Source organism: Aythya ferina (assembly GCF_964211825.1).
Source record: "Aythya ferina genome assembly, chromosome: 12".
NCBI classification, from domain to species: domain Eukaryota; kingdom Metazoa; phylum Chordata; class Aves; order Anseriformes; family Anatidae; genus Aythya; species Aythya ferina.
The window spans coordinates 18,098,770-18,170,858 of NC_140308.1; the positions used below are offsets into that span (position 1 = coordinate 18,098,770).

General features: G+C 39.7%; 1 protein-coding gene across 1 annotated transcript; it reads left to right on the top strand.

Annotated features, from left to right (window-relative positions):
* Positions 1-7,350: 7,350 nt before the first annotated feature.
* On the top strand, positions 7,351-57,123 carry LOC311443365 (uncharacterized protein; the record flags this gene model as incomplete). Its single annotated transcript, XM_084533443.1, has 7 exons — positions 7,351-7,588; positions 7,709-7,831; positions 37,880-37,912; positions 39,046-39,192; positions 43,199-43,290; positions 52,741-52,878; positions 55,901-57,123. 6 exons carry the CDS (start codon positions 7,351-7,353, stop codon positions 52,783-52,785), a joined length of 678 nt encoding a protein of 225 aa, XP_084389569.1. The 3' UTR covers positions 52,786-52,878; positions 55,901-57,123.
* Between the last annotated feature and the right edge of the window lie 14,966 nt (positions 57,124-72,089).

Below are 72,089 nucleotides of genomic sequence, written 5' to 3' on the forward strand. Positions count from 1 at the left end.
TGGCTCTAGGACTTCCTTGGCCAGAAAACTTTGGAGCTATGTCAGCAGTTTTTCTTTCTAAAACTAAATGCAATACATAGTGTAATTTGTAAGTGACACAAAAAGTTTTGACCATTTCTTAAGTGCTACCATTATTGAATTCATTTGTACAGATGTCTTCAAACAATTATTAGGACCTTAAGAAATCAGCCATTTAGGTATATATCCCTCCTGCAAGCAACTAACTTTTTAAATATCACTTGCCTCGGTACATACAGCACTGCAAAGTGGCCTGAATGCAGCAATTTGCGGGATTTGGCACTGTGAGCCCCGCAAGCACTTAGCAAAAGCAATTGTGTAGCTCTATTGAAAATCCCGCGTATCATGCTGTGGGGAGCCAGCACTTTTTATCTGTCGGCACCGTTGGTGACAAATATTAAAATAAAAAGTATGACACTATAGGTGCTTCAAAATTCAAACTGCAAGTTTCCTACTGCGGGACTTCTAACCATGTAATAAAGTGCAGGGAAGAAAGCAGAGTTCAGACCCCATGCTGCAATAAAGGCAAGGAAATCTTAAGTGTTCAAATACATAATTCATTCTATTCTGAGACTTTCCACCAGGTTTCTACCAGTAAAGATTTTAATTTGTGTCTAGATGATACGACCTTTAATTTCTGTCTTACCACCAGGGACAGCTGGGAGAGCGCTGGGGCAGACCTGCTTGTTGTGGTGCGTGAAGGCAAATGGTCGTGACAGGTCAGAGAGCTCCTCCGCAGCCCATGCGAAGGAAATCCCCATCTTCTGCTTGCTGTGCAAGCACCTGCAAGAAAGGCACCTCAACAGCCAGTGAGAAATACTTTCCACCTTAAATAATATCTAGCTTCAGGGATCTCAAAGCACTCGGCAGAGGCTGTGGCTCGGCTTTCTGCGGGGAGGTAGGGCCCCGCACACAGGCCTCCATTTGCGGCTCCCCACCGACCTGCGGCCTCTGCCACCATCTTGTCACACAGCTTCCAGCGCCAGGGCCTGACACGCGTGGCTGTGAAATGCCCCTAGTACCTAGGGTCTTGAGCACTTTATGCTTTCCTGTGGAAATATTTTTAACTGTGCCTTAATAATATGCTATTTAATAAATAACAGCACAATAATTAGAAGGAATAAGTAATTAATGAAAAATTAAGAACACCTTTGCGTGTGGGTGGGTTGCATCTGCGTTAAATGACAAGTTGCCGAGGAGGTTTTTGACCACAGAAATGAGCAAATGTGTCTCTGCTAAAAGTCCAGTGAAATTACTGCATTTACATCAGGGATAAATTTGGCTCTACTGTGAAAAGAAGGCATGCATCCCACTCTGCAGTGGTCATTTAACCTAAATTATATACATTGATCTCTGTGCCCCCCTGGTGTTAACATACAAAATTGACTGGATTACATATTCAGATGCAAAGCTACAGCAAAATTGACTTTGACCTATTTAGGTTTTCTAATCTTGCCTCTTAAGGCTAGTTATTTTCTTTCTGAACCCTGATCGTTTCTCGCTCCACCGCTGCCTTCTTAGGTACTGACGTCCTCCGTGTCCCCAGCCCTGAGGCCTGGTTCTGTGCTTGGCGTGCGGTGCTCGACTGCTGCTGCTGCCCGCGCCTCGGCCCTCCCAGAGCAGGGTATTCGGGCAGCACTGCTTGAAATCATGGGCTCTGTGTGGAGCCCATTCACTGCCTTTCCTAGGAGGAAGCTGAGGAACATTTTCACATTCAGTACTTAAGATTTTGATTTTATTTTAACAAGTAATACCCTACAAAATTGTGTTAAAAGCTAGTACCAACTCCTGCTCCTTATTTTCTACGGGCCTTACAGCTTTCCACTTGCCAATCTCCTTTGCTTCCCATGCTTATGATATGTTTAATTTGGTCTTTGCCCACGCTTACAACGTCCCTTCATTTGGTACCATCTGAGGGGTGCCTTAGTGTGGTGTTTAGCTTTTCAAGTAATGCTCTGGCTTTAGTGATCCTATAAAGATATGAGACTGGGGTTATAAGAAAGAATGTACACTACTTCTGTAAGTGAAATAAAAATAGAACAGGTAAAAAGGGACAAAGTTTCAGGCATTAAAACCTATGTCCTGTTGTTTTTTTTGTTTGTTTGTTTTGTTTTGTTTTGTTTTGTTTTTGTTTGTTTGTTTGTTTTGTTGTTTTCACAGTCCTTAACCAAAGCTTTCAAACCCTATCCACGTCCTTGTAGATCACTAACCTCTGCAGGCCCCTGTGACCTCTTTACCAAGCCAACATCCTTCCCTGCATCAAGCCTTCCCCTCCTGTACCTCAGGACAGTGCCCCAGCCATGTGTGTCCCTGTCCTCACCCCAGCAGCACTCAGGACCTGATGCGGACTGCGAGGTCCTGGCTGACCGCCTCGCCGAGGCGCCACTCAGCCATACGAGTTGCACGATGCCGACTGCACATAGCATCGTCTCGCTGAAGAGAGCAGGTGTGTCAACCTGCTCTGCTCCAAGCAAGACAAACCATGACCCCAGTGACACTGTTGACAGGGCTCCTGTTGGCGCCGGGGCCACCAGGGCTTTGAGCCACAGCTATGGCATGGCAGAGCACGTCACGCTTCCCCTGGGACTGTCCACTGCTGCAGTTAGCAGGGTCTGCAGCAGCAGAGCATCATGCCTCAGCAGGTGAGCAGGGGCCCAGGGCACGGGCTCCCCATGGTCATCCCTGCCGTGGTGCAGCTGAACAGGGTGCTGCCAAAGCAGGGTCGGGCCTTGTTAACAAACCTTAGCTGCAGTGCCGGCTGCTCTGAGAAAGCAGAGCTCCTCAGTCCCTGTGCTTGGGCTTGCTTTTGCTCTTTCAAGAAAATATTAACATTATTCCATGCTGCTTTTTAACAGCTCTTCAGGTCTGGAAAAGAGCTAGCTCTGATACCTCAGTGCAAGTAATTAAAAGCACGAGTCTGGTGCAGCTGGGTCGATCTGTGTTAAAACAAACAATTAAAAATAATAATAAAAAAAAAAAACAGAACACCCCCCAACCCGGCTTCAGTTTAGGGGAAAGGTCTCTCTGACTACCTGCTCTGAGGCTACATTGAGGCTCTTTGACTCTGCTCTGAGACTTGCTGACACTACTGATTCAACACTGTATCAAGACACTCCAACTGTGATCTGAGACCTGGAGCAGAGTGGGAGCATCTTGACACAGTGTCAAAACAGTAGTCAGAGCGCATGGACGCAGCACTGAAAGGCTTTTGTCTCCCAAATGAAAAGGAAACGGATTATTTTCATCTTTTTTTTTTTTTTTTTTTTTTTTTTTTTTTTTTTTTAAGCTTTCTATTAGTAGCTAATGGTAGCTTTTCTATTAAAAGAAAAAAAAAAAAAAAAAAAAAAACACAACAGTTTATTTTCAGGGAGAAAGGGTGACATGCTCCCCTCCTTTTTGTTTGATAAAGCAATGTGACAGACAATGGCTCCACTGTACAATGTACTTCACTAAAGCAAAGTTCTTTGGCATTGGAGAAGTAAAAGCTATATTTGGAAATTGTTCCGCTTTAAGAATAATCCTTTCATGATACTGCACCTCCATCATCTGTATCTGTGTGCATGTTTGTTTTATATCTTGGAATTCTATTTTTGTACGATAACATTAATTTGATCTGACTAATAATTTGAGGCATAATATTGCCCACCAGTTTCCCCACAGAATTCAGGCTATGGCTTCTGGTAAGAATATCTATGAATTCAGATATTTGAGTGTTGACCAATGCTCAACAAAAGGAAATTAGTTCAATTGTCAGAATGTGACAATGCCTGCTGAGACAGGGTTCTTTTCTGTAGATAAGATGGTCTTAATGTTACATGGACTGTGACTTTATAACAGGTTGAACTCTTTTTTTTTTTTTTTTAATTGAGAATGCAGTTTAATTTATTTTTCCTTGCTGGGGTCACAGGTAACAAGGAATCAGCAAAACCATCTACGGAATGTTTTATAGATAGTGGTGTTTTTGCTGAATGTTAAATGAAAACAATCCATTAAAATAAAAAATGAAAATTCTTTTTGTTTCCTTTCCCTCTTGGGCCTTCCCAAAAGGAGGTCGACACCGACCCAGTTTGAAAAATACTTACCTAAGCCAATCACTGCCCAGCATGTATTCCCTTGAGCAAGTTGAGTGGGCATGATGCCATCCGAACAGATGGGCATTACTGTAGGCAACCAAGAGACCATGCATGTGAATCAAGTATGGGTGTTTACAGCATCATTTCCCTGATGAGAATGTCAAAATGGCAGCCCAGTCCGAGCCTTTGGCTCAATTCAGTTGCATTTCACTAATTCAGCTCTAAAATGAACAACTTTACAAAATAAATAATTAACATCAAGTTGGGTGGTCATGGTTTTACTTCATAGAACTGGGCAGGCAATGGACTTGCTGAAAATAAGGGGTCTGACTTCTTCTGTCTGTACCAGGCAGTTTAGCCTGTAAATTGTAAAATGAGGGCAGAGAAACCCCCAGATCTATGCTGAGTATACCATAATAAACAGACAGGCATATGATTTCTACATCTACAGTATTGAGCATATCTGCTCGATACTGAAAGAAAGAAACCTTTTCATATTTTTTTAGAAAGACATCTTATTACAGAGCAAAATTAAAATAGTATAAAATGGGATTTATGTGCATGATTTATTTGAATAATGTACCAGTGCAAGGTCATATCATGAGAGTTAAGTCACACAAATTGAATAAGGGCTGCATTGCTGTCCTGAAGAGGAATACAAATAAATGTAGCAACATTTTTGAGCTCAGAACTCAGTGTAACTCCTATATCTGTTGAATGAAGTGATTTCTATTGAGTTATCATTAGAAGTTATCTACCAGCTGTTACAAAGAGGTCTTCAAGAAACGGAATAGAGACTTATTAGTTACCTTTTTTCCTTTTGATAATTGGATGTGTTTTATTTACACCAACTTCCATATGCTTATGTAATACTAATTGCATATGTACTCTTCATTTTTATATGTGATTAGATTATCTACATAATTTCTTGCTCTCCTGAGTGGCTAATCAGACTGAATTTGAGGATTTGGGATACTGAACCTACATTGTCAGGTATAAAATACTTAAATACTTACTTATTTCAAGAATAGTGCAGCAGTATGCATCTTACTGATAATAGCTAATGCTCCCCCATGTTTAATTTTCATTATTTGTTCCTGAGTTGTTTTTAGTTTTGTTTTGAAAAATAATCTAATTTTTGTTTGAAAGATTTGTAGGAAGTACCTAGTGAGTTTTATATTTAGTCCTATCTCTTAGTTGGGGAATTCAAGAGAGAAAAAAAAAAAAAAAAAAAAAAGGAAGGCTTTCAAAAACAAAAGATGAAAATGAAAATAGTGCTTCTCTAACACCTAGTAAGAACATAGAGTATCTAGAGTGTTTCTCTTTTTCTGTATGCAAAATATTTCAATATTTTCCTCTTTTGTTTCAAGCTATCAAAACCAACCTTTTCATTTGTCTTCTATAATGTGTTATGATGGCTCCGACTTCTGCCATTAGACTTGCTAAAACGCTGTTACCTTGTATTTCATTTTCTAGGGAGAGTAATGTTTATTTTCTTGCTCGATGTCATGGTAACAGAAACACTTCCTTTATATTATATCTAAGTTTGTGTTTTAAATACAAGCAGGGCAGGTTGGAGATTGCTGTATATCCCATGTGGAAAGAAAGCACTAGCTTTCTGGGTGCCAGCACATACTCCCAGCTGTTGCAGTTGCTCTAGGGTCACAGATGCATCTCACACTGAATCAGTTAAAAATGCAGTAGCTATGCTTGGGGACACAAGCTTAAATTTTCAGGGCCTGATTATTCTGTTAGTTTCATATGTGCAATTCCCACTGAAGTCAGCAGAAGTAGTACATGCAAACCTGACAGGCTAATTTGGAGCCCTGCACTGCAAAGGATGTAGTCATACATTTGATTTTGGTGGGTACTCAAGGTCTAATTCTCACCCATCTCCATGATATCAGGATTTACCACAGCTTTTAAGGATTTGGATATATAAGGATTTGGATCCAAATATATTAGGTTATTTGTGATGTTTTATTTTCAGTGGTCAAGGGAAGAAAGAGAGATCTGAATATGAGCTCATGTTGGACAAGCCCAGAAAGAAAAATGTGTTCTACAGTGCTCTAAGACTAAGAGTAATACAACGTATGGCATATTATGTAGAGAAAAGAAATGTGAGACCCTGAGGGATGAAGGCAAACTAATCAAAGGAATAGCTAATGGGATAGAAGGAGAACAGGGAAAAACCTGTTTTTTTTACAGAGCTCACTCAGTTCAGAGGGCCAGCATACACGCTGTTGGCACCCAAGCCCAAGGTCTCAATGACTTTATCCAACAGGGGTCAAAATCAAGGCAAATTCTTCATGTCAATATATTTTGGTCTTTTATCAGAGATGGAAAATTTGTTCTACAAAGGGAACAAAGCCAAGTGTTGGGGCTGGGCCATTACTGCCACATAGGCACAGGTCCCCAGCTTACCTAACAAGGTTTCTACAAAATGACTGAAGTTTTTCTTACTTTTGCATTCCTGTAGCACACTGGGAGGAATACTGCTAGTCTAGTTGGCCTGCTGACTGATCAACATCTCGAGGCAAATAAAACTGCCAAGCAAATTGGATTTGGCTGATGAATCATTAGAAGGTGATCTGAGAAGATGACCAGTAAGGTCCAACCAAGCTGCTTCTTCCTACAGTAAGTGAATGGAAATCAAAAACTGGAAAGACACCTTTAAAATGACTCTCCAAGTGTCAGTATTAGCTTTCTTTTTCATCTGTTTTCAGATTAACAGGAGGGAGAAAACAAGCGGAGGCAGAAGTTACAGTGATTCCACTGGAGGTGTGGCGCTGGTGGAACTGACAGAGAACAGAACTACAGGCGTTTGTACCAACTGAAGGAGTCTCCCAATGAAAAGGAAGAGTGGTCAGGGCTGTGGGAGTCTGCAAAATGGAGAACACTAAGGTTTGCTGTGCTCTTTCTTGAGGCCTATATGTGTCAGGTGTCAGGAAGTGGTGAAGGTGTAGCCTTTGGAGTCCTGTGTTTCTCCAGCATCCCCAAACATGCTCATTAATGCTTAGTGAATGAGGTGAGAAGCACTGGTTGTGTGAGGAGTTACTAGTGATGGGTTTAGTATCATTTCCTGTGGTGACAGCAGAGGACTACACCAAACAAAGCATGAGTTTCTAGCCTGTAATGCTGGAAAAAATTAGTTAGGGGCCAAGGGTGTGGAAGGCTCATGGGTGATGCATAGACTGGTCAGCGCACACGACGGTCACAAGGTCGAGGGGTAAATGTGTAAAGTAATGTGTACACATAAATGTGGAAAGCTTATATTAAATTGACATTTCGTGTGCGGCCGGGAGACCTCGATCTGCACCCGTTCCCGCCAAGGCAGCCGCGCACCTGCCGCCCCTCGGGACCGGGGAGCAGCGGGCAGCCTTCCTTCTCAGGCAGCCCTGCTGCTGCCTGGGCACAGCCGCGGCTGAGGGCGGCACCCGGCTCCCACCCTGGGCCCACCGGGCTGGGGAGGGTGCGCCCGGCACCGGCAGGAGGAGGTGAGCGGGGCCCGGGGGGCGGCCGGCGGGGCTCCATCGCCTCACGGCCCGCGGGGCGCCGCCACGGCCGCGGCTGAGGCGGGAGGCGGCGGGAGGCAGCGCAGCGCTGCCGGCCCCCAGCGGCAGCGCCCCGGGCCCGGGCCCAGCCCCGGTGGGGCCGTGACACGGCTCCGGTAACCTTTGGAGCCCAGGCGTTTTTCTGCAGGGGCAGACTGGTAGCAGTGACCTTGCCAAACATCCCAGGCAAGTTGGTTGTGCTAATCACTAACTGTCCTCAGGTGATTTGTCTAAATGTCATAGCAGAAACTCGGTTCCTAGGGCTTAAGAGCTGTCTTAACTACAGTCCTTTGCTAGTATTAACTGACGGTGTTTTAAGTGGCATCCAGAGATGTATCATGTTCTCATCACTATGTCCCTCACTGTCCTGGGAACATGAGTAGAGGTCACCTCAAACTGCTGCTTCTACACATGGTCAACTTGCTTCCCATTTTCTCTGTTACTGCCAGGGCTGAAAAACAAATTTCATGCTTTTAGAAACCTACTTTGGAAGTCGCCATCAAGGCTAGTTTCCATAGCTTATATAGGATAGTTCTCAGCATTTTTTTTTTGTCACAAAATTTTTGAAGGAAATCAAGAAAGTGAGCAGAGCAGGCAGTCTGCATTATTAGGGGGAGCAGTAAGTGAAGTACAGCAATAAAGGACAGTCCTATGGATGAAGAGTAAGTAGTGTGTTTTTTTTTTTTTTTTTTTTTTGTTTTGTTTTGTTTTTTTTTTTTTGCTTAGTGAACTGAAAGTAATGCCATGATGTAAGAAGTGTCAGAGAGGGAGAGGTGAGATCAGGAATCAATAAAATAAATCTACTGTGTTATCTTGGGAAGGGCCAAGTTAAGTCTTAATAACTAGCAAGGATGAAGGGGAAAAAACAAACAAACAAACAAACAAAAAGTGAACATTGTATGTGTATTCTGGGAGAAGAAAGATGAATTACCAGAGAAAAAAGTGAGTGGTTTGCCAGGATGACAATAAGAGCCTTCTTTGATGAGAAACAAAAGAACTGTGTTATAAGGTCTGACTGAGGAAACTAGTGAGAAGATCCGAGGATATGACCAAGAGGTGATCTTTTGAGGTAGGTTGTAGAAGTTTGCTTAGTCAGGGTAGGGCAGAGGTTTAAAATGTGGGGCATTTAGCCACAAGTTAGTTTTTGTGAAGTTTGGTGGTTAGATATTAAAAGCAGGTCCTGGTTATGTGCCCATATATGTTAAAATGGGAAAAAATGGGTCTAACATATGTAGTATGGGCAGAGCTGGGTTCCGAGTGGCTAATCTATTTCAGTGGATTTTAAACAATACATTTTAAATCAAAATGCTGTGTTTGTGTGTTTGTGGCAAGGACATTAACAGGTGTATTTTTGGCAGCGAGCATGATTCAAGCTGCATGACTTCCATTAATGTTGATGGAATGCACAACCAAATATATAGTCACTTAAAAAAAAAAAAACTCTTTACATGTATTTATATTGTGGTAAATACTTAATTATTCTTGGATGACACCTCAAAAGTTCAGAGTGACAAGGAAGTCATACGTGAAATTTTGTGGTGGTACCACCGGGCTGTGCCTCAGCTGCCTCTGAGCTTCTCAGGGATCGTACCACGCGAACTGCACTGCCCCTGCAGCCGAGAGGCCAGCAGTTCTGTGACAGGGCTGCCCTCTGCACATGTTTGTACTGTCACTGTTTTGGCTTATCCAGTGAACTGAGGTTCCTGTTAGAGACACTCCTGCATGGAGCAATATATGCAGCAGATGTTTGCAGTGACACAAAACAGCTTTTCAAAAGAAGACACGTTTTCAGTCAACCCACATAGGTTCCTACGTGAGAATGGCAAAGCAAAGCAAGTGGAGATGTGTACGTGCCTGTAACTTGAATTTCTAGCACAAATACATATGTGTACACACACACACATACACTTTTTCTGTGTGGGACAGCTGGTTCTTATTATGGTGTCCAGATGTCTGTCGCATGCTAGTCCTGTTCTTTGCACCAGATTTGATTCCTGGTTGCTGGTAGTTTGTGCTTTGTCACTGGTCTTTCACCGCAGCTGAATTATTGACAGGCTGCAGGACTTCTGGTCACCTGTCCTAAGGGAGGGAGGAGCACTCTCATTTCATGTCTCAACAGTGGTATGAACTGCTGGTTTAACTTACACATCCTTAAGATAGCATACAAATTCTCTGCAAATGTAAATGTGTTTGTACTTCACTGCATTTACAGCTAGGGAATAAGAGCGAGTCTTATTAATCAGGAGGCAGTGATTAGCTTTCTTTGCGGCTATCATGTGATTGTTTCGGAGTAGAACGTGGACAGAAGTGGACAAATATGAACTAAAAGTGCTCTCTTGTGAATTCATTCTGCAGATGCTTTCATGTCATTGCTATTTTTGATTTAATGCTGCTCTTAAGCATACATTGTAAAATGGAGCCAGTGTTAGGAAAATGCAATTTGTCCTGCAGGGAAGGGAGTCAGGAAAGATGTTTCAGAGGCAGCCAGCGAGTACAGAGTGTTAATACCACACTTAGCTGTGGCTCAGTTTGCAGATCGTGGCCTGCAAACAGCTCTGTTGTTATAGGGCTTTCTGTACACCTGTACTCCCGTGCCACTTGCTGTTTCACTGCACGTGGGGTAGCTGCAAGCTCCCAGTGAACTGGGAGATGAAGTGCTCGTTTCTGCTCCCATCCTGCCTGCTCATCTGCCTTGGCTGTCCCTTTGCATAAAATCCAGTGCCGTTGTGGCTGCAGGAGTGGAGAGGATTGGTTCAGCAAGCTGGTTTGATGAAAAACTGGCCTCCCCCAAATTAACGTGAATCTAGCGTCACGCAGGAGAGCTGAACTGATTCATGTAGTGATTGCACGGTGCCCATGTCCCTTGCAAGGGAGGGGCTGGGAATCCACTGCTGGTTGTGGGAAGAAAGTATGGGAATAGGACCACCCCTTTGGTGGCAGTGTACAATTACAGAGGATTAATTATACCAGGAAATCTTTTGTTGCTCTTAAGGCAACTGAATGTAGGAGAGCGAATGGTGTGGTTCATCCACATGTAGCACGCATGCATTACACAGCAGTTGGCGTCTGCACTAGAGGTTTATGGAAACAAACATGAGGCTGAATTTGCTTTTAGTTTGTGTGCTATTGTGTACAAAAAGAAAAATAAGTGCTGTGAGAAATTACCTCCAAACCCAGTGGGCCAATGTGTTTGCGTTTTTTTTTTTTCTAACTCACTAAATCTGCTTGTGCCATGCAGGTGGTACCAAATCACAGATCATACAGGTGTGACCAGCGGATACAAAACTCTTCCCATCTGTGTCAAGGAGGAGCACTCAGTGGTGTAATGCTGGGCGAGGGAGAGGTCAGAATCCTGGCCAAGCAGCTGCCAGCCCCCTCGTTGTCAGCCCCGCCTCACGGCTTGCAGAGGCTCGAGGGCTGTGTGCCCTGTGTCCTTCCCAGGTAGCACTGCCCTGTGGCTGCCCAAAGCTTCTTGTCTGGAAATTCTGCCCTGTATGATCTTGTGTTTGCTGCAGTTACTAATGCATAAGTTGCCTCTGAATCATTATTTCAGATTTTTGGGGGGAAGCTTTGTGATTCAGGGGATACCTGGTGCAGTGACCTTGCTCACACTGAGGATCTCTTTCTTATGAGGACAGAAGTACCGATAGCAGGAGCAAGGGTGGTGGAATCACTCCACGTTGATGCTTTTGAGTTCTATTGAAAGTATCTCTGTATTTAATTGCTTAAATTCTGTAAAAACTTGTTGCTCAAAAGCCATCTGAAAAGCAGACTTTAAGACTGCCTTTCTTTACCTCATGTGTGACTTTTTTGTTTCTCCCTTCTTATAGTAGCACTGTCATGACATGTAAGGAGTGACATTTCACAATAAGAGCAGTTGTACATAGTTCTTATTTTCCTAATTTTCTCCTTTCTCCTTCAGATGTTTAAGAACAACTTAACATGATTCACAATATAATTGACTAACATTTTTTTCCCCTGTTGTCCTATTTTTTACACATGTTTTTAAAATAGTTCCAACTGCTTACTTTCTGTAATTCATTTTGGTCACTGAGAGACACTTCCATTTCAGCTGCATTGCTGCAAATGTTAACTTCTCTAGAGCACAAATATTTCCTTTCTCCCATATAATCCTGGGACTTTCTGACCCTACACAGATTAAGCCTCTTTTCTTTCCAAAGCTGGGATCCGCACAGTAAGAGCTGATGAACATGGGGAGTTTGGGATTGGCTTTTTTGCTTGCTGATGTTTATATTGATTGTGTGGTTGTTTTGGCCAAATGTTGATTAAACAGCAGTGTTTCTTTGGTGCTGAAGAGTGCAGTGAAGGGGAATACAGTTTGTATCCCCTATTCTAATACAAGATTTGGTTCTGTTTTAATTAGTAGTTATAAGACTTCTGCTGGCATGCTACTGTCTACGAGATGAACTGAGCAGAAGACAAGTCCAGAAGACAAGCTGAATGTTTGGTACTTCCTCATTAATAAGAAATGAATAGGTGGAGAATCAAGCAAGTATTACCTTCCTTGTCCTGATGATAATGTTGTTCATCCGTCTAATTATATTACATAAACACAGCCCCTTTTAAAAATAACTTTTTAATCATTTATTGTTGGAACCCTTGACAGAGCTGTTTCATGGACATTCTAAATGCTACTTTGATGTCCTTCTTGCACAGTATTATAACTATTTTTTTTTTTTTCCAGTCCTGTATTGCCTGTTTGCCCTTCAGGCTGCACAGTTTATAAAATAAGATTTCTCTGCTTCTTACCACTGATCTACAGTTTCTTTTCAGTCCTCTAATCTGCTGTTCTTTAGTACTTTGATTCCTCATGTTCTTGGGTGGCCTTTCTTATCCTTCTCTTTTGGATTTAGTGTTTTCTCTAGCTTTTCCAAGGCTGCTTTCTCCATGTTCATTGTCTGTTTGGCATCAGCATGATCTGTAGCTTTGCTCTTTCTTCTTTTCATCCTTCACAAGATCTCTGCTGCATATGGTGGCCACCTTTCTTTAAAACTGCTTTAGCAAAAGCGCTTTCAAAAACTTAAGCAATCTACCATCCATCTTCTTGCCTGTTCTTATCTTCAGTGCTCCCTCCCCACTATGCTCCTAGTTTGAGATCTGTCAACTCTGCATGATTAGATCAGTGTAAATAGGCTTGGCAAACAGTTTTGGGTTCTTATATATTGGCTCTCCCTGGGTCCTGAGATTTCCCCCTTCCTCCCCCCCCTCTGCTAGACAAACTGCTCTTTTCTCTCTCCCGGCACCATCTCTTGAGCGCTGTCTCTTTCTCTGCTTTTTCTGTCTTTGTCTGTTGTCTCCAGGGCCTCCACTGTCACATCATACAGTTCTTCCATCATACCTGGCATTTCTGACCTGATCTGCCTCTCCAGCTTGTCTACATTTTCTCATTAGTTACAGACATCCCCTACTGATTCTGTCAGATTTTTTTTTTTTTTTCATAAAGTATGTCCTACAGCTTTTCTAATTTTTTGTGTGACTTTTATAACCGTCCTCCAACAACTAAAATGAACTGGTGGGGTTTTTGTGTTTGCTTGCTTGCTTTCTTCCTTTTTTCCATATTGACTTTCGGGAACCATTCTGAAAAATCTTTAGACCATCCTATTTGCACTGCTTAACACCAGTGCCATGTGTATTTCTAAAACTACTGAGGAAGGTTAAGATTGTGTGGTAGCCTGCCTTTCTGATATGAGAGTTAACATATTAAAGTTATCTAATGACCATCATCATGCAATTTTGGGTCTTTTTTTTTAATGTGGTTTGTTCCATTTATGCTTCACTAACAGTTTATGCTGTCAGCATGTTGCCTTGAGTTGCACAGCTTTAGCAATCTTCACCTACTGACATCCTCTTTCCTAAGGCCAAGTTTCCCAGGAGGCTTTCTCATGTGACACAGCCCTCTCTAAACTCGAGCACTGAAATCTCTTAGCAAAATTAGTTCATGAGGCTTTAGTACTGGGTGACCTCTCTGTGAAACAGCCTCTAAAATATGTCTGTGTCCAGATTGTCCAGGTAATTCCATTAGTATCATTCTCTTGGTAGCTGAGTGGGTAGATTGTCTTATTATCGCAGTGCCTGAATTAAATTCAGGCTAATTTAGAAGCTGGTAAACTCTGTTGGTGATATGGTTTCCATGTAACTCTTCAGTTCCATAAACACTTATCTCTTCGTTCTTTATGTGAATTTTTTTTGGAGAAATACAATCATCTTTCTCTTTGCTGATACCCTGCTGTATCTTTTTTTTTTTTCAGTAAAGCACACAAAATAAGTGCAAATTAAGGTGATATACTTGATGTAGAGAGTCATAAAAGTAAGACAATTGGCTTTTTTTTTTTTTTTTTGTGACATTTATTTGAGTTAATGTTTCAGTCTTTTGATATTGCCATGCGATTTGTCACAAATCCATGTCCTTACTGGAAAAGGGGACGTTGCACTCTTAAGATTCACAGGGATGAGCATGCTATTCCCACATAGTGAGACTGAAGAATTTGAGGAATTAACTGTTTTGTGATAACAGAAAAACAAATCCATCAATAATTGCATTGTTTTATCAAGGTTTCTTTTAAATCATACACCACTTCTGTTTCCTGAAATCAAGTAGATTTTAACAAACTAGAAATACTATTTTGGGTTTTTAAACTAGGCAACACAGTGACCTTGGATGAGGAAGATTGTAATAATTATAACACTTTTGATATAAATTTATATATTCTTAACTTGCGATGTTGATTATCTATCAGGGTGAAAAGTGATTTAGGTTTGGTTGTTGGTCATGCCCCAAGTATGCTTTGTGAATATGGATTTGTTGGTCTTCATCCATTTTCATCTATGCAATGCAAACAGTACAAGCTGAGAGTTTCATTCTAGTTGTTCTGTGAAGTTGTGAGTTTTGCCAGTGGCTGCTATGTGTTGCTTTTGGTGGTTAGCCTGCCTTCAGAGCTAACCTTGATGTTTCGTATGCAGCAGTAACACCACAGTATGTTAAGGCTGCTTTTACAAACCTTATTTACTGCTTCTCAGATCCCTCTTAAAGCTTTTTAATGCTGGCAACCTTGTTCTTTACCTGTCAGCCACCTCAATTTGTTGGACTCTGCTTCAAAGCCCTTTAAGATGGTGCTGCAGTTGCAGGTGGCAGGAGGGAGGTTTCCTGCTCATGTAGAGGGGGGCAGAGTCTCCAAACGGCAGTGTCTGGGCTAGCTGCTCCCTCTGGCCTTTTTGGGACACCCAAGTTTTTGCAGTGTGTTGTCACTGCTTGAAGGAGTTGGAATGCCTTTTCTATTGTTTTATAGACCATGTAAATCTTGTTTTGGAATATGGCACGTCGTATTGCTTACCAGGGTCTTCAAGGGGACACATCTTGATCCTGTGGTGAAAAGGAGCCTTACATGCAGTGCTGGGGAGTAACTGTGAGGTGGAAATAAGGCAATCTTCTTGGTGTTCTTTTGTAAAGGGAGAGTATATTCAGCTACTAGTTTGTTCACTAACTGCATATATTAACTTCTAAGAAGCTGCTGTCCACTGCAGTATTCTCATTGCTTTCACAAGTAGTATAGTTTTTTAATATTAAAATAATTCTTTTCATTTACCAAAAGAAATAGCAAGAAGAAATAAATGGCTTAACAGTCTATTGTCACATGCAAAATCCTTGATTTGCTAAAAGAACCATGTAGAGAGGAAGCATTTTATCTTAATCTCACTGAGTTCTGTTAAGCAGCAAAGAACCACTACTTTTGTGGCGCAGAAGTCCACAGATCTGGCTCTGTGGTGGGTATTTCCTGTGGAGATCTTGCTCAAGGTTGGAAAAGCTCACACACTGAATCAGTAGGACCCAATTATGAGCTCTTTTCCCCCGCCATACAGACTTGTGTGTGTGCACGCACGTGCGCACCATTGCAGCCACAGTCACTAGTCAGATACACACTCCTGGCTGAGAGGAGCGCTGGAGCTTTTTAATTCAGAGAGCTCCGTTACTTGTGGGGATTATGTTTTGAGTTAAAAAAAAATACCAGCTTTGGCTTTAAAGTATGACTGTCTGACACACAGCTGTTACTGCATCTTCAAACAATGTATTTCCAGGGATAACTGTTGCTCCAGCAGGTATTCAAAGGTTGGTGAAAACCCCTAAACAAATAAAACCTCTCTTCTCCTAGTCTAAGCACAAACGGGATGTGGTTGTAGGCAGTTGCTCATCTTTACAAGTAGTCTAATTCCTGCAAGTCAAAGTAGTCCAGGGGCCTGCTAGAGAGGTGTACAGCCTCTGTGGGGTGCCCTTCCAGCACCACTGGTCTTGCCCTGCTCCTCCCCTCGCTGCACAGCGTTAGTTCTGCCAGCAAGACCTCATCCCATGTGGGCAGTGCCTCCTGCTCCATGTTTATGCCATCTTTGTTAGAGCTAAACAGTCCTTTTGGGGGTGGGAGGACTGTTCTTGTGGTGTTTTGGTGTTTATTCTGTGTGGCTATCCTGAAATAGTGTTGCCATTCTGGTTTTGTCAAATAACTTTTTTTTTTTTTTTTTAATTCAACCTTGGTTACATAGGATTCTACTACCTGTGAGTTCAGTGAAAGCAGTGCTAGATATACTTGAAGATCACTAAGCATATAAAAAAGCAAATGAATGCAACACCAGCATCTGAACTGAACAGTTTAACAGTTGTAATGCAAACACAGAGGGAGAGCATTTGAAGTTCAACACAACTATTTTTTATTGCATGGAACTAGCTTTTATTTTGTGGCTTTCTTAGTTTCTTTAACATTTTATTAGTGTTTTCTTAATAAAAAATTGTGAAGCTGGGTTAATTAAGGTCTTACAGCATCTCTCTTAAGTTGGTTAGAGTTAGTAGATTTAAACATGCCCTGTTTGTTCGCTTATGCACCCTGCAACAGAGGCTGTGGAGTATTATTTTCAGTCTTGCCTTTTTGAGCTTTCATAAAAGGACCTAGGGTTGTAATAGTTTTAAAGGACACACTATGGTAGATTAACTTTTCAAGTGAGAGGAAGATTAGCTTTTACTGTAATTCTCTTGTTGGCCCTTAATAATGTAGTATCACATAAAAGGCTTCTAGCAAAATGGGCAAAGCTTCCTTAAAGTTACAAAACAGTTCTTTAGAAGAGCATTTACTAACTCTTACATAAGCTCTAAAATTTCTGTTCTTCATCTTGGGTGTCTTCTTTGAGGTTGACTTGTTTTTGATGTTTTACCTTTCTTCATCCTCTTTGCTTAAGCTTTTACACTTTTTTTTTTTTTTTTTAATCTATACTTCTGGTGTTCTCTGATCTCTAATTGTTTTATGTTTTTAGGAGTCTAGGAGTTTTAGAATATTTCTTTAAGTTTAGCTTTATTCTCACTGCTGTGTCCAGGGACGTTTTTCTTAGTTTTAAAGACCTGCTTGTTTCAACTGCTTTTGTAGCATTTTCTTTTCCTTGTTAATTACTGTGAAGAAATGTATTAAGTATTTCTGTCCTTAATATTTCACATCATGACCATACGAAAAACAGCCAAAGAATAAAGATTGTATCAAAAAAAGACCCAAGTAACAAAACCTTCCTCTATAAATACAGCCTTCTAAAATGGAAATTGACTGTCTCAGAAGAATCCTGACCATTGTTCATTATTTGTGGTCATCCTGCAGAAAAACAAACAAACCACGTTCATTTTGACACTACCATGTTACAGAAACATCCTGCTACATTTCTGAAACCAAGCAGAGAAGGATGATGGCAGTGTTTTGGAGGGGACATGTGGCACCAGTTGTGAGATGTCATGGCTTTGATTCTTGAGATGCTGCATTTTGCTGTGCTGTTTGACTTCCTTTTGGATGTAACGGAGGAGGTTGGTTGTTAGAGCTCTGCTGATGTATGTCTTCCCCTGGGTAAGGGTCTTGTGTGCTGGCAGCATGAATAGCAAGAAAGGCTGTGAGGCCAAGGTGTCTCCAGTCACTTTGTGCTGTAATACAATCAAGTAATACAGCTGTGAGAGTCCGGTGAACAGAACTAGAAATACAAAATAATGATTAATATTTTTCACTAATTTGTAAAGCAGCAGACTGGTTGTTCTTAGCAAAGATATTTATTTAATACTTGGCAAAAATTGGAAGTTTGGCCTCTCTACTTTTCCAGAAAACTGTTAGTTTCCTGTTATTTGGGAACTGAACTATTGAAAGCCTTTGAGTATCACTTATGCCAGTTTTCTAGGAATTTGAAGTTCCTCCTGTGAACAGTCCTGGGGAGCGTCTGGTGTCAGCTTTCTGTTCAAACACCACCACAGCAGCTGTTTGAAGTGGTGTGGGCAGCGTGGTGGTGACTGACCCTTTTGTTCTTCTGTTTGTGTGCAGCAGCTTCCAAAAGCTTCCTGGGCACGCTGCTACACATGCTCTTCATTCTTCAGGAATCTGATTCTCACTGGTACGGTAGTAGAGCTTCATACCCAAATAATTCTCCCCCAAACAGGAAGCCCTTTCTTTGCATTCCTTGCCTGAGGAATGCAGTGGACTAAAGCCTTGTAGTTTTCTCTGTAGGATCTTTCCAGGCTGTGGCTGGCATGGCCAGTGCTGGGCTTTCTGCTGCCAGTCACTGACTGAGGCCTCTGGGAGGCTCGTTGATCCTCAAAGAGTTAGTTTCTGCCCAGCCAGACGGGGGTGCCCCCAGAACTGGACATCCAAGTTGAAAGAGGCTCACTGTACTCAAGGTAACGCTTTGAGTTGTGCCTGGAAACAGCCCCAGTACAGCCTGAATGCTTTCTGTATGCAGCAAAACTAAATGTTTATTTTCTGCACCACCTGATTCGTCTGAACAGATCCCCAGCACAGTTCGTTTCCCTGACTTACTCTGCAGATGGCAGATAAGTGTAAATCCATATCTGCAAGAATATTTTGTTTTGTACTTGTGTTGAGCACATGTTTAAAAAGCATCACCCTGCTTTTGGGACATGCAGCATTGGGCAAAGATCCAGACAAATCCCCAGATTCAAGCCAATGCATCGGCTGGCACATCCCCTCAGCGAAAACATCCTTACTGTAGGTGTGGGGGGTTTCAGATAGAAATGCTGGGGCCTGTTCTGATGTAAAAAGAGGCTGAAGAGTGAGTGAGCAGTAGTGATAGCCATAGTACGAGTTTGGGGGACAAAAATAATGAAGTTAAAAAGGATGGGAAGGTGGCTCTAAAATAAATGGAAGGTGTCTATGCAAATTTTTAATGGATGTAAACCAAAGCCCTGCACAGTCTACCTGGGACTCAGCTTCAGTCAGGCCCTAGGAGGCCGAGATAGGCAGCTTCAGGAGAGGCTGTTGAGGCCAACAGAAATTCTTCTGTGTAGAAAGCAGTTTGGTCTCAGTACAGTTTCTATGAGCAGTACATAACCAAGGAATGCCAATTGCATACGCTTTCTAGGCCTACAATATCATGGAAGGGATTCAGAAGGCTGTTTTAACAGAGCAGCTCACCTTGAGAGGACACCCAAAACCATAGCTAATGCTTCCACTAATGTGGAAAAATAAGCAGGAAATGGAGAAAACCAGAAGTTCTAGAAACTTTGTAGGGACTGCCCAGAATTGGGTGCGGGTTCTGTGTATTTTTTCTTTTATTTCAGCTGTTTCAACTCTTTCATCCAAAGGCCTTGCTGAGAAATATCTTTAAGTAAACCGGTCGGTATAATACTAGTGAAGGTCTTAGCAAGCTGTCTCTCCCTAGCCCTTCCAGCACTCACCCACACTGACCAGCCTGGCTTTACTCCAAGAGCAGCTACCATTTATAAAGTTTAACAAGCATTAAACACATTGATCACGTTAACCAAGAGAATAAAAACTGCTGCCTCCTACCATTAGGTTCAGAGAAGGCAGTCAATAGGGTTCTTTGGGACTATCATGTTGTAGTAGTGGAGAAATTTAATTTCAGGCGTCAGTTTATAACCTCTGTCCAACTGTTCTACAATTTTCCATATGCTTTATTTGAATGCCACCCCACCAGAAGCTGCCCAAGGCAAGGATGTCCTTCGCCTTTGACTTTCTTCCACTACTTTCTGTGTTTGAGATGTCGGCTGCAGCTGTGAGACTGGGGCAGCACCAAGCTGCAGCGCCAGGCAAGGAGCTGCTCCCTCCGCAGTTGGCAGCCTTAATGCATCAGGCTGGAACTTGGCTAAAAAAAGCACCCCCCTACTGAGCCTGGGTGATCTGCATTGTCCTAGTGAAGGGAAATTTTCCCTTCCTCCTGGACCTGACTACCTGTCCAGGTGCTCCCCGACGCAGTCTGGCCTGCTGGGATCATGCACCACACATCGCTCGAACCGATGGCCGTGTTGGTGATGCTCGTGAGTCACGTTACATCGGGCGAGTAACCTTTGACAAGGAATGGTGACCACAGCAGATGGTAAGAATATTTTCACCTGGTTTCAGCATTCACTAAGGACATAGCAATATATGTAATGAATCACAACTTCAGACCAAAGGCCCCTGTCCCAGTAGCTGCTGCGCAGTTGTGGATGCTCAGGGGAAACGTAAAGGCAGTATGTATCTCCTTTTGTTTACCCTTCCTGCAGTGTGCAGTTTATGGATTGTGGTATATCGTGCCTGGTTAATATCTTATATGCTACAGAGGTGTAACTGCTTTTGATGTATAGGTCACCGAAGAAGCAGTACCTTCTGCTGTCCTCTTTTTCAAGTGCTGTAATTCTCCGGGTCAGTGATTCCTTCCAGGTAGATTAAAATGTCTTGGCATACAATTCTCTCCCAGTTTAACCAGGTTAACAGTACAAAATCTGCAGTCTCTTTTAGATGCCTTACTTCACAATCCTCTGTAATGGCCTCTCTTTTTTTTTAACATAGTTTCAGCAAGCTGGTAAATATGGATGAATGATTGTCCTTGAAAGTGCTCTCATAACTACCCACGGCAGTTCTGTTGCATGTGTAGGGATTGTAAATCAGTCTGAGGTTAAGGTACGGTTTTCATTCCTCTTCTGTCGTGCAGGTTTTGTGAAGGTGTTTTTGGAGAAATTGATTGAGAAATTAAGTTGGTCACTGGCTGTCTTGCATGCTATTTTTAATAGAGAAGTCTTTTTTTTTATTTTATTTCTTTCTGTTTGTGTTGGTGCTCAACCTATTAAGCCCTGAGCAACACTTTTGCCCTGTGTGCTAACATGATGCACAGGTTACAGTAATAAGAAAACGCAGTAATAGTTGTAAACTTACAAGGCAACTATGATTCTGTTATACCTTTGAGAATAGATTGTAAGAGGCTAAATATCTGCCTCTGAATTAGGAATACAGGACATAGCTCTTTCGCCCGGTCCAGCTGGGGCGTTTTGTGAGTTTATTGCCTGTAGCAACAAAACCTGCAGAAAGTCATAGATGAAGCTGGAGTGAACATTAACCTGTTTGAAGGAATCTGCAGAATCAATATCGCTGGTGACAGTTTTGCAAGCTGTAGGGAATGTATTTGTATCCCAGCTTTACTAAATAATCGATCTATTGACTGCCACTTTAGACTTGCTCTGTATTCAAGACAGTCATGTTTGTGCCTGAGATATTAGTCTTTAGTATTTGGATGAATACAGGGGGAAATATATTAGTTAGGATTACGTTTTTTACTTTCATAAGAAGAGTAAAGGAAGCAATTTTGATCTGATGAACACTTGCAATGAAATATAATTAACTTACTGTTGGACACTGTGCCACCCTGCAATTCCAATAAAGTTATTTCTAATTGTCTCAAGAACACTAAAGACACATTTATTTCAAGGGGGGAAAAAAGATATAGGCAAGTCTGACTGTAAATACAAACAGGTATTTATGCTTTTAGAATTATTTTTATAGTTTGACTACTTGATTTCAGTTATTGCTTCTACGCATACGGTTTAAAATTACTACAGTGGTCATGTTTACTTTAGAAGTGGCCTTTTTTCCTTGACCAACTCAGATCATGGAGTGAACATGCAGAATTTCTCTACTTCATTAAGAATGAGAGAAAAAATCTTCATAAATTGCATAGAAACCTACTTCATGCCTTTTTTCTTTTTTTTTTTTCCTCTTCCCCTGTAAGCAACTTTTAAGTAAAAAAAAAAAAAAAATTATTTCCAAATGAGTCCGATAAAGTTAAAAATGGGTTTATTTCTTTTGTTCTTTCTTTATGAAGAAAAACAATCCTGCAAGGTTTAGTTGTTACTGACTTTCCTTTTGTATTAGAATTTGAGGTGGTGTTGAAGCAGTGTGTGACAGCTAGAGAATTAAAGAATTGGTGCCAGCAGGCGCATAACAAAAATGAAGACTGAGTATGCCAAAGGGAATAAGTGATTTAAAATCTGAATCTTATGGATTTCTTTGAGTCTTATCTGTGCATCAAATATCTAAGCATATCTTTAGGTAATATTTGAGAGAGAAGTCTTTGTTAAACTCTTATATTTCAAAATACATCACCTGTAAATCATGCAGGAAAACCAGTGTAGAATAGGCTTAACATACCTAAAATATTTCTGAGGTATGAATCAAGCAGATAACAGAACTTAAAACCTGTCAGGCCTTCTTTATATACATCCTAAACCAGGGAAAATGCCTCTGCATACTTCTTCCAGAATTTGATTCTCTTGTATAATCTTCCATGTTTCTCAGGTAATTGTGTAACTCTAAATGAGAAATGTTAAGGCCCCACTTTTTGTACAGTCTGTGCGGACCCTATGTTAGTTGTAGACCTTGGGTCAAGGTGAAGTTGAAAGTTGCAAATGAAGTAATACCGGTGGTTATAAGTTGCATAGGAGATAATGTGCCTGTTCGGTTTATGGGTCACAGGTATGTCTTTACCACTGCTTTTTATTTTCTCTCTCATTCTTTTGACAATTTCTTGTTATTTTCTATTCCAAATAACTTTTGTTCCTAGTACTTATCTAAAAGAGTCCTAAAAATACAAAATAGCCAAGAAGGGGAGTAAGAGCAGCGATGTTAAAGCAGAAGTGTTTGGAATCTCTTTAGGTCACCAAGCATTATTTGCTCATTGGGTATTTGGAGAAGAGGGTCCAAGAAAAAGGAGGTCAAAACAGACTCCGAAGGCCTCTCCCTTCCGTTAGAAACATTTGATTCAGCTCCTCTAAGTGAGGACAGAGGTATCTTGGAGTTAACTCCTAATCTAAATTGTTTTAAAAACATTTTATTTAGGTCTTTTGATTTTTAAGGTAGTTAGAATAGTGCCTCAGACTTCTCCAGAGCTACCCCTTGGCTTTCTTTTTTTTTTTTTTTTTTTTTTTTTTCTCCCAGATTTGGTAGGTATAGTATATTATGTGCCCTTTCTTTTTCTTCTATTTTTTTTTTTTTTTTTAATTCCTGGTTATAAATCTAGACTTAAATGGTGAATGAAGCACTTCAGAAGTTTGCATAGCTCTATAAATCAAAATTGAATTTTTTTTAACAGCATGGATCATGCAGTGATGGACATCAGTTTTGTGTTTGAAAAGAGTTTACATCTGTTAGTAAATTTAAATGATAAGTTAAATGGTTTTTAAATGGTAGAGTGTGAGGGCATATTCTTTACATAATTACTTTAAATGCTTTTTATAGCTTCAGAATTTATGTTGGTAATCACACTGCTACCTGACAGTGTCTGCGTGCTGTAATCCTGTCTTCCTGATGGCTTTCACCTTGTTGAAGGAGGCATTTGCTTGATCTCCCTTTAACTGATACAGATAACTTCAGTAAAGAAAAGTGCTCTAGTAACTCGGAAGTAATTTGAATGATGTGCTAGCATCGATAAGCAATGGCTGTTTTCTTGAAGCAATTACTTACTGACTTTCAGTTCTCACTCTCAAAGTAGCAGTTTAAATAAAGATACTAAGCAATATTGGGCTAGATGTCACAATATACTTTTTTAGATTTAATGAGAGTTCCCTAAAGATGAAGAATAGGATATGATTTCCTAATATGATCTAGTAAAGGTTGCTAGATAGACACAGCTATCTCTTTTGGCCTTGTGCTCATTAAAATCCTTGCCAAATAAGTAAATAAGTGGATGCTGTTTGTGTTATCTGGATGAAAATAATCCATCTCAGGCTTTGATTGTTGCTGGAAAATTCTGCAGCCAACCTGGATCGCTATCTCTGGAGGCTGTCTCATTCCAGGGAACACACAATCACTTGGCTTTGGCTCTATAAAGCCAGCTTTTTTTGTATGTGGTCACCTGAGCGAGGCCCTGCCCAGCAGAGCAGGCTGCTCTTCACCCAGCCTGACTGCGGGGTGTGGTAATTGGACTCTGGGGAGCGATGCCGGAGAGGCACGGAGCATCCTCCTGGCCTTGCTGGGGTTTTTCCTTAGCAGTGGGCAGGCAATGCTGCTTTTCATAGCTGACTGACAGACTAGTTAGAAGGTCTTAAAGCAGCTACAAAAGTGAGCTTTTCTGGTTAATAGCTTTGAAAAGCAATTCAGATAATGGGCATTATACACCACTTCTGACTTTGCCTTTTTTTTTCTCCCTTAAACCAAGAAAGAGGTGAAAGGCAATACATTTTAAGAATCAGAGAAACCTTTTATTTGATAGGATGGCTCCCATACAAAGTTTGAAACAGCGTGATGGGCTCTCACAGATGAGCTCTGGCAAAATGAGCAGGTTGGTGTCCTGCCCCTCTGTTGGAGGCTAGTCCACCTGGGGTAGGGCACCAGATCAGTGTGTGTTCCCATGCCTTTGGCTCCTTGCTCAGCAGCTTGGTGCATTACTAAATCAGCAGGACATACAGCAGCAGCACCTTTCCTGCTCCTGGAATATACCTTTTTTTTTTTTTTTTTTTTTTCCTTCCATATCTTGAAGATGCAAATCTTCCATAAATTTGTGTATTTATCTGCACAGGAACCAAATATTCTTTAACAGCTACCTCATCTATTGTAAAGGGTATACTTTTAAGTACACAGATACTTTACTTTTATATCATGCTTGCTACTGTAAATTATTTCCGTGCAGTTAATCATGATGTGTTGTACACGGTGTGGATCCTTTATATCGGTCTTTGTCCCATGTTTGGTACACTAATGTGTATGTTTACAGGAGTCTGTCACCACTGGCATATTTGAAAAGATAGGGGAAAAATGGAGTGATTACCCTCTTAATCCACCCTGGTCAGTAATTTAAATATTTTCCATTAAGGTGATCTGATTCTGGACAAATTTGCTCTACTTTTCTTCCTTCTGGGTCGCCCTGCTGTTAGGTTTGGAAAGTCCTATGCGGTAAAGTTGGCACCCTGGAAAAATAAAGACAAAAACCACAAGAAGAAGTTCAAAAGAAATACAGACTAAGAATGAAGTTTTCAAGCTACGTTCCAAGGCAAGGACTTTTCATCTTTATACCTTTGAATTGTGAATCAAGGCAGTAAAAGTTACTACTAGGTTAAAGTTTAAATGGCATAGAAAAGGTAGAAAAAAGATTAAACATATTCTGTCTGGACAGTGGAACAAAGACTTTGAATCCTTATCTATGCACCTGTCTATTGAGTATCTAAGTTCCAGGAGTCCCACAGAGGACATGCAATGAGCACTCTTATTGTTCGTATTAAGAACTGAAGTAATTGAAAGGAAAAGTAAGGTAAGGAGAATCAGAAATCAGATGTGACTGCCTGTATGGTTAAAAAATAATTTAAAGGGAAAGTGACTATCAAGCAGTTCATATTATGGAAATCTGACCATTGAAGATAGAATAAAAAAAAAAATAGAAAAAAAAAAACTATTATTCTTTGAAAGAGTTTTTCCTCTCGAAGTAAGACTTAAATATCATTTGAAAACCAGTAATTTTCACAAAGTGCCTTACTGGCCACTTGTAAAGCAGCAATTCAAATGAATGTTTTTTCAGTCTTTGAATTTATATGTGATGGCTGGATCTGAGGCAGTTTTTTTCTTTTTTTCTTTTTATTTTTTTTTTCCATTAGAGATGTCTGTTTTGTAGTTATTGTGAAGTGTGAAAATTTTACAGGTCTAAATAAGCATGTTAAAATGACATGCTGCGTTTACTTTAGCTTCCTGTTCAATATAGGCATCTAATTCAAACTTGATGCACCACCTCTGTGTTGTTAAGAGGTTAATAGTTATAATTGTGGTATTTTATATTTTGAATTAGTAAATTGAGATCTCTATCTCAATCTGGGTGCACTTTTTGTTGTTGTTGTTGTTGTTTTTTTTTTTTTTATCTGTCCTTTCACTTCACCAAATAGATAAATCTGCAGTGGAAGGTAGTTTATTAGCTTATACATGTTACAGAAATATATACAATTTTCTTATTTAGATAAATACTGAAATCGACTTTGTTTTAAATTGTAGTTCATGCAGAACTTCTAAATTCCAGATCTGTGCTATAGCTTCCCTTTCATTATGAACTTGGATAAGTGTGGGAGAAGGCTAGATAATAATTACTTTCTGATGGAAGGAAATGAACTTACCAAAATGCTTTTTAAACTAGATTTTGATTCGTAGCTTTATTTAATGCAGATATCCTGTGTTCAGCAGAAACTCAGCAGCTTTGCAAAATTGCCTATTGTCATGGCACTGCCTCTGAATTTATGGGATATCCAGGAATATATTGTTTAAGTTTGATATGCCATATTATAGATTGCATCACTATCAGATGTTAAGATTTTATTCCTGTTAAATATCTCTAGTGTGCAAGGCGAGTTTGCATCTAACTTTCACATGTCTCTTGCAAAGATATTTCGTTCTTAATATAAGATCCTGGAACTTCCAACTCCAAAGCTGAACTCTGGCTTTCCCATCCATATTTTATTACTAAGGTTCCCACAGTGTGTCCAAAGGAGTTTGAAGCGTTGCTTCTCTGGGACCAGTGAAGCCAGAGGATGTTTTCTGCAGCATTAGGACAGGATTCTTAAAATCAGACAGCTTATGTTAGAAGGCAGATCCTTGCTGTCTGTGCTCACAGTATTACTTGCGTGCCTCACAAAGCGCAGTCTGTCTGTACAGTGGTGGCACAGTTCCTCTTCCAGTGCACTGGTGCTTCAGTTACAGAGAAGTCAACCCTGATGCTGTTACCCGTGCAAAAGACAGAGGTGTGCATGTAATTTGATTTTGGTGCATAGCCTTCTTCAAACTAACATGTTACCCATGGATCATGTCTTTGAAAAAGTGGCTGAGAAGGATCATCCCTCCAGTGAGCAAGGGTGGCCTAGTTATCTCCTTTTAGAATAAAACCTTGTTTGTGTTTAGGACCTTAAACATGAACCTCTACCAACAAGCTGATTGCGTGTGGAAATGCTGTGTGCTGCAGGTGCACTGGACTGGCTGCATGTATTCTGAATACCTGGAACAAAATGTATCTGAGCATGTCTGATGTTTCCTGAGATACGTTATCTGGATACCTGGGAATCTTGGATGAATCTAGAATACAAGATGACTTTGCTTTTCTGTCCTGTATACATTAGAAATTCCAGATACCTGGTAGGCTGTTTTATGAAGTCAACACTCTTCTGACAATTTTGCTGGACAAGAAATTAGCATTTTAGACCTCTGTGCAAAACTGTATATGTAAACAGAATACACTTGTACAGCAAGAGCATGTAATGGCTTTGTGTTTGGTGTGTTTGACACTGGGTGGATGGCGTCCTGGATATGGGTTGCTCACACAGGCTTGTTTGGGATTTATTTATTTATTTATTTTACATAAGCTATGACTCAGTGTGGTAGACATTAGAACTGGTATGGGACGTGTCAGTGTAGTTACACCAGTGTAAAGCACCTATATCCCCGCTCTGCAGATGGCCAGGCAGTGGAATGCAGTTCAGCACCGGTGCACTGACAGGTCAGATGGCGTTAAAAATTCCTCCAGATCAGCTGCAAGCACACAGCAAGTTTCCATCTCACAACAGCTAGTGTCATGCATCATGGGCCCTTTGCCTGGTACCCTGACTGCATTTTATCTATCATCTGTTCACTCACTGTGTGCTAGAAGATGCCAGTCCTGGTGCATAATGGTAGGCAGCTCACTTAAGATGTCACTTTTGGAGAAAACCATCACACTAGTTCATTCTGCTCTGCCAGAATCCTCATTAGACTGAAAAATGTGTTCAAAAGCACCATTCTTGCAGTTGTCTCTGCTTGGTCAGTGGAGCCGCGCTGGTGCTGAGCTTTTGGAGGCCAGTTTGTTTGGGGTTTTGGGGGGGTTCTGGTGATTTGTCCCAGGGTGGTAATACCGTGAGAACATCAAGGGATGATTAATGATCTTGAAGCATTAGTAGTGAGTGGGAAGAGGATAAGAAGGAACTGGTGCAAAGAGCTGTGGTCTATCTGACAGATGTGCAGGCTGAAGATTGCAGTTACATGAGCCTTGTGAGGTTTTCCTCTTAAAAATTCTTTGAACAATATTGATCCAATGGAGTGATTTGGTGCCAGTGCAGTGCTTAGCATCATGTTATTGTGGTGATGGTAGTGTTGTGCTGAATACCCTACAATGTGCTCTATAAGCTTTTTAGAATGAATTACTCTTAAAGAAATGTAAGAATGTGTATTTGTATATCTTCATGGATGAACATACATCAATATGAATGTCCTCAAATGTAGAAAGGCTTTGGTACAGGCCTTGCAGTATTCTGTTAGGTTGAATGATGGCAGTCATACAGTGTTTAAACTTATATTGTTAACACAGTGCAGTTTCATTGAGTTTCATTGTTAATGTAGATTGCATACGCAAAGTGTGTAGAAACCAAAAATGAAAAAGTCTGAATAGGTATTTTACTCAGCCAGTTTAATTTTCTTGTTCTCTAGTATAACCTACGTGCCATTCTCATGTAATCTTGCCAGATTTGACAAGATGAGCATATTCATATGGAATGTCCCTTAGGATAAGTGTCCTGTGCAAAGCATTTAGGTGATGCTCAAGACAAAAATAAATGGTGCTGTGTTTATAAACAGTGCCAAGAATAGCATTATGAGCCAGTGTACAGCTGGAGTGCTGACTTTGGATGATATTTAAAACGAAACTCTTGAAAATGTGTGATAATTATAGATTCGAGGCTGCTTCACATACAAGCAGGGGTGTTACACCTCCTCACAGGCCTGGCTTGCAAGTCAGCTTGGGAAATTACATTCTTATCAAAATTCCCCATGAAATTCAGTTGGGATAAAATATTAATCTCTTATTGTCCTAGACAGTTTGTGTTACTAAAAAGCTGCTGCATTTCAACTCCTAAGCACTTGCATTGCATTAGGTTATTAGGTTATTATTTTGCATGCTGTTCAGTATTTTTAGGTGGAAAGCGTTTGTTTGCGTATTTTCCCTTGCCTGTTCCATGCTGAAATGATGAACTCTGCAGTCTTTTCAAACCTGAGCCTTCACACTGGGTTACACAGCGATGGACAGGATTTCAGCAGAGATGGGTGATATACTGGCCCTAATTAAGGAAACAAGAGGAGGTTCCACTTGTTGTGGAGCATGTGTATGCCTTTCTGCTTTAAGAAAGCATGTGTATGCCTTGTCTTCTTAGCCTGAATTTCTTTCACAAAGTAAATTGGAGCTAGCAGATTAGGTTGTTGTCCTCTAGTGACTTTAATATGTCTCCTGAGCAGAGTGGTTTTGCCCTATGTACCATAATGAACATAGTGTAATTAACCATTGGAACATCTTGCCCCAGTAGGTTCTCTGTCACTTGAAGTCTTGATTTAAACACTGTAATTTTCTCCAGACACATGTTCTAATGCATCTCAGATCTAGAGAGCTCAAGAGAGGCATTACTGAGTGAAAGCCTGTGTCCCTTTTTTATCCAAGTATTCAGAATAAATAGTCAAAACACACTTTTTAGCTTTAGAAAATACGTGTGTGGTTATATCAAGCTATCATCCCATAGGATAGTTTGCTGCATTCAGACATGCTGTCACTGATGTCACTGATATGCCTTTTCTTCTTAAACGTGTTGCAAAACAGGATACTGGATTCTCTGCAAATTAATGCTCAGGCATATCCAGCAGGCCATATCTCAGCTCTTCCAGAACTCCTGTTCCTGCTTGCTTCTTAAAAGTCAGCTCTGCCTTGTTCTTTCATAAAGATGAGTTTTTCTGAAGGTTTAGGAAAGGGAAAGGCTTGCTTGCTTCTGTATAGCATAGGTTAGACTTGGTAAAAAGTTCCATTGTTTGTCTTTACTTGTCAGCTTTATAGTGAGATCTGCATTTTATGACACTGCAAGCTATTCCCTGATCCTGAAGGACCTTACACAGAGGCACAGCACATAGGATCAACTCCGTATGTGGTCGGACTTGCTATCTTTCAAAATCTATTTGTTTTTTCATATGTGCAGAGTACTCCAGGGGAGATGCATCAAAACAGAGCAGGTATCCGTGATGGCCTCTTCTGAAGATACCAGAATCACTGATACAGGCAGGTTATGGTCTTGTTCCAGAGTTGTAGAGAAGCTGCTGTGGGTAAGAGCTTTCAGTTCTAGCAAGAATAAAACTATCACTGAAACTGGCCTTCTGTTTGTATCACCAGTTAATCTCTTATCTATGCACAAAATTCAAAGCAATAATAAATAGTTACAATTTAGTAGTCTGAAAAATAACTGATGACAGAAGCATACCTGAATGGATTTATTTAGGTTAAATTGTGCCTTGGGAATGGTTGGAAATTAAGGGTTATTTGAAAGCAAAGCAAGTGATATTGTGAGGAAGGAAGAATTGTGATAAATTAGTCAGTTGTGTATATCAATTAGAGGTTTGGAGTTTGTGTGTAAAACTGTTTGTGTTGTTAAGCGTCAGTTCCAGGGCATGCACACACAATCTGTGATTGCTGGTCCCTTCCTTTTGTGATGCAAGTGAAGAAGGCTGTGCTCTGCCCTCTTATTGTGCTCGAATTGGAGCCGATGCCACCGCAGCAGCGCTGTGGCTCTTTTTTACATTCAGTGCCTGTGCAGATCTGAAGCAGCCTGCAGGCTGCCTGTTGTAGTTAGCGTTGTGCAGCACTTGGGGCTCAATTCTGAACGGCTGATGCATTAAAGAGACACTTTCCTTATTCTTCTGAATGTTTACGGTGTTGTTCCATCAGGCTATTTGCCGACTTTGGTTGGTTTAGCACTACTTTTTAAAGAACACATGTTCAGTCTGGTAGCTGCTAACTGTTTTTTTGCGCTTCACGTGTCCGGTCAGATCACGTAGTACGTGTATGTCTCTGTGTAGTTCCCAAAATAAATTATATAATACATTGTCATGCCTGTCTGCTGTTTTCTGGAATTTGACTAAGGCTTACAACTTCAAAGGTAAGGGTAGGCTTCTCTTTGTGTTCAGAGAGTGCGACTAAACTATTGTGGCTGCCATTGCAGCGGAAGACTTGTAAAGCTCTTCCTTTGTTTTAATCTTTAAGTGCCTTAGGAGTCATCCATAAAGGGTATCCCAGCGGGGGAGCTGAGGTCTTGTGGACAGTTGGTGGAGGGGGCAGGGTAAAAATTCTGGAAAAATCTGCAGATCTCCTTTCAGGATTTCCACTTTTGTTCCCTTTGGCTAAAATAAGTCTTTGAAAATGGTGCTGTGGAAGTGGGTAAATGAAAGAGAACTACATGGGGCTAAGGAATGGCGATGTTCTTTTGGGAGTTCAAGGCATTTATGCAGTTTGAGAAAGGGAGTGGGGAGCTCAGTATTTGATAAAATCTACTGGAGCCCTCTAATTTGTTGGTAATAAAAAAGGAAAAATGGAAAAAAAATTTAGGTTATTCCCTTGTTTAATTTGCTAGACTGGCACTAATTCTGCAGTTCACTTACTGTACTAGTTAATTTCAATATCCACTCTGCATTCTTGATTTCAACAGGGGAGAAGGTGGATGCTGAGGGCAAAAGGGTACTGGATTGGAGGGGGTTTGAGTGGAGCTTCGCAGCAAATTGTGCAAACGCTTTTCACAGCTGTACCTGAATACCTCTCATGTATTTATTATTATTATTATTTTTTTCCCAGGAGGTTTTTAATTGTGGAATTGTTTTGCCACTGAGCTGAGGCTTCGAGGATTTTTTTTTGTTTGTTTTAGATTTTATAAAACTAGGTGGAGATTCTCCAACAGAAAGGGGAAACTTGCAGGCACTGAAACAAATAATATAGAAATTCTCTTCTGACAGGTTCTAATTTCAAAGTTACTGCATGCTGCAAGGTTACTTGAATTTACAGCAGGGCAGCAAGCAGGTGCTCTAGAGATACTGTCAGCCTGTAGCCCCCGTTTTTCATTCATGCACTGTTCCATTTGCAAGATGAAATACGGTTTGCTTAAAATCTTTTCCCTGCTATATAACCTGCTTTTTAAGGAGGAATCACTAAGCAACTCCCATTTCTGGCATTGCCTTATTTTTAACAGCGCTGGTTAAATTTTCAAAAACAATTACACGAGCCACATTTCCTGTCAAAATTTCAGCAGAAGCTTGTGCTCTTGAAGGCTGTCCGAAGGACGCCCACAAAAACATGCCATCGCTGTCTACGTGCAAGCAAACAATGCGCAGAGGAGCGTTTCAATATTTTGAATAGTCTTTTGAGTAAAAACTAGTTCAGTTAAGTACCTTAGCTCTCTTCCGTGGGAACATTTGTTTCACACAATAGAATTCCCTCTTACAGTTGTCTCTTTTCAGAGAGCTTCATTTAATATTTGTCCATGGTACCACCAACTGCAGTGCTCACTGAATGGTCAAGAAGGGAAAGTGCCTGTTCTAAGCAGATTACAATCTAAGGACAGACAGCTAGACAGATAATATAAATGAGAATGTATAACAAATACCGAAGAAGAAAGGGTTTGCTGGTGCGAGGGGGAGGAGAGACACTTCAACATGGTGAAGTCGTATTTTAATCACTCGGAGGAGTAACAACAGGTTGCATTGTGGCAGGTCTTTTATTTAATGCTGGTGGTTCTTTTTTTGTTATGTGACTGCCATAAAATGTATTTATATGTTTGTGCATAAGAAACTGCATACTTTCCATATAATATGTTGGTTGTCCTTTCATATTGAAAGAAGGTGGGTTTATTTCGAAACTCTAAATCTCACGCCAGTCTAAAACCTGCCCAAATGGCATTTATACCGGTGACTTGCTTGACAGGGGGTTCTTTGTGAAGGTGCAAATGTGCAGCAGTCTCCCAGCTGTACAGTTAAACTTTCTGTGCATAAATCATTTTAGTAGATTGGGCCAGCAGAGGATTGCTCATAGTGCATTGTGTGTGATTTAATATTATGCTATATGCAACCCTGGAACTTAATTCCTAATCCCCAACATGGTGTAACATGTATCAAAGATAGAGTCCAAACTGTGTTTTAGCACCTAGAAGACCAGCGGTATCAATGCTGAAGTACTTATAATTCCTTAGGCAATTAAAAATCTTTCGTGTTTCTTTTAAAAACTTTTTGCAATATTGACCCTTTAAATTAGATGAACTCCTGGCCTGGAACCACATGTGGACTGCTTTTGGAGAAGGGATTGGGCTGGTGTGCGTTTCTCCTTTTTTCCAGTCTTTCTGTAAATAAAAATTAAATAAAATAAAGAAAAAAGAGTTGTAGTACACCAATTTGTAAAGGATGTGCCATACACTGTCATAGAGAACAGGAGCGACAAGAAAACGTCAATGAATGTCGATGAATTCTTTTCTTTAAAGAAACCAAAATTCAACATAATGTAATACTCAGGGAATTCAGATTTTAATTTAAAAAAATCAACAGGTTCATCAAAGGAAAGTTGGCAAGTTCAAACATCTATATTTGTAAGGATTCAGGCTGGAACTACGTAACGTGTAAGATTAAACCAGTTTTGTGTTCTGAAACCAGTAATGTAGGTGATTAAAGGTTGCACTTCTGTCCTCTTTGCGTGCAAGATGATTTTTCTGAGAGCTGCAAGAAAAGCTCAGTTTTAGTTCTTCAGGTCATCAGACTTTATAAATCATTAAATACAAGAAATGGATTCCATGTTTTTCATCTCTTTTATTGAGTTTATATGAAAATTAGGTTAAAACTTAAACTAAACCAACCAAACAAAAAACCACCTTTTTGAGCTTGGGCTGTGGCTCATGTACATTTTTGCAGCTACCCATGTTTTAAAACTTGCTTTGACATTTACAGTAGTCATAAATGGTTTCTAAGTTAGGGGTTTATTAAAAAATATAAGACTTTCAACTAGTGATGCTAAGGTGAGTTGGCTGCATCTTTAGTAAGATTAACTCCTGTTGTCTTTGTCTTGCTCATGGACTTGTGTTTTTCTGGGACATTGTGGCATAGAGAGCTCACTGACATTGTCTTGTTGCTCCCATTCTCTCTAAGAGTGTAGGATGTCCTCTACAGATTGCTATACTACAACTCTACAGCCTTTTTTGCTTTTTTCCTGGAGATTAGCTGGACCAGGCTAAATGTCCTCTCTTCTCCAGCCTAAAGCAAGTCACCTTGCATCCTGAAGGCAGGGAAAAGTTCCAGTGAATCACAGCGTAAATCAAGGCTTACAGTTTGTCTTCTGGCAGATTACGGAAGCTCAGAGTTACTTCTCAGCGAGCACCTGCACTGCTTAGTTGGCTGATGGAGGTGTCGGTGACAGTGTCAGGTGGCTGTTGGCAAATGGGAGAGAGTTCCTGCAGCAAAGTGAGGCTCTGTGCCCAAGAATTTTTCCTTTACTTTTCTTCGTACAAACATTTAACCTTTAGGAAAAAGACTGTTTATTTTGTGATTGTTTATTTTTATTAACATAGTCTTTTTTGTTTCCACTTACACTGAATTTAGCCTCTGTATTGTTGAGATTCACTGGGGAAATGCAAAAAATAAATAAATAAATAAATAAAAAAAATCTAAAATTAATAAGATAAAAACTGTTAGTATTTAATTTTTCTCCCATTGCAGTTTTTTTCTTCTTTCCTTTGCTCCGTTTTTTTTTTTGTTGTTGTTGTTTGTTTGTTTGTTCCTTTTTAGGTGAAGAGTTACAAGAATGGCTTTCTCTTATCATTTGTCTGAGCTTGATCATAATTGACTTGCTGCTTTTAATACATTTTTCAGCAAATCATCTTTAGAAAACAGTAGGCACGGCTAAGTATTTCAGTCTTCCCTTTTTTTAAGTGTATCAAAATTAAATCCTTTAGGTCTTTCACTTTTTCAGCCAGGTGGAAAATGTCATACATTTTATTTTGATTCTAATTAAGCTCTGTAATGCTCCAGGGATGGTATAGAGAAACGTGGAATTTCAAAAATAAGGTTAAGCTGCATGTACTTGGGAATAACGCCTCTATAAGAGGCACATTTAAGAATCGAGTGCAATGAGTCAGCAAAACCCTTACGTTCTGTGTCTTTATATGTGAGAAACTAGGCTCGATTCCTAGATTTCTTATTCATATACATTCATTATTCATATAAAATAATAGGTAAAGATGTTTTCAGCTATTCTTTTCCATTGGTGATATTTGCAGAGGTGTTACGGGCTGTTCTCCTTTGGCATATCAGCTGGTTATGGCACGTGACACAGACCAGTGTCTCCTCTGGCACTGAGGTACATTGCAGGACGGAGGAGGAAATCCTCAACCTACAGGAATTGTAGTCCGTGTGTTTTCATTAAGAAAACGCTCTTGTTTGAAACTGCACTGCACTCTTAAGGATGGCTTTGTGTGTAGCAGATGTGTGTTTTAGTATATACGTTGTAAGGACATAATTTGATTATCACACAATCTTTTAGTCATTTTTCCTTTTTCCCTTGCTGCCAGCTTGGGTGTTGAGCATCTGTGACATGTCCATAGTGTACCCCACTGCAGTGCAGGGACACTGCCAGGGTAAAGCAAGGAAATGCATTTTATCTTGTGTGACAGTTATTTTCTTGTACTGCCATGGCTTCTTTGTCTTTTTATCAATGTTTCGGTGGGATGTCTAATTCATCCTTCTGTTATATGCATTTGACAGAAACCTAACAAGAAATCTTGGGCAGGTATGTATTAAAGGAAACTAAACGCTTGTGTTGAAAAGTAAAGAAAGTTTTAAACTGTAGCAATGCATATATCAAACACACTCATACACATAGAAATATGTTATTTACAGTTTGTTTTTGTAAACAAAAAGTAAAGAATAGCTTGCTCTGTAATCTCACTGAATAACCCGTTTTTAATTCCTAAACTGCAGCTGAGAACGGTAACGCAAGCAGAGCTATTCAAAAGGAACTGGACATATTTCAGCTGAATGGTGTCCTCTTAAGGAAGCAGCTGCTCACCTCTAATAAAGCCCCTGGCTTTGCCACTGCAATCTTATTTTTCCAGCTGAATTAGCTGTAGTTGCATATGGTTTGGTCTAGACTCTGTGGAAATCCTTCCGTTGAGGAAGTCCTGCCTCTTGGGACCTAGAATGCTGACACAGCACTGTAGGAATACTGCACTGTTCATGAACTTTGATATTAATTTTGCTTAGAAATGGTGAGTTGAAGAAGTTGTGAGAAAGTTTCTGCTGCATTTCACAGAAGATATGGTTGGGAGACACAGCTGTGAGGGTAGTACAAGTGGATTTTCTGAGTAACGTACTGTGGATATGACACTGTAGCACCCTCAGCGTGGCCACCATGTGCTTTCAAGGGAATTTTTAGACACCTCTAAAAGATTAAAAGATGCTTTTCATTTTTATTTTATTTTTTTTTTCTCTAAATGTATTTCCTCAGGTATTTGGGAGGTCATAGTTCATTTGCTCAGAGTCCCAATTCCTGTAATATCACCGGATGAGCGACAGGCTTGTCTCTTCACAGAGCTGTAGCAGCTATGGTGGGGTTCTCGTGCTTGCTGGAGTCCACCTGCATGGGTTTGATTGCAGTCTGTAAATTAAACAGTGTTCTAAATTCTAGTGTTCACCCTGTAACCGACACGGTGCCGACCCGTTCTGGTAATCAGATGGAATTCAATCATATTCGAAACCCGCATGACGTTTCAGCTCTACTGCTTGTAAGGAGGTCTGAAATCTGCAGTCCTCCCTATGAAATCAGCTGTTGCACTGTTTTTATTTTTTTTATTATTTTTTAATCTTTAACCTGAAGTTCTAATAAGTGATGTGAATTGCAGAGTCTGCCTAGTCTCCTCTGTAGTACAATTGTTGTGCTGTGATTTTTATGAGCCTTTATAGAACGGTTGATTTTGTGCTAGCAGGCCACAGATTTTTAATTGCAGCCTTTTTCTTTAGGAAGCTCATAGGAAAACAGTCAGAACTTCAAAACATAAACCTCAGAAACCTTTGAGGTTGCCTGGAATTTCATCTTATTTTTATGTATAATTTTTTTTTTTAAATGGAGGGTTAATCCTTAGACTATAAGTCATAACATATTTTCAGCTGTTCCAGTAAGAAGTAGTAGTTAAGGATTAACCTGCTTGAAGAAAGCTGTGCATGAATGAGAATATGTGAATTATTCAGGGATGCTTGTGAATGTGCAGGCCATCCTTCTGTTTTTGGAGTTGGATGTCTTTAATTCCCTGAAAACAGCTTGCAGCAATATTCTCATTCTGGAGAACACTGTGCTATGCTCCTGAACTTTGCGTCAGCTGCCCAGAAAAGTGCTAGACTACTGTTAAGACAGCCTTTGGGTATTTAAGGTCTTTAACTGTGTAGGCACTGAATATGTTTGAAAGTCTCTTCTGCATTTTCCATTTTATTGGTTATTTGTTCTCCAAAACCACCCATTTCTTCTGCTCTTCAGTTGACAGGTAATTGCACGTTGGCCATGGTACATTTCTCCTCCTGTCCATCACAGTTCTTTTTTCCAGTTCTGTGGTGTGCATCCCACACAGCCTGCAGTGATTTTTCAGAACGATCCATGCTTTTTTGCTGTAATCAGATCATTCTCTAATTTTAATAACTAAATGTGACCACATTTTTATTGGTCGCGCAAATGCTTCTTTACACTTAACTTATACTTTGACTGCTTTTTTGAACTATTTCAGTATTTTTCAGTCAAAGCTCAGAGGCATAGTGCTTCATTGCAAAAGTGTGAAAGCTGTGCATCTGTGTGAGGGCCTAGGGGTCTTAGTCTCCTTCAGACTTTTTTTTTATATATGTTGTTTTCTGTGGTGAAGGCTGGCAGCATTCTGTACACTATGTAAGGGTGAGTGCACTACACCTTAAATCAATGTATTGCTATGGTCTGATACGCCTCTTCCTATTTCAGCCTTGCTGGCTCTGGCCATCTCATCCACACAGCAATGAGATCTGTGGGCATCGTGCACACAGAAGCAGAGCTCAAATGTGGAAGGAAAAAGGGAATATGTGGTTTGTTTGTTTGTTTGTTTGTTTTAACGATGTTGCTTCTCTGTGCTTCCAGGTAGAGGCCAGGAGAATCGGGAAATTTTACAAGGTGAAATTTTGAGATATAAATAGCTTTATCTTTTCTTTTTAAAAGCTTCTTCAGTATACATGCTTCTGAATATTTTAGAGACTAGAGTTTTAATATTGACTTTGACCATGGTTTAGGGAAAAGAGTTTTAAAATTTCTAAGAATTTCAGAGTTGCTGGACCTGTCAAAAAAAAAAAAAAAAAAAGCTACAAAGACAGAAGGCTTTCCCAGAAACTGTTTACTGGCTTGTGTATTTTGTTGTAATGGCAGATAATGGAGAGATTAATTTTATAGAAAGTTTTTATCTCAATTTGACCTGTGTGACTTTATAATGTATTTATTTATTTTGAATTTTTCTTCTTGTGCTGGAATTTACCGTACTATCCCTTTTTGTGATTTCATGCACTTGAATAAAGGTCACCTTTATTTCATCAAACCTAATCTGCTTTTGATTGCACCAGACAACATTGAAGACCATTGTAAGCCAGGGTGCATACTGTCCAAGACCCACCTTATTTTTCTCATTAGAAAACATGTGCATTTTTGTTTCATTATTTCTTCCTGGTAAATGGGCACTTTGTAAACTCCCACCTGAGGGCATGGCACCTCTAAAAAGGACTGTGTCAAGGTTAGTCATAATGAGTAAAATATGCAAATTCAAATTAAAAATATTTTCTTAATCGAGGATGCATAAATTATTCCCAGTGGGCATCTAAGTGACAATAAATTTCACATGTCTGGGAATTAATATGCCCCACTTATATTACTTCACTGTTCCATTAAAAAAATAAAAGCATTATTCATTTAAATGGCTTCCTCCGCATTTGGCTTCTGAAAAAGAGATCCAACTAGTACTTCAATGCCTAAATTTGAGTAACATATGGAAAAAATGTGTGTGCTTGCATACTGAACTTGGGAAGAGAATTGCATTTAACATGACATTAAAAAAGTGTAAAATAAAACCGTACAAAACAGGTTCAGCTAATTATTGTTTCAGATGATCACAACGTCAGCATTTGGGATACCTAATTTTAGAGTATTCAGAAGCTTTCTCTGTGTCTAAATATTTTGAGCTGTGACTCCAACCCTGTTAAACCCGTACTGTGGCCAGGCAGTACAGTGCATGAACACATTTTTTACTGTCCTCCTTTCAGGGCTGTCCCCGATCTGCGGCGCGGCTGTTTCTGCTCTGCCTGCTCCATGCAGGGGAGGGAGGGTGAGAAGAAAGCTGGAGCTGAAGCCTGAAGTTCTGAGAGGGGCCAAGGAGTGTTTGAGCTGGGAATGGGCAGGAGGGTGTGAAGGTTTGTGGGGATGCCTTGTGGAGCTTTTCGGTGTCAACCGGAGCTGGCTTTTTATCATCTTTGGCAGTTTGTTCCTATGAGCAGCAATAGATGAAAATGGGGGTTAGTACACCTGCACACATCTCCTCCTCACCTAAGCAGGCTTGAATGTCTGAGGGGTTCTGCAAGCTCTTACTAAGTGTATACTAAGCACTACTTTGTATCTAATCAGTATTTTTTGGAAGCCTTTGGAGGTGCTTGTAATCCTACGGATGCCATACAACTCAGATTCTCTCCATGAAAATCATTTACTGTGGGATTTCAAAAGTGCTCCGTCTATACCTGCTTCCTTAGAAATCAACTGTTAACGTCCGTGCGACTTCACTGGGAGAAGTAACACCAACACCGAGTGCCTGGAAAACGCCTACCTAACCTGTAAATGAGAATATACATCTGAGAATGCTGCAACCTAATTTTTATACTGAGCATATGATTGTAGTAACTGAGTGCCCTAGATTTAGTGCTCTATCTACTTGATGATGTCACTTCATCACCTCGTCTGAATTTGACACTGTAATTCATATTTACAGAGCATTTATTTTCTTTGGTCTCTCTGGTCCTTGTATTTCTACTGATTTGGTCATATCAGTCCCGTCCTACACCCGTGCTCACACAGACATTGAAGTAGCTTTTTATCCTAGCTATTTCAGTATGAAAAGGCATGGGGCATTTTCATTTATCTCTCTGTTTTTCTGCTGCTTGAACATGGTTAGGGACAAAACAGTTATGGACTAAAACTGAGATATTGTTTGTATTTGTTTATATTATTTTTTTCAGAACATCTGAATAAATACTTAAGTGACACTTTAAAAATGTTGGTCTACTTCATTGTTAAATTGTGATTCTAATGTTAGAAATACTAAACGATGACAGGTTTTAAAGAATTTTTCAAAAATCGAGTGTGGAGGTAACAGCTTTATTACTGCAGGATGACTTGACCCATATTTCCTAATGTGATTTCCCTGCTGTAACTTGAATTGAGTTCATGTAAGTCTAATGATATCAGTTGACCTTGAGAGCTAGACCTAAAAGCCTGTAGTTGTCCTGTTTTTTTTTTTTTTTTAACTATTATTTTCCAGTGTTTTTGTTTTCTTAAGTTTTTCACTGTTTTCAAGAAATGAAATTTCTTGATTAAGATGTTCTTAAATAAAGAACACCAAATATTCTACTAAGAAAGTATAATGAGTTATGGCAACAAGAATCTTAGCAATTTATTTCAATCTTGTGATCAATTTTATTTTAAATATAGTTGCACAGTGATACCTCTCACCATCATAAGTCCTTAATGATGATCATACCTGTGTAGCAGAGGGATAGTGCTAATTATGTGGCCATGTGAAAAATAATTATCAAATACTTTTGGCTCCTTTAGTGACACAGTGATGATTTTGCTATTGCTATTTAGTATTATTAACCTTCAGCTCTGCCCTTTAATGATTAATACCTTTTTATATGGTTATTCTAAAACCAACTATTAGTTAATATTTTCCCTCATTTATCAAGTGTTTGTATTTCCAATGAAAATGCCTGCCTGATACCTAGGGTCAATTTAGTAGTAATGATGGGTTTTGAGTCAGCTATTTTAATATCCACTAGGTTAAAAACATTAGATTTCTCCACAGTCATGTGAAGGGGATGCTACCAGCTTTCCAGTGGGTATGGCACTTTTAGCTCTGAGATCACAGCTTCAAACTTGCTTTGAGCCCTTTAAGAGCAAACCTGAAAACCACCTCATTACTATGCATAGAAAAACTACTTTAATCACTTTGAGATTTCTAAAATGTATTTGTTAAAATCTTTCTCTCTTTCTGAGGCTGATATCATTTGACTAAGGGCACTGAGGGAGCCTGACTTGAGAGGTATTGGGACATGAAAATATTGGAAATTCTTATAAGCAGTGTTTAAAATAGCTTTTCTGTAAATGGTTTGGTTCACACAGAAAATGTGATCGTCTGGTGCTGTGGTTTGGCAAGCACTTGATGAATATGAATAAATTCACAGGTGACTTCACCTTTTATGAGTTATGTGACCGTGTTCAATTTGTCATAACAACTTTTCTGGCATCATGATTTCTCTCCTTTCCCTCTCATGCTTGCCAGTAGTTGTAGGCAAGAGAGATGGAGCTGTTGGAGAGTCTAGCAAAGGGCCACACAGACGGTTACGGGACTGGAGCATCTCAGTCATCTCAGCACCTATGAGGAAGGCTGAGGACACTGATAAAAAATAAAATAAAATAATATATTGATTTAAAAAAAATGTTTTGAAAAAAAAAATATTTTTGTTTGGTTTTGATGTTTGTTTCCTTACACCTGCTTGTGATGTTGGAGGCATTTCAAGTAGGAACCCAGGGCTCCTGCCCTGTGGTTTTCTGGTATTGAGAAAGGAGGATGGACAGCCCTGTGTTATATAGATCTTGAGGTTATTGTCTAGGAAATTTTGGTTTTGTTTATTGGAAGGCAATCGTGAATGTGGAAAACTTTGAGTTCTGTGATTGTTTCTGGGAAGAGAGGGATATTCCCATGTAAATGTGAATCGGGAACAGTCACTGCATAGAATAAAGTTAATTCATGACGTTATTTTTATAATGCTTTTTTCATTAGAGATACAGTTTAGAACTGAAGATAAATGATAAGGAAGATGTAATTCTTCTACTGAAATCACTTATATTTTTAGCATTTAAGTAATACTTGAAACACAAAGAAGATTTTTGCTCGTTAGAGACTTTAATTATTCTTTTATTTAACTCAGCTCAGTCAGATAAATTGATTTCCAGATTCTGGCCTTGAAACTAATGAAGATTCCTTTCAGATATTAGAATAGGTGTAGAAGACTTGGGGTAAAAAGTCACGATTACAAATTCTCTGAGCTGAACACCAACAGGTTGACAATTGCTAGCTGTAACATGATGTTTGTGATATTAACATTTCTTGTTCTTAAATTCATGGCAAAGTACTTTGGTATTGTTTTTTAAAATTTTGTATATTGAAAAAGGTATTTTGTTTACCTCCCAGCCAAGGAAAGCAAAGCAACTAAGAAGTGGGATAAAAGAAACTGGCGGTTGCTAATATTTGCTTTTGTCTGATGAGCAAAGCATTTTTTTAAAAAACGATCTAGTAACAATATCTGTTCTTTTAATTTTGTGTTAAAAACTGGCGGAGTTTTGTGGGTAGTGAGCAGCGTTGTTGATAGGCTGAGAGGCTTATGAAATGTTAATAGTGATCTTCAAAAATATTTTGATAGATGTTAATATTGAAACAACATTTGGAAATGAGGGAATATTTCAACATAACTAGCTTGTGTAGTTTGATCACCTGATCCAGTATTTTTGTATCCTTGCCCTTGCTGGGCTAGAATATGAAATTAAGCATTCAGATCTGGAAACCCCAGTCTCTGGAGAATTTTGCTCTTTTGGAAAAGGCAACTCTGTCAGCACAATGGAACCATCTCATGTTGCTGGAATAAAAGGCATTTCTGGAAGGCATTTCAATGAAAATATGAAACTGTAGAGACCACATAGGGAGAGGGAGAGCAGGAAAGAGATAAGGAGGAATATGGGTGTAAAAATGTTAGAGAAACAGTGGGCCAACCCCATTATTTTGTGCGAACTTGGGTTAAGTAAGCCTACAGAATAAAACCCTTTAATAAAAAAAAAGGTTAATGTATTAGTATTAAAATGAAGAGGATACCTGCTGACTTGCTATGGTTTTATATGCAAAACTGTTTTTTTTCTAATTCATTTTTCTGCATGCTCCTATTACTTTGAGAAAGTTTTAATATAGACTTTAAATATCTTCTAACTGAAATTGATTAAAATGTGTTTCACTCCTTATGTGGGGTCTCAGTGAATGTATTTTTGCGTTTAGAATTAGTGATTTGTATTTTTATCTGCTTCTTAGTGCAAGTCGTTGATGTAACTTCAATGTGTGCTGGATTAGCTTCTACTGTTAACACTCCTTTTCATTTCCAGTTGCTGGAATTATTACAGCTGATTTTGCCCCAGGCACGGTTCACTGGGGAGCTGGTACCTGGGGTTCCGCTGATATCCCTGTCACTGGCAAGGTAAGGAGAGGCTGACTTGCATTTGCTATGAGTAGCAGACTAGAAATAAATCATTTTAATATGCTTTCTGAAGATAAAAAAATTAGGCGGGGCAGTGGGTGTCTTGCTGATTATTTATATGCACGCTGGCAGTATCTGGGAACCTTGACTGTGGCTCTTGAAATAATATTCTTTCTTACTGATGTGTTGAGAAATAACTCTTGCTTAAATACTGAAGGAACTAACCTATTTCAAAGGGATCCTTTTCTGTATGCCAAATAAAAATGTTTTTGTTTGTTTGTTTGTTTCCCTTGGAAAAAAAACAGCCCACCTAAACTGAATATGTTATAATAAGTCTGCATAACAGTATGAAATTGTAGGGCTCTTTAGCCTCTTTTCCATTCAACAGGTTTATCGAGTGGTACCTCAAGCCCAGTTCATAAATATCTTGTGTCCAGCATGTCTGTTCAGCTATCTGTGATGCTTGCTCTTTTGATATTAGACCAAGAAATAACTCGCTTTCCAGAAATGCTTGCTAATTCCTTTTATTGTACTAGCATGGAAGGAGCTATGTAGCTGAATGACATTTGTTTAGTTAGTCATGTAATATGAGCATCATTCAAAAGAAGCCAGCACTGAGAATAAGCTGTTATTAAACCCCTCAGTTTTGACAAGTCTGCGCTTTCTGTCTGAACACTACTGAAATGAATTAGTTCCTTGCAACAATGCCATATTTAGCACACTAATAAAAGAGAGGAAGGAAGGTGGATCTTTGATAAGCTAATTATTTTTGGAACTTGCATCAGAGTTTAGTAAATCAGCATGCTGCATCTGCAGTGCTAACCAAACTAATCTAAAATACTTGCCTCCCTGTGGAGGTATAGAAATGTCATAGTCCATGGAGACCTGCACTGCATTTATGCAGGTCTGCCTTTTCTGTCATAGATTCAACAGACCTTTCCAGAGAAGAGCTACAGTACTTTAAACCACCTTAACATGGGGTTTAAAGAGATTAATGAATATCGGCCTTGTACTAAATAAATCTTTATCACTTGCTTTACCTACTACGGTAATTGCTTCAGTGCAGTGGAACACATTCAGTCTGCCAGCTCCCCATTAATCTCAAATACATCTCTGACAAAGAATCTACCTTATCTTTATTTTGTGTGTGGGCACGCATGTGTGTGCCAGCTCTGGCACTTAGTCGGGTCATCAAAATATATACTATATATTAATCTGTTTATTTGTACGTATGCTGCATGCTTGAGGAGTACTGACCTCATGTATGAGACTTTCAATTGTTTTTTTTTAAAAAGGGCTCCCAAACCACATACATATGCAGTCCTTTAACTGAATAAACTGTGTTAACAAATATGAGGGCCGAGACTGTTGGATACAAACAATGTGTGTATCTTGCTCAGGAAAACATCCTTGCTGTCCCTCCCCCCAAAAAGGAATAATTTGGGTCATGCCATAGATACCTACACATGTATTTGTGTATGTGTGTGTGTGGGGGTTCTCTCCATATCATGGCTTCAAAACAGATTTATTCTTACAGGCATGACAAAAAATATCTTTTAACATTGCTATCAAGTTATGAATTATAATTTTAGAATCAGGTTAGTGTGGTATGTAAATAATGCAGCTATTTTACCCCTGTTTCATAATTCAAATAACATTAAATTTTACTCAGCCACAATGTTACAATGAAATTAATTATGTATTTTTGTGTGAATTTAAGCTTCTTTAAACTGCCTGCCTTTTAAAAAAAAAAAACTTTTTTACATAGTATTTCTGGAGTTTTCCACTTATGAAAGCACTATCCATTTTCTAAGCTCACAGTCAAACATGTAGGCAGAAATTGGGTGATTCTGGAATAACCAGTAAGGATTATAAGAATGATTTATCTGAATGAATTAAGTTTTCCCTGGGAAGGAGAGCAGAAGCTGGTACTTAGAAGGAATATTAGTCTGGGTATGGGAGGGGCCTTGCAGACTTGCTCACATAGTTCATATCTGCACAGGCAGTTGAAGGACAAAAAAAGAAGGTAAAAAGCCAAATCAAGAGATGAGGGTGGGAGGGCTCATGGGGTACACAAACAGGGGCAGTGTGGAGTTGAACATGGGGCAGAAATTAGGTATAGTTGTACATTGTCAGCCTGAAGTTTAGTGCTGCATTGGATTCCTTCCCAGTAGATCGGATTCAGATGAGATTCATCGCAAAGTTTAGGAAGGAAGATGACCTAGACCTAAAAGAAAACAAACCAAATATAACAAGCCCCGAAACAGCAGAGCATAAAACGCCCCATGGACTGAAATCTTTTCTGTAAATGGTGCTGATCTAGTACGTGAGTGTCCAAGTCCTTGAGAATACTGGGCACACTTTGCGTTTTTTAAGTGAAGCTAACTTTTCAAAACAGAGGGCATGGTTGTTCTGGGTGCTTGTTTTCATAGGAAGAGTGTTGTCCGCTGTTGTAACTGCTGTTGCTGCATGTGAGATGAGGACAGTAGGACAGCAAGGAGGTGGGGGCTGGCAGGGGGTTGATGCAGTGTGCCTGGGGAGGGTCCTGAGCACGCTCTGCTTGCACAGTGGCACATAGACGACATGTGGCTCAAGTTCCCACATCAACATAGGTGTGCTAGCACTGCACCGTGCCCCACAGGCACCAGGCTGGTGAGCACAGGGCAACACGATGCTGTCCTGATGCCCTGTGCTCAGAATCAGCTCGCTCTGCTCTGATTAGAAAGCACTGGGCTCCCTGCGTGGCTGAGATGTGGGCTGTGTTATACCACTCTTAGTGGGACACCTGGGTCCTGTGCTTGACCTTGGGCATCTTTCTTTATACCTCTTCACTGCAGTTTGCTCATCACAGTAATTATGTCTTTTACTTCCTTTATGTGCATTGGCATAGATCTGGAAAGCTTCATATAGAAATATTAAGGATTATTGTTGCTAAACATTGTGGGAGATAGCCATGACTTTTGCCTTGTCATGTTACACACCCAGTTTCTTAATATCTTTAAGGAAAATAGATTTCTTAGTAAAAGTGTTTTCAGTGAATAAGTAAGGCAATGTTTCATAGGTTACTCTGGAATTTCAAGTGACTTGAGACTGGTTAATGGAGCTGACCTGTACATTTATCTGAACTGTTCTTGATTAAGGGGTGGGTCTGTTCTGCAGAAAAACCACAAGTGAGAATTTGCCCTTTACATTTAGATTATTATTTTTATACCATGTTTCTTGACCTTTCGGTGCTGTGTTTGGTGCAGGTGGTTGCTAAGCACATTTTAGCTCCTGCTTTAAAAATCAGTTACAAGATACTGATGGGTTTGAGACTGTATTCAAGAGCTGGCAGTGTGCTTGTACTTTTGGCTTTTTTACTCGCATCTCTTTTGCTGCTCAGCTGCTAAGACCGTGACCTAGCTGATGCTGCAATACTTCTTCCTTTTTCTCCTTTGACCCACTGTTTTCAGAGTTTCCTTAGAGTCCTGCATACAAACCACACGTACTGCAGCTTGATGCTTCTGTGTGTAGCTGCTGGTTTTGCCCTTGCTCTACAGTTGACCTTGCAAGGTCTTTCTTTCACAGTAATGTTTATATTTTATTCATTTTCAGGTTTGAGATGGTATTCCTGTAACAGCGTTTATCCTGAGAGCTGTTGTTCACATGTGTACAACTGCAATAAACAAATAGAGTTACAGCAAAGCACTGTATGCATGCATGAACCTTACATGCATCTCCTCTGATTTGCAAATGTAGTATCTTTCACATGATGCCAAAATTAGAGCTGTTTGTTCTAACAGCTTCCCCTAAACATTTGTGTGACAATGCAGGACAGAAACTTTTCAGTACAAGGTGGATCCTTATTTACAAACTGTCCTTTAATTTCTAACATATTGGCTGAATGAACTAGAAGATGACAAGTAACAGCTACATGAGGTTAGCCAAAATTCTTTAACTCGGCAGCTGAGGTTTGATAGGCTTTGGTACCCAATTAATAATACGTTTAGTTCAGAGCTGGTGCTGAAGTCTTCTGCAGAGATGTCCATCAGACGTTCTTGGGTTGTAAAACTGATGTGGAACGGGGACAAGGACAGAGACTTCTCTAGCTTTATTGAATGAAGACATTGGGAATAAAAGGTTGGACAATAATTATCTTCCTGGATTTCAGCAGTGCTGGATGCAGAGGCTGGTTAAGAATCTGCTCTCTTCAGGATCAGGGCTGGTAATTTGCACATTTGCATATGAGCACTGATGGCGCAATCAAACCAGAGGCGTGCTGGAAATCTTTACCCAGAGCTTTCCACAACTGCGAGCATGTAATTGTGCTATTATTCTGGAGAGATTTTTCAGTCTCAACTGCAAAATATCCATAGAGTATTCTGGTTGTCCTACCCCTCTTCTATCTTACTCTGGTAGTTTTTGATTCTTGCTTGCTTTTAGGAGAGTGGCAAGTGATTGTTTAACTAGCAGCTGGCACACTACATCAGGAGACTTTGCTAGTCCTGTTGAGGTAGGTCACCACTCCCAGGAGACATGTAAAGCATCTGTAAACTGGGGTTTAGGGTCACAGGATGAACAAGACCAGGGGAGTCTGTAGTCTATGGCACATTTTCCAAAGGCTCTGTCCTGAGTGAGGTGCTCAAGTCATGTTGAAGTTGATGTGACTTTAGGATCTACATAAAAATAAAACCGTGTCTGCAAGAGTAATTACCATCGGCTAGGCTTTTAAGGCTTGAAATCTTTCCTGTCTGAGTAGTCAACCCAAATCCTTCCGACCACCCATTCTTAAGTGCACTTGCAGATTAAGCATTATTTTTCATTTGGCATCTACAACTAGTTGCTATTGCATCTGCTAAGGATCAAAATCACTAGATTTTTTTTTATTATTATTTATTTTTTGTCACTAGAAGCCTTTCCTGGGTAGCTCCTCTAGTTTGGGTGTATATAAGAACTCATTTCTTGGATGCTAACAAATTTTATGTTAGCCACCTAACACAGACATTATGGCTCTATATAATAGTTCTCAATTATCTTGCTTTTTTATTTTATCTATTTTATCAATTATCTATCATTTCACAAAAACCAGTTTAGTTCTCAGCTTTCAAGGGCTTATTTTATTTTATTTTAAGCGTGCATTATGTTGTTAGGCTTCCTTTTATATCCTCGCTATTTACTTTTTCACACTTTTTGTGTGAAATAAGAATAAGAATTTGAACTCTGAAGTCTCTCCCTCACACAGGCTGGAATATTTAAAGGGTTTGTGCTTACAGGTCCTCATTAGAGTCCTAGTCCTTTATTCCTTCATGGTAACTTTTAGATATTAGCTTTCCACTCACCCTCTTATAGCTCTGCATATCTTGTGCTTTTTTATTGCTGCAAATATTGTGATTTCCATACAAAAAGTTCTAGTATTCTGCTAGCAGAGCAGGTAAGACTTACGTACAAGGTAAACATACTTTTTCTCCAGTTAATTTTTTTTTTTTTTTTTTTCCTGAAAGTTCTTTGAGGAATTTTCTTTTGCATACCACAGGACAAAATCACCTGATGTCATAATCTTAATAATACAAGATCTTTTTCTGTCTGAGGCTAGTTGCCTTTATACTCTGAGAGTGTGAGTTACCGGAGAGGGGCATTGATTCTGAAAGGCACTGGTTTTAAGTTCAAATACCTGATTATTTTTTTTTGTGTGCACCACGTGCTTATCAGACATTGTGAAAAATCTGTGATTGACTATGGGCTTTTCTTAAATCATGTTATTTGAAGTACTCAAAATGCTTCTTTTTTTTTTCTTTGTTTTTTTTTTTTTTTTTTTTTTCTTTTTTCCTTGTATGTCTAATAGCAGTGACTGATGCTTTCCTCATGGTGTAGTGGGACAAAACTACAGGCAAGTTTGTAGCAGCTTGACAAAGACATGCAGTGTGGTTCACAAACCTCTACAGCACAACCTTGGAATTAGGCTTTCTCAGGAATAACTAAAGGAGCAAGTATGGGGTTGTCTAAAGACCATTTCTACATGTAGGAAGCTGTGCAGAACAGTATACAGTGGAAGGATGTCGTTTCTTTGGTTTGGTCTTTTTAAAGGCTGCTAAGTGGAAAAAGATGAATGGATGAAAATAGATTTTTAACATATATATTTTTTTCTTTCTCTCTTAAGGCACTGCTTCCACCTAGAGCTTTCTTCCAAAACTTGAGATGAATGGAATCTCTTTCATTGAATTTAAATTGAATAAAATTAGAAGTGCTATGAGAAGCCTTTGGGATGGGGAATTTTCACACGTGTTTTCTAATGAATGGCATTCTCCAGCTGGCCCTGTACCCTGCCTAATGTTTTGCACAGCCCTAAAAATTTGGGGTCCGCATACTTTGTTCACCATGGATATTTGCATCAGTGAGAATATTTTGAGAGAGAGACTCTATTGAGAATAAGATTTTATTAACTCATGGAGGATATAATATTATTTTATATGCAATAATTTTCAGCTTCAGAATGCTTTTGTGTAATATTATAAATCAAGCTCAGCTAAAATATGCGCTGTGGAGTTTGTAATTAGTGCCATAATGATCGTTTATAAAACAATGATTAAGTTGCTGTTTTTGTGGGAGTCTCTATCCCTTATACACTGTTGAACAGGGATAAAAATCTCCAGGAGAACCTCCCCCAGTGTTGTCATTGAAGTGTAGGTGCTGCTTGCAGAAGCCCTGTGCAGAAAGCTTTTCCGTGCACGTGGATGTGCGTGCTTTGTAAGAAATGGAAGGATTATTCTAGAAAAGAAACTGACTGGTGACATCTGAAAATTCTCTTACTCTTTAAAATGTTACATGGTAGTTTCTTCTGCTTTCCTTTAACTTAAAGAGGCCTGCTTTGATGAATGACAGGTCTTCATCTTTCTCATGGGGAAGAAAGTAGCAAAATAGCAGCTTTGATTCACCTTTCTCTTGAGAGATGTTACAGAATATTTTGTAAGTTGCAATGTCATCTTTACATCAGTTGTATTTTCCTTTTCCAGTGATCTCGGAATATTTTTTTTTCCTGGGGTTTATGTGCCATCTTATGAAAACATGTAGAAGTCTTCCAATTTGCTTTAATGTCCTGGAAGGTTGACCTTAGAAATATTCACCCTACCCTGGAGACAATGAATTTGTCACCAAAGTGTAAGTCTTTTTTTCCCCTTCCACATGAAGACTTTTTTCTTTAAACTGTTTAAGACTCTATTTTGGCAACTCCCTGCAGGCAGGTACAGCGCGGTGCTCCCTGAGTGCATGCACCATGGGGGTCTACGAAGACACACCAGCACAGACATGCACCCCCAGCTGCTGGACTGGGGGCTTATAAACTAACAGCTGGTTTTCATCAACCTCTGGTTTTCTGTGCTATTCAGCTCTAAAAGGAATACAGTTTTGTTTGTGGAAAAGATCAGTACCTGCTTATGATTAGCTCTGCCACAGTGTTTTCTTCACACAAGTCTATTGCTTATTTTATATAAACTTCAGAGGGTTTTATAAAAATGAAATGTTTAACTACTAGGAAAATAAAACTGAAACAATGCAGTGACTCAGAGGAGATCTTTTTTTTTTTTTTTTTTTTTTTTTTCCCAATGTTTTCTGGGAAAACTGCTAACTCAAGGTACATCTGAAAGTCTGGCCCAAAGCACCTCTCCCATATTTAAGTTTACATGCAGTGCTTTTTCCTCCTATTAGTGTGGGTGTGTGTGTACACCCATGTACACCAGATTTTTATCAAGGACAGTGAGCAGGAGCATACTTCTGAAAAGCTTAATATGACTTTCTCCAGTCATCCGTATGAGATGTTTTAGGGTTTATTTGCGTTTAAAAAGATGATGCAGCCATACCGTTCTGTACGCATACTTCTCTTGAACTTTGTCCTTCTATCTAAGGCTGCTCCCAGTGACTTTCTAATACTTGCTACTCTCATGTCTTTTTTGTCTTTGCCTTATCTTTTGCCTTTCTGTAGTGAGCACCTTGATGTTCTGTTACACTTTTGGACCAGAAGATATTGAAGTAATACTTAAATATGCGACAATTATAATGTAAAAGCCCAAATCACATTACAATAGAGGGTTTGGGTTTTTTGAGAATTCTCAGAATTACTTTTATCCATGAAGTAACTTGTTTCAAGCAGTGTGAGGATTCTTTCTTCTAAGTAAACCTTGTGGCATGAAACTCCAAGAAAGGCAAGAGTGTATCTGTCCTGATTTAATGGGCAACAGAAGAGGTGTTTTTTTTCTCTTTTCCCTTTGCTGTAAAAATAAATAAATAAATAAATAAATAATAATAAAAAAGGAAAGTCTGTTTCTATACCTAACATGCCCTTTATTTTAAATGATTGTTTTATCCCCTCTCATATTATTTTGGTTTAAGAAACATGTGCTGGCACAAAGCTGGCCTCAAATATATAGATGAGATTGAGTCTTTTTAGACTTTTATTATTAATATTAGTGTACTAGGTCTTTTCTTTGAGTTGTGCTCACTTATCTGTAGTTACCATATATTCTGAATACAATTCCTGTGTTATTCTATAAAACAAATTTTGGAATTGATGGAATCACGTTTTTGTTCATTTCATTACATTTATTTAATTGGAGGTGGCGATGTCTAGTCCATACCAGACTTTCTCACAGAGAATAGCGTAGGTTTTTATGTGATTACAAGTTGAGGCAATCCACTCTAAATGAAATTCCTTAACAGCAGTAATAGTGAGCAGCTTATATGTGGGAAGAGCTTAAATCAGACCCAAAGACACATGCTGTGAGTTCTCTAACATTCTGTATCATTCTTAAAGTCACTTAGATTTATCTTATCATCCAGAGTGTTAAAGCGTATCAGATCTATTGCTGGTTTCTGCAGAGAGTTAGATACATTCTGTATGCGTGCAGCAGCACTGAGATCATGTGTCATCTCGCTTTTGGCATTTTTAAAACAGTCTGATTGCAACTGGAGTGTGGTGGTGGGGTTTCCCATTGACGTTAATTGCCTACATAAGAGATGGCTAATGGGAAATATAACCCAAATATATCTATGTATCTTTGGTCGTTAGATTTTTGTTACGTGTTTGGGCTGCTGATATGCAGAACTTGTCAAGTTCTTGATATGCATGTGACTGGAAGCTGGGTCTGGAAGGATATGAAGCCAGGGAAAACTGTACTTCTGTACTTAAGCTGCAGTCCTTGGAAGTTCCTCTGGTCAGGATGTAGGCTCTTCTAGTTTTGCTGCAGCATGGCTGATTAGGACCTGTTTCAGCCTCAGTTTCCAGCAACCGTTATTCTTGGTTTATTGCTCTCTACTATGCTTGTTTGAATTGCACTTCTAGAAAACATTCAAATATTGCAGTTTTTCAGATATGAAGGACGGTAGGTCACTTGTTCAGTGAACGTAGTAATTTAGGAAGCATTTGCTTTGCTCATTGGGAAAAAAATCACTTATTGTTTTGTTTTCTTTTTTCTTCAACAGAGTTGTATCAGGCCATTTAGCATCATGTTGATCCAGCAGCAATAAAGCGTTACTTCATTGAGACTGATGGAAATAACGCTTCAATAGCCATAAATCCACCTGCCTGCATGTTGCATTATCCACCTTCTCAAACATCAGGTAAGCTTGAGAGTTTCCTTATTACTAATTTTTGTTAAGGATTGATGAGAGCTGCGTGACATTGTCCCTTGCTAAAGGACATGGCAGACCTGTTTCACAACTACCTTGTAGTTTGTGCTGCGATTCATATCACAGCAGTGTTGGGGCTTTTAAACTGATCTTCTTCGCTCATACCAGCAATACTTTTATACTTGTTATGCCTTTCTTTAAGTGTTTAAAACATGGTAGAAAGAAAAGATCAGACTGATTGCTGTCAGATGACAAAGAATTGCTATCTGGCCTTCTACTCTCCCCCTTAATTTTAGTCCTTCATTCACAGGGGTCTGTTCTGGTATAGGGTAGGGCTAGCTTCCACCTGCAACCAGTTGCTGTTTCCCCGTGGCAGTGAACAGTGCTTAGACTTTGGCCTGGCAGAAGTAGAACATGGAATAAGTGATTGTGGAAAGCTTAATGTCCTGCTCGGCCTATGCAGTGGTCTGTGCACACCTTCCTGCTCATTCTTCTATGTTTCCAAGACCAGATTTTGAAGCACCAAGTTCTTTCAGGAATTAACCAGCTTTTGGCTGCTCTTAGCACTTCAGAGGCTGTCATAGCTCAGCTCCATAGTTGGTCAGATGCCTCTGTTGCAATAATTCCTCCTTGTCCTGGAGTAAGTAACGATGGGGGGATGAGGGAGGATGCTTCAGCTGGCACCACAAAAAAACCTGCCCTCTCCTTTGCCTCCTGGGAATGGGTCTGTGTCTGGCTACTTGCCATGCATGTTGGAGTGTGGAGTGGGACATTACAGCTGTCTCTGTTGAACTCCACTTGTGGCTTTAAGGTTTGTTTGGGTTTGTTTTGAAAGACTTGGATGCAGCTGTCTCGAATTTCCCCTCAAATATGTTCATTTGGCCTTGCTTGTAATGAGCTGAATTTCATATTGCCTGTACTGCACAGCCAGATTGCTACACAGAATCTTAACAGCTTTAATAATTCCCTTAACCATCCAATTAGACTAATAATAAAGGCTTAATTACATATCCAGTTAATCATCAGATTTGTTCACTGAATGGCTTTAATTGGTAGATAGAGCTGTTACACTATTGTAGTTTGAAAGCTATCACCCATTTTTGCTCACAGCTATATCCACCCGATTGTTTTTATGATTGAGACTTGACCAGCATTTATTAAGAAAATAAAACGGCTCAGGAGCAAAGAAATACAACGACCCAGTGCTGTTGCAGCACCCTTCCACATCCTGTGTTCCAGCCAGGACCTCTCTTTACTGTGCTTTGTACTGTACATGTTGAAGGAACTCCAAATAGCAAATGGCTGCTTTACAGGTTTCCAAAAATGAAGCTGTTCTGTATTCTGCCCAGGTAGTTCCCTCAAAATGACTGTTAAAGACTCTGGGACCTGGAAGCCCCTTGGCTTTGTAGGATTCAATAATGCACCACCTAAGCCATTTTGAAATAGATACTTCAGTAGCCCTGAGTCTTTTCTTATTATGGAAACATATAAATTGGCTCATCCTGTAAAACCCTTCAGTTTTAAAAATGTAAAACCTAATTGCCTTATGGACATTCAAAGAATGGAGGCGCTTCTCTGGGGAGATTTTGCACTGAACCAAAAGATGACAGAACTAGTTAGTGATTAAAAAGAAAAGAAGAGTTAACCTCTTGATGCCAGTTGTCAGGATTTCCCCCTCATATACTTCTGCCTGGTTTAATTGCTACTGTATTTCTACAACATACAGATCTTCTGTCCTTTTCTTTAGGGTTGAATGTGGTAACTGTTTACAGAAACCTCATTGTCCCAGTCATTTTCCCTTAATGCTTTCAAATCAAACACCCTGTCAAATTGCAAATTATTTTTCTTCGTTTAACAAGTCTTCTGGTATCCTGAGTTCAGAAGACCCATGTTCAATGTTGAGCTTTAGCTGACAATATTGTATTGACCTTTGCTGTATTTTACAGAGGTATCATTTGAAACTACCTTGGGGGGGTGGGAGGGAGCCTTCTAGTATGTCAAGAATAATTATTCTGCCTTTGCATAAATAATCTTTTATCAGAGGAGAAGAAATGGTGATATTTTTAGCAGGCTTTACACCCTGGGGAAGTAAATGGCACATAAAAATGAACTTTCAAAGTGTTGGCCTATAGAAAAAGGAGCAGTGTGTGACAGCAAAAAAAAGTGAATTTCTGTGAATTAGTACAACTCATTATTCGTGCCATACACACTTGCTGCCTTACATTCCCTGCATTGTAGCTGGAATATAAAATAAAACCCTGGCAGCCCTCTCCCCGGCCCTCGGTGGCGGCTGCTCTGATTGGAAGCCACCTACAGAATGGCAGAGAGCATCAAGGAGCTGGAAGCTGGGAAACATGCAGAGCAACCGTTTCTTAAAGTGCATGTCACAAGTTACCTTTAAATATATTTAAGTGGTTTAGGTTTAACAGGCACCTCAGTTCCCCCTTACAACTCATTTAAGAGTGCGTGTGTGGGGAAACACACAGATCAATAGCACTTTGACAAACTGTGATTCCATAGCTGGATCCTTTACAAAATAGAATAAAAGATTTCAGAAATGCACAAATGCCAAACCTCAAGTAGGAGAAATGATCCTACTTCAGTAGTTTTATCTTTACCATCCTGGGTTTCTGGCTGTTTGCTGTAAGAGCTTTAGGTTTGTTTAATCTTTGTGTGCAAAATGTGTTCTAAACAATGCTAGTGAGTGCATAGCATGTAATGTTTCCACTAATTTCTCTTCAGGTTATTCACAATATACATGTCTTCATGATACAGATCTAGTAATTTCTGCAGTCAAGGTTGGAAAAATCAAGGTCTTGCTGGTTAAGCCTTGAGGTTCTCATATAGCAATATGCAATATATGTTATATATATATATACATATATATATATATACACACACTAGTATCTCACAATAGCATTTAGCTGACACCAAAACACCAAACCTGGAAACCTCCAGTGAATTGACTCTTGTGGGCTCCAGCTCTCTCTGTACTGCCTCATCTTGCCCCCAGGTGCATCTCCCTGCCCCAGCACTGGAAGGAGAGTACCAGCCTGGAGTGCCCTTTGCAGAGGACAGGGAAAGGATTCCTGAGCAGAGCCCACCACTCCCTGGGTGCCTTTGAGTGCCAGAGGAGCGCTGCCAGTGCGTGGTGTCCCCCTTTGCTGGCCTTCCTTCTCCTCCTGGCTGGCTGCTGAGACACCTCCCTGGCAAAGTACGTCTTTCATTGTGAGGGGCTGTAAGCAAAGAGAATTTCTGCATGACTAGGGAATCCTTTCTAGAATATCAAATTTTTAGCACTACTCTAAAGTTTCATAACTGTCCTTCAACTTCAGTTCTTGCCTTGGTGAAAGTCAGTGGTGCTTTCTGAACTGTGGGACCTTCATCATCATTTTCAGACTGATTTTTGCCTGCTGAAATATAAAATGCTTTTAAGATCTTGGCAGTTCTTGTTTGTGTCTGTTACATCATGTCCACTGTAACCATTTAGTAATCAGGTTGAGATTCCTTTCTCTGTACCTCCCATTATGCAGTATAACACTTGCTTACAACCATATCAGGAATCTTCCTAGTTTATGATGGTTCATTAAGTGCATACAATTAAGCATCTGTTCAAACTACAGTGTTAAACTTTATGGCATTTGGGTTGACAGTCAAGTGTGTTCAGTACAAATGCCACATTTCAGTACTCACCTCTTTAATATTTTATTATGTTGCCTCTAAATTAGCTTTTTTTCTGATTATTTTTTTTTATCTGACCCCTGCAGATTCTGCCCAGAAAGAAACACTACAGCTTCTTCTTGCTTTTCCAAAACCACTTACAGTTCTGCCCTGGCCTAGCTCTGTGACCTGACAATTGTTGTTTGCCTCCTTTTAAATGATGTGAGCCTTGAGGGCCTTTCCTTTTCATACTCTGCATCAAATATGTTTTTCTGTCTCTATTTACTCACCTCCTTTTAAAACTCTTAAGAGTTCACTTTTATTTTTTCACTCATGAGAGCAATAATTAGTTCTTAGAAAGTTTGTAGACCTGCAAACTCTACCCGTGCCAAGTGAAGTTGAGATCCTGTTGCAGTGATTCTTCCTCTTCTCAGCATGCATCCCTCTCCCTTTTTATCACTTGTCATGGTCTTGTCAAGGATTCAAATGTAAGCTCTTTTGGGAAGGACTGTATGTTTTATTATGTTTCTTTATAGCTTCTGGTGCTCTCAAAGAATAAATTAATGTTCAAGATCAGACTACTGAAGTTTATTTGATATACCAAAACTCTTATCCTGTGCTTTGGATCCAGCAGAATGAGCAACTTCAGTTTTATGTCCGCCAGCCTTAACTGCCAAATTATGAATGCAATTTAAAACTATTGCACTGGTGCTAACCCTTCCTGGCGCCAACCTTACTAAAGGGCTGCTACAGCAGAAGATAACCTGTTTTCAGAAGCGATTGTCATAGACCTTACATTGAAGGCTACAGATAGGACTGAGAATGGCTGTATGGATCTGGCCTTATTCCGGGCCTTATTCTGGCCGGGACTCTGCAGCCTTTCAAAAGAGAACGAATGCTATGGTTTAGGCCATGCAAGCATGAAGCACAAATCTGTGACAGACTGCTAGATATCAGCAATACTAATTGGGACTGGTCATAGGATTAAGGAAGCAATAGCATCAGTACGAAGGCTACGGAACGTGTTCACAGAGAAAACTGGAGCAACAGCATCTGGTAAGCAGTTAGGCATACTGCAGCAGCACGACAGAAACTCCATTCTGAACATGTACTCATTAGTCTGCATTGTTTGAGTCTAGAGTACAAAAGGAGGAAGGAATGGAGACTTTAAAAGTGGTGTTGTCTTCTGATGTAAATGTGCTTCTGCTGCTGGATGCACTGCTTAAAGTCAGAAGTAAACAGACTGGGTTATGAACTGGAGCTGTTACAGAAGTGAACTCATTCTGCTTCTGAAGTTCCGTGCAGCAGCTGTTTTGCTGTTAGTTTTGGTTTTGAATATGTAAACATTTAAATAATGTTTGAGCTCAGGTATCTCCCTCTGCTACTGTACTGACTGCATAATAACTTCATTTTCCCCTTCCAAATCCGTTCTAATAACAATGTATTAAGTAACAAAATGGTGTTCTGATGAAGGGAACCATCACTGTTAAACGTCTAACTCTTCCTGCCTATGCTGAGGAGTGGAAATATGTGAGAGGAATTCACCTCTCTAGGAATTTCAAGGGAACTTCTGACCATGTTTCTCATTTATAGTGATTCTCATCATGGAATTCTTGGAAGAAACTTAGTATTTGTAAGTCGGTGTTAGCATGAATGTTATTGCGCAGAACTAGATGTTGGCCACATAATGGAAGAACCTGGAGAAGTCTGAAAACTGAGGCTGATAGCTATAAACATCTAGAAAGTGAGTACCGCCCAAGTGGTGTGAAGATACATGTATAAGTATCCTCTACTCCTTTATGTGACGATGTTCATTACTTATTCATGCAGTTACTGAGAATTCATTCCTCCCATTCTTGTGTAGCTTTGTCCTCTGCTTCAGACTTGGGAGAGCTTCCCTTCTTCCTTTCTTCTCTTATTTTTTGATTAGCAGCCCTTAGTTCCCTTCTTTTCTGTTTTGTTGCTCCTTTTTTTTTTTTTTTTTTTTTTTCTTTTGACTCCATGCCCCCAGCTGCAGCTGTAGGCTGGAAGTGGGGCTGGGTGATGTCTGTGGCAGTCAGAGCCTGCTTCTCTGTCTGCCTCCTCTCCCTGGTGACTTCTGGCCACTCTGCTCCCCGCGCCTGCCTCCCCCCTGGGCTGTGCAGCCAGGCGTGCAGCCAGGGGCAGAGGCACTGGGTTTGGGCAGCTGCCCAGGAAGAATAGTTGGTCTCCTTCCTAGCTCAGCAGTCAGAAAAGTCTCTCCAGCATCAAATAGAAAAAGAAGATCTCTGAAAGTGGAGCAGCTCTAGCAATATTTTGCAAAAAGCAGTAATTATAAGCAGCAACATAAAATCTGAATTTGCTTTCAGTAGTATTATATTTTCCTAATGTTGCAGTGTCAGAGATCTTTGTCTCACAAGTGTGAGTGTTAAATAAAACTCCACACGGTAGAGGAAAATTCAGTATGACAAAAGAAAATTCAATATTTGCCAAAAGAAAATATTTGAGAAACAGGCTAATATTTTTTTATGTGCCTAATTATTTGCAGTCTGAGCTTTCCAGTCTCCTTTAGTGATGTGATCTGCAAAATATGTGTGTTTCCTTTGAGTCTTGTCGTAAGACTGTGAGGTTTTGAGTTCCGGCACCCGTTTAGAAAAAAGAACTGGCATCAAATACAACATTTGTCATTTTAGGGCTGACTTTTGTCATGGTATGTTGGTGACAATGCATGAAAAAGACTTTTCTGCATGCAGATTTTATTTAAAATCTGATGCATCTTGAAGGCTAATCAATTGCTAGGTCAGTCACTGTCTGAAAAGATGCTCTTGTGATTACATTTGTGGAAAAATATTGATGGAGTGCTACAGTAGTAGGCACCATGTGAATCAAGTGGGTGCTGCCAAACCATGTAGTCAGAGGCACTCTGTCTTGGAGATACGGTTTTTATTGCAGAATTGGGATTAGCCTGTGCAGAAGCCAGGTCTGATAAGCCCCCTGGAGTCTTCAAAGCTGAAGTCACATAATTTAGTATTTTTTTAAACACATTGACTATGGCTTTAAACTATTAATAATGAAACAGATTTACAGGCATTTATCTTAATTATAATTTTATATTCTCAGCATTGTAGCTGAGCATCTGATGGACTTTTAAGTTATTCTCTCCTATTTTTGCATTTCTTATCTCCTATTTTTGTCTACCATTATGGCATGTCTTTATCAAACAGGTATTTTGGGGTCCCTGCTGCTGCTTATCCTTAGCACACTATGTTTCCCATTGACATCAGCCGGAGAGTACCCAGTGCTGAGAGAACAGGCTAAAGCCCTTCCTCACTCACAAAATCTATCCTGAGAAATCTGCATAGCTAAAATGGAAGCTCCGTTATTTTCTATGGGAATTATTGCTCATGCATAACTGGGAAGAGGGGGAAAAAATAACATAGCAAGGAAAGCCTTTAGAAAGAGAGAAAGTAGGTGATAAAAATAGGGCATTTCCCTGACTGAATTTCCAGGCTGTACAGCAAGAGGTTTCACTCCTCGTTTTTGACCTTAAAAAAAATAAAAGGCAGGGGGAGGGAGACTGCTATATCAAAACAACATTGGAGGTTTCTTAATAGATTGGAAGTTTGCCTTAAAAGAATTGCATTTTATTTTGCTGTTACTGATTACACTGGAACTGGATGTAGCATGTTGTAAATTAGTCTGTAATTCTAAGGCGTGTAATGAGACAGTCCACATCACAGGTCTCACAGACCTGGAAACTAGTTAGAAAGCTGCTACTATAATTCTTGAGCAACACATCCCTTCTTGCTGCTATCAACTTGATCTAAACTGGCCTTACAGTGTAATCGTAGTTCTGGGATTAATGTTATTAAAAAAAAAAAAAGAAATAATAATAAAAAAAGAAATCTTTAACCAGCTGTATCACTAAATAAAAACATTTTTTTTTTGATGAGACGAAAAGTGTGCAAATATGCTGTGAAAATGAATATGCATTCAATAGATGTGTTGTGTACAACATAAATTGTGTATGTACTATAAAACCGTGTCATGTCCAGCGAGTTCAGCTATAAGTGAGCCCCATCTGGTGGTGATGTAAAGAAAGGACCGAAATGGTAACTGCAGGGAAAATACAAAGGACTCTAAATCTCTTCAAAAGATTAAAGATTTAGCAAATATAAATGATGCAAATGCATCTAGGTACAATATAATCTCTACTTGTTTTTTAATTCTCAGCTCTGCACTGCGAACTCACAGTTGTATCTTAAAATAGAGGGAATGTTTTGGGGAGGTTTGCAGGTAGTTTTCTGTCTTTTGTGGGGATTGAGTTTTAATGCAAATTGTTGTACCAACTTTTCACGTCTTTGATTCAGATAGATGGTGACAATTGTTCTTCTAAGCTGAAGCCATAATGAGTTGGCTTTTGTTTTGTTGTATAACCCAGTCACAATTCACCAGCTGATGAGAACAAGAGTAAATTGGAAGGGTAGCACTTACCGACCGCGTGCATAGGAAATTTGCGTTGAGCATCTCCATCTTCATGCTTATCTGGACTTGGCCTAGATTTATTTGTGCCCAAGGCTAGTAGCAATCACTGAAGAGTTACTGTTTGCCACACCAGTGTCTGTTTTGGTCTGACAGCAACGTCAGACCTTGCCATCACAGTGTGTTAGACATTTTGGTTTTCAGCTTTGTGTGGAGTCCCCATCGCAGCAAAAGGAGGTGCAATGCCCAGGTGCTGTCATGTGGCCGAGGTAGGCTGGGCTGACCCAGGGGCTGCTGAGGTGGCCTGGGGGAGCAGGAGGCATAGGGACTGCTGGGGTGATGCTACAAGGCTGCCGTGCTGTATGCCCACACCAGTCTGGGGCACGTCCTGGTGGCCTTGAGGGACTTGCCTGTAAACTAGAAGCAGCATCCCTTCTGCCTCCAGCTCCTCTCCACACCACCTGCCAGCCCAGCAAGGCCAGCCTGTTCTGGGTTTAATCCCGCAGGTAAAGTTTGGGGTGGACAGAGAACGAAGCTGCAGGATTGTGAGGTTTGGGAGTTTCCGTGCTCCAGCCTTGCATGGAGGCCTCTCCAGAGGCGTGGAGAGCTGGGCTGGAAATGAGCATCCCAAACCACTTTCGGGTCTGTATTATTCCACAGGCAGAAACTTCATTCTCATTCATTTCCCAATACATGCATATTTTTATACCCTTCTTTAAGTTTAATTATTTATAGCTCTATACAGCTGTATATTGCCCATATTCTAGTTCCACCTAACATCGAAACTGATTTATTGCATACTTTTTATGAATTACATACTTTTACGAATTTAATTCATTGGTTTACTGTGCTTAGAAATGCTCAGGTATTTGATGAGTCGTTTGCTCTGCTGTGATGTGAGTCCGAGTGCCCACACCGTGGCGGTGTGTTCAGCACAGGAGTGAAGTGCAGGTGCTCTCAGGGTGCTGCAGGCACCGCATGGCCCCTGGCTGCCGGCTTTCCCCCTTCTGAGGGAGGACAGCTGACATGCTGGTGGTCTGTTCTCTCACTTCTGCTTGGTATTTGTTAATGATACACTCATGGTTTTGCTTGTTCCAGTATGGCATCTTTATCTGTCTCTGGGGATAAATCTTTTAGTTCTTTATTTTATTTTAATTTTTAATTATTTTGCATTTACCCCCTGCTGTTTTAGGGAGAACAACAGGGTAATAGATGTGGCAAAATTCCTTTAGCAAGGAAAAAAGAAGAAGAAAAAAAAGAGCACCTTTCCATCTTCCAGGCAGGGTAAATTAGCCTCTGGATGGAATAAACTTTTGAGAAAGTGGAAAAATATTACAGAACTATTAACAGGCCAAAAACCTCAAGCTGGTGGTTTCTAGTGGGTGTAGAAGATTGAATAAAGCACCTTCACACAGAACTAAGTCTTTCCTTAGCTCAGAGGATTTGACTGTCACCAGAATGAGTTATAAAAACTTTGGAATTGTATGCAGCATTGTATGCAAAGGGATGGCTGAGTTCGATCATTTGCCAGTGTGAATCTCCTTAAGAGCTGGAGCACAATGATATTTGGAGCACATAACATAAAATATAATTGCTAATCTTGATTGCTTTTAAGAGGTGACGATTCCCAAAGTTGTATTTGTTAAGGCTTTTACTTTTTGTTACTGCATTTGGATAGATACACACAGCAAACCCAAATTTATGAATGTACCCAGGGAAAAAGAAAGCTTTAAAAGATTATTTTTAAAATATTAATTTATATAAAGTACAGTTTGGCTTCAAGTAAATAAGAAATATAAAGTGGTTATAAATGGTGTTTGTATACTGAAGAGTTATACTGTTTGATTTATGTAATGCAGTGTGTCGATAGGGAGAGAAGTTATTGACCAGATCTTGATTTAAGTGGACCTGATTTCTAACCTAGGTCTTTAGTTCTTTCTGCCAGCTTTTCTGAATTGTTCCCTGCTGCCTGCAAGATGGTTTTCATCAAAACTGTATTATACGGGGAAATGTGCGTTTTGTTAAAGTTGAAAATCTCCACAAAACCATACATTTCAATGTTGCTTTTTTTTTTAAACAAAAAGTTCATAAACAAGTTTCATTTTTTAAAATTTTCTCATTTTGAATATGTTACAGAATTTCAAACACCATTATTTATGAGTGCATGCTACAAAGTAATATGTATTGCATATTTACATGTAATACTACTTTATAGAATACAATATTTCTATTTCTTGTTTTTCGATCACGTGTTAAAACTACTCATTCCAAAGAAGAACCACTTTGATCCATAAGTTTACAAGTGACAGCAGCTTCCTGTAACGTCAAAGATAACATAGAGGTGAACGTGAACGAGTATTTCAGGCCATGAAGTATGTTATCAGCATTATAATGGTCATAAAAATTTTCCAAAGCAGAAATTTTGTAAAAAGTTAACATTTACCACAGGCTTGAATCTATGTGGGGAACTAATGGGAAATAAGTTTATATACATATACGTATGAATATATATATATATATATATATATATATATATATATATATATAAAACCCTGGAACTGGGATAAAGGTAAGTGCAGGAAGAGTATTTAATCCAGAAGCTGCGGCAGTGTTTTTCTTGGTGTATTATTTTTAATTGGCTTTCTTATTCTTTCCAATTGGTCAATAAATTTCCTTGAATACATGTTGTACTTATAAAATAATGGGGTAATTATTGCTGATACAAACAGTGCATTACCAGTAGGGCAGACTTGAATTTAAAATCACATCTTTTGTAGCTATTTTACAGTTTTTTCTTCTTGCTTTTTTCTTTTTTACCCTAAGGAAGTTGTGGTTATTATACAAGGTGTACTGTAATAGCACACTGGAGCTGGAGGACTCTGTTTCCACGTTCAGACCAGAGGAAAAGGAAGCAATGTCCAGATGGTGGTGTCAGTGGTTCTGCTTCAAAATTATTATAAGTTTAGGAAACACCTTGCTTTTTAAAGGCTTCTCATCCTCTCTCATTTCAGCTTCTCAACCTAATTAAAGATATGAGTAGAAAGCTCTGTAGAAATGGATTGAATGGTGATCTCTCTTTTAAAAAACAACAAACAAACAAAAGCAACATGATTTTTTTCAAGGATTGAAAAAGTTGGGCATTGATTTAGTATGATGTTATCATAATTAAAAGCTGATTTAATGGCAGTAAATGCTAGTTGAGAGAATTCAAACTTTGCAGTGTCACACTGAGGTTTGAGGAGAGAGCAATCGTTGAGTTCAGATTCTGTGATGTGAAGGCGAATATCTACCTGAGCTCACGGCTCCTTACACAGCTCCGCAGCGCAAATATTGCTCAGACAGGTGCGGGTACCCGTGTAGAACACAACAAAATGTCCTGCAAAAGTTTAAGTTTTTGGTTCTTTTTTTTTTTTTTTTTTTTTTTCCAAATGTAGTTGTCACTAAGTGGTTCCATATTGCTTCATCAGAGAAGTTCCTTGAGTTGCGTGCTGTAAGCTCACATCCTTCTTTAACGAAAATAATTTCAAGTTGATGGCTGCCTACGGCATGCTCAGCAGTATTTGGAGAAAAGAGGTAGCCTATTAATTTGCCTGATTTGAATTACTGGTGCTTGAAAATGCCAGGGTATATTTTTATATTAATTTAATGAGTAGTCAATCACTAACAAATCCCCAACACTCCGTATGGCTTACTAGCTAGCTGGAGAGAAAATCAGGGGGAAGAAGGAAAGGAAAAAGGAAACATTTTATCAGCAGAGAATTTGGCATCTTATAAGTGAAAATACATGAATATCTGTAAAAAAATTACCTTTATTGGGAGACAAAAAATACTATACAGAGGCTCCTTTTTAGCTTTCAGCCCCCAGTGACACCACTATTAAGAAAAACATTTTTCAGCCATCTGGAAAGTGTTCTCTGCATCCCACCTGTGGCCCAAGGGCACAGGGTAGGAACAGAGGTTGGGCAACCACAGAAAGCCAGACTTGTCCCTCTGCGACAGTGCTGGAGCAGGGAGCGTCACTGGGCAGGTCAGCTCATCGCCACACCTTTCTGAGGTTCAGAAGTTGGGAGGAGTTAGGATAGTGGTTGGTCTGGGGTGGTTCGGGTTTAATTTTTAAAGGTTTCTTGCTCCAGTACTGCTGAATTTAGTCCCAAAGTCCAAGTCAACAGCTGCAAAGTTAACGGCGTGGTGTGCTTCATGCGGTTTGACAGCGGTCTTAAAGACTTCTCTAGATTTATAATAGGAAGCAGTAGGAAGATTTACTAATACTTCTGATAGTTGCAATAGTTCCTCATTATCATTTATCATCATTTTTGCAATGCAGTAGCTGAATGGATGCAGCCCCATATAGCTGTTGCCATTAAAAGATCATTTGCCAGCAGCAGCACACGGTGCTGTGTAGGTTGCTTCCCAGGCTAGCTCCAGAAGCTAAATACAGTAGCTCATGTGACATCGTATGCTCGCTGTTGGGAGCTGGTGAGTTGTTAATGACACCCGTTATACCTATTTTGACTATAAATCTTGGAGATGTTCTCCTTTTTCAGCAACAATAGTCTAACCTGCAGCTCTGAAATTCTTCAGGTCTGACTGGGGGTAGAGTCTTTAGTTAAATTTGTCTTCATCGCAAGCACTTTGAAATAATCTTCCAGCTACTGTCAGCTGCAGGAACTGTTTGATGACTAGAAAGCTAAGGACATGACAGCTTCTCTCCCATTTCTGATAACTTTTGCAGGGAAGGAAACATTGCTGTAGCTTCCTGTTTGGGTAAGATGATGTTATCCACATTACAACTGTTTTATGTTGCTACCTGTCCCGGGGACACTGGTCATTTGGGACATTATGGGAGAGCTGCTTTTGGGCCACTGGAATTTATAGATGAAACTGCTGGTGTAGAAAAGTTGTTTCTGTTAAAGGGGGTGAAGTCACTGGAGTAATTTTGTTGGGAGATAGAAAGGGGTGGCGGTGAACAGAAATCTTAATATGCTTCTTTCTCTGTTTTGTCTTTTACTTCTATACTGTCTAAATCACTTGAAATTTGTAACTGTTTATTTAGTCTCATATTCCCCCTGTGAGTAATTGAGTATCCCCATTTCACAGATAAGGTACTAATTGATTTCCTCACATTATGCAAGGATTTTGGCAGAGCAGAGAGTTGAACGCATGTCTCCAGAGCCTGAGATTCCCTCAGTAGTTACTGGGCTGTATTTTTTTTTTTTCTCTCTCTCCATTTTTTCCTCATTTCATTCCTCTTTTTTTTTTTTTTTTTAATCCATTTTTGAGAAATGTACCCCACTCTGTAGAGGGTAGATATAGATAGCCTCTGACTATAAATGTCAAGTTAGAAAGGTGTCTTAAAAAGTAAAATTACAATCCAGAAGCCCAGAGGACACCGCTCCAAGAAGAATGGGTAGTAACGGATGTCAAAGGATGGTGCCATAGCTCTGCATCAGTTTGCATCACTTGATGATCTGCTATTAGCAAGCAGGATCACATAATAATAAAATATTCAAAGACCTCTAATAATGGGTCAGTGTTTTTCACTTTAAAATGCTTCCTTGTTTTCTTGCTGTCATTTTCCAGACAGGCACATATTCAGTGATTGATATTTGACAACATAAAACTGCCATTTCTTTACAGCTACTGCTGAGTTGTGTTGTTCCTCATGGATTGAAAAGCTCTGGGATTTGTTAAGTATAAATGCTAATATTCGTCAATGATACCATGTTCTGATAGATACCAAAATGTAAGTCTTTTTTTTTACTCTGCTTTAGATTTTAAAAATCAAAAGCACTACTACTTTACCTTCCTGTTTACTATATTTTATAGGAAAACAATTGCTGCTGCAGAATTTCACATTGAAAATTAGGTTTTCCATCCAAACTCTCATAGATGTCATTTTAAAAGTTATACAAGAAGACTTAGTGATGGCAGTAGTCCTATTAATTTTAGTGGGACTTCTTTCCTGAGGAAAGCTTTGCAAATACAGCTTATGAATCAAAATTTGTAGGAGGAGAAATCAAATTTTGTGTGTGATTTTTTTGTTTAATACAGAACTTCTGTATATATTGTTACTTAAATTTTCCACCTTGGCTAGTGTTAAGAGAAATATTTAGGATGGATTTTCACAGTAATTGCAAGGACATGCAGACAAAAATTGAATTTTTATGCATCTTCTATGCATCTTCTAGGTGTTTGTGATGCCTTGCCTTATGCTTTGGTTAGTATGCCAAATATATGCTTTCTTGATTCTCTCTCTCAAATTTGGGATATGTAATTTTTAAGGCTGTAATATTTCCTAATATTTTATTAGAAATCATTATTTTGGAGTTATAAAACATGTATGCTCTTTTTCCTAAGAGGCTGAAATGGCTACAGGTCTTTCAAGTTTAGTACCATACATAATTAGATAATTTTATAAATGCATCTTATTTACCCAGAAGTGATTCCAGTCTCTTGACAACACACAAATAAGGCAGATAATTTTTTCACTGTGTATTTACAAAGCTGCCTAGCCTTTCAGTCAATATGTAGTAAGGCAGCTTACACAAATATATACTTTAGTACATTTAAGTGGTAACTTGCAGCATGCAAATCCTAGCTGGGAAGCCACCACTGCAACTGATGCTGCTCTCCCTGTTCAGACAGAGACTTAGGGAACAGTTTTAAACCTCCTCAAACCTGTCTCAGCACATTTTTTTGAATAGCAATAGTATTTATTTGGGGAAAATGTTAGCACAAAGCACTCTTTAAAACTTAGAGATTTCTGTGCATGAGTATAATTTTGGCTTCCTCTCTGAAGTGTGAGCTGATTCATGGTTAACAAGGCAGTGAGCCTTTAGCAGCCGAACATGTCAGGTTTGTCTACTTAGGGAGTTTTTATACATATGTGTCATTCTGAAAGGTGTTACAGTTTTCTCTTGTTTTCAGAGGTGCTGAGCACCACATGCGAAGTGTCCAAACATAATTTAAAGTAAACAGTGAATTGTTAGCAACTGCTTTGGAATTTTTTAACGTAGCTTTTTTGCAAAAAGGCATGGTAACTTCTGGGTTGAAGCCTTCGAGATTCATGTTACCAGCAAGGTTCTAGACATAAAGCTCTAATTCAGGAGATGTTGATTGAGAAGATTTAGAAGAATTCGAAGAGACAGCTTGTTACAAGGCCAAAGCACTTCCCAACCACTATTCCACTGTCAGTTTAAGGAGGACCGTGGCTTAGTGGGTTACAGATGGGTGATCTGTCTCTGTGAAATGACGACATGGTTAGCTGCAGCCTAGTTTATCAGCACCAAGCCAGCGTGTCACCTTGGTAGAGGGGGATCCAGATGCAGGAGGGTTGCTATTTTTTAATAGAACTGAGAAACACTTTATAAGTAACAATAATAGAAAAAAATGTTGTTGCCTATAGGGTATGCATCAAATCCCTTTGTTTGAAATTTTTCCTGGTGATCAGAGCCAGTGCACAGGAGAAGGCGCTAGCAACGTAGAGAGATCAGACAGATGAGGTGTCATGAAATGCTGAGGCCCTTGTTTTGTTCTGTGTTTTTCAGTATTATGTTTTGACTTGTAAACTTGAGTGGTCTTCCCAGAAAGTGGAGGCAGCTGATTTTCTTTCCGTCCAGAGGTGAGGAGGTGATTTGCTCGGAAGCCATCCCTTAATGTACAAGAACTGCAGTGGTGTCTTTGTGGGTCACTGGAGCAAAAGGCATTTTCATTTACTCCTTGTTTGAACCCTTTGCACAGTAGTTGAGTCTGCTGCTTTGATTATTTGTCTGTGCTTTGCATATATACTCAGGGCTTCTTTTCTTGTTCTGCCATATCACGGTCAGTCAAGCCACTTCAGAAACTTTGAGATTTCATCACAGGCTCTGTAGTCCTTTCTCATTTTCAGTGCTTTTGTCCCTGCTGGATGCAGATGCCTCTGTGCATCTGCAGAATTTGTGCTCTTATTTGGCTGTGGGGCTGTGAACTGCCATCATTGCCCTATCGGGTGGATGCGAGGATAGTAAAAGAGAACTTGAAAAGGGATTTGTTTATAAACTAGCAAAAAAAAAAAAAAAAAAAAAAAAAAGTATGGATAGTCTTTTCCCAGGACAAGTGAAGACATCCCCCCAAAATGGAGGAGTCATCTTTTTCCTCTTTGTGTATGTAGATGTATCTTTAGGAATAGATAAGCCACACTCACTCTGTTGAACTTGTACAGCGTTCTGAATTTTTGTTCTCTGCTGAACCAGGTGGATAAATGGAAGTCACATCACCACCTGTGCTAGCTAATATGTGGTTTGAGCTTTATTCACCCTTTGCAGAATGTACAAAACCAGCCTTTGTAACAGTGCTTTAAGAAGGAGAAAAATCCCAGTGTAGTGAAGTGCAGCCGTGGAGAACCGTAATGCTATTTCTCTGCTAGTGAGAGTGGTGCCAGGTTAATGAGTGCTTCCTTCTCAAATCACTCCACATTAACAATCACGTGTGCGGCAGGAAGACCTGCGAGTCAGCACGTGGACCGTGGCAGCCCACGCGACGTATGGCTGTGGCCGTGCTGATGCACAGCTTTGTGCCATGCGCCTTCTGAGGGGGGCTTCTGCTGATCAGCGCCGTCCTGGCTGCACTGAGCGTGGCGTGTGTGTGCGTGTGGGCACGGCGCCCCGGAGTCGGCGGAAGGAGAACAATTCCTCCTCCCCGCAGTGAATTCATCCAGCGCGGCTGAGGCCAGAGCTGAGAACCATTCCCCAGAACCTTCCCTGTGCTCCTGCTTCCTTAGCTCCAGGCCATTGCTCCTTGTCCTGCTATCTTCTGAGACCAGAGAATTCCCTTCCTTCATTTATATTATTACCTTGAAGGTATTTATAGACTGTGATTGAGGCCCCCTGAGCCTTCTCTCTTTGAGACTATGTAAGTTTAGCTCCCGCAGTCTCTCCTCACACATCTTACCCTCTAATTCCTCTATTGCCTCTTCGTATTTCCTCTAATATTTTAAACACTCTTCCTAAACTCCAAGCACCTGAGCCAGCTGTAGTGTATCACTAAGCAGGGCAATGCTATTAATGCCTACTTAATATTCACTTTCCCTGAAATTCATCCAAGACCAGTACCAGCTTGTGCCCTTGCACATAGTATTGTGTGCTCCCATTTTGTCGACTGCTATCAAATATTAAATCTTTCCTTCTGCCTTTGTGCAAATCTCAGTGCTAGTGCTGTTTTGGTCCTATTTTTTATAGTTATAATTCATCCTGATTTTCATCGATCATCATCATTTTTTACTTGTCTTGATTTGCTTTTTACACAGTTCTATTTTTTATTTGTGTTTATTTGTTTGTTTTAGTTTGTAACCTGGCTATACCTTAGTTGTCTGTGTTTTAGGTTACCTTGTGCCCGTCTAAATGTGGTACAACATGTTGGGTCCTGTAGGGTCCACTGTGCCCTCAGATGCTGAAAGATGACTATGCAGCACACCTCAAAAGCATGTCACTTCTCAGAAGCGAAAGCCATTTTTATCACAAATAGCAGCATATGGTGTCAAAGAAATGCAAATGCATCCTTATCACCAAGAATTCACCTGCCCCCCAGACTGAAAAGTTGAGGAACCGTTATTATTATGACCAATGCACAAAAGGCTGAAGACAGAGCAATGAGTCATCACTTTCTTTATTCTGCTAGGTACGTTATGACAGAGGCTGAATATTAAAAGTAAAGACCTGATTTTCCATGATACTGCTAGGTCTTAGAGCCTTTCTTCCACTGAAATGTTAAAAATCATAGGGCTGATACTGAGCACACTCAGTACCATGGATCAGACCCTGAAGGAGAACTGACCTTGTCAGTAATGATGGTGAGCACTGGAGTAGGAGTTGTTTTATTGATATAAATGGCAGGTTTCCTAAAGGGAGCTGCTGCATTTTGTATTGCACTTGTAACAGAGTGCATCCAGTGCAAGGGACAGAACACAGTGTCTCTTGTGACATATTTATAGGCAAGCATGAGGCTTTTTATTTAATTTTTACAAATGAACACAAAATGTAAGGCTGACTTGGTGAGAAAAGCAATCAAATTGGTGGTAGTTTAGGAATAAAAGTAATCTTGTGATAACAGCAGCAGTAGTGAATATTTTACTGTAGGAAAAAGGGATAAGAAACCCTTTTGACATATTGAGAACAAAACTAAGGATATACAGAAACTGCAGGGCTAAAATTACATGAAAACAAGTAAGAAAATAATGGATGCAAAAAGAGCAGATCAGTCCCTTCGGTACCAGTACGTGTCCTGGAAAAGACTGTCAGTGCCCATGCTCAAAAGCTTTGTCACCTGTGCCCTCGCTGGTGACAGGGAGCCCTAATGCCCTGGCCCTTCTCTTTCCAGATGCTGGAATGCACAGATTTGGTACCTGCCAGATCAGTCTCATGGTGACTAACTGTTTGGTTTCTGTTATTTGAACTTATTTCATGCCCATGTATGCAAAGGAAAAATGTTCAGCTGGGGTGGAGGAAAGCGTTCTTCCCAGATGCTTCAGCAAATTTCCAAAGACAATGAGAATGTAAATCAGTGTGCATTTATGGTACCAGCTTTGTCACTTCTTCACCAATCTGTCAGTCTGTTGTACTTTAGATGCTAATCAGTTGGTATAATAGCAAATTAAATCACTGAATTAAAAATATACTTTTTCTATGCTTTTTTCACCTTACTATTTGTCTGTCAGCATGAGATCATTATCGCCTGGCAAGGTTCTGTTCCATTGACTTTATCTCTTAATTATATAAAAATGAAAGACAGAGGAAAAACTAATATTTTACTGTTCAGGAAGCATTTCTAAAACTATCATTTAGATTTAAAGGACTGTCAATAAAGCAGAGGGGGGATGCTCTTCAGATTAGATCTAATTGCTGTAGTAAGGAAAATGGATTACCTCTCTTAATCTGATAAGTAAATCAATCCTCATAAAAAATGGCATGAGTATTATAATCTCTCCTAGCTGAACCTTCTCCTTTGGTTGATGGCTGCAGGAAGCTGGAGAAGTTGGGAAGGTGATCACCAGAGTGGCTCCATGGGGTTTCACTGGAACCTCCCTGAGCTCCAATGTAAGAGGTTGG